This window comes from Xiphophorus hellerii, chromosome 22 (genome assembly GCF_003331165.1).
Source record: "Xiphophorus hellerii strain 12219 chromosome 22, Xiphophorus_hellerii-4.1, whole genome shotgun sequence".
NCBI classification, from domain to species: domain Eukaryota; kingdom Metazoa; phylum Chordata; class Actinopteri; order Cyprinodontiformes; family Poeciliidae; genus Xiphophorus; species Xiphophorus hellerii.
Window position 1 is genome coordinate 18,715,056 of NC_045693.1, and position 72,089 is coordinate 18,787,144.

Below are 72,089 nucleotides of genomic sequence, written 5' to 3' on the forward strand. Positions count from 1 at the left end.
GAGGCTGTTTTAATTGTCAATCCTTTGACAGGTTGATAAAAGCAACTTGACAATTAAGTTCATTGGCTTCGCTATGCATATTAATTAGGTCTTATTTGGGTTTCTATTGTTATTGGAAGGAGCACTCATGGTGTAGCAAAATGTCATCCATTAACTTCTCTCTTCTCAAAACTTAATGTAATTAAGCTTGCTATTGTATGACTACGAGAGGAGGCTCTAGAGAGAGGAACTTTTAGTATTCATTGTATAAATGAGTAATGCCATTCCTGTGACACGGCAGGAGCGCCATTTCTCCAAAATCAGCCATTCACAACTTTATTATCTGTAACAAGTGCTTCTGGCTCTTGTTTGGCTAATGAACAAAGGAAGATTTGATATCACCGCATGAGCATAAGCGAATAGGGAATGTGTGGATCTGCATGTGCAGTCCTCTGTCGCACAAAACATGTAACAGCTGTTTGTGCAGGACAACCAAAATTAATAGCGTAACATAAAGGTTGGCTGGGGTTCTTTACTTTGTGGTTCCAGTCTTGTGATCTCAACCTATCAATGTAAATTTTTCAAAGGTTACACCTGATCAAAACCGAATAAAGTAACCAACACCCTTTTCAGCAAAAAATGTCAAAGTATATTATTAGTACTTTATGTAGACAAACACAATTAAGTGTAAAATTGTGAAATACTCTTTTAAATTTGCACTAGAGAAGATCAAAGAGGGGTTATTATGTGAAAGTGATTTTTGAGCTTTATTTAATGTCATAATATTACTTCTTCATTGACAACATACCTGGAGTATTGTTTTGATTCCTTCATGCCTGTCTGAGGAATCCTTGAATCGCTGCTGGCAGGCATTGAAGAGCACCTTAATGCTTGCTCTCACAAAGCATCTAGCCAAGCTCCCATCTCACAGAGTACCCCTTCCCCACTCAGCTCCTCCAGACTAGCAGCAGCAATTAGCCAACCTTTGGTGGAACTGCGCTTCTGCTTAAAGTATTAACTACTTCTCAGTTCAGCGCTCATAAGAATAGTTGTAAGTGGCATAATGGAAAAGCATTGTTGTGATGACATGCTGAAGGAGAAGTATTGGAAATATCAGGAGCTTCTTGAGACAGAGGTGTTAAAATACAAAGTCAAATTTCTTTCAAGTCACGTTTGATATACAAAGCATTTTTATAACGACTTAGTATAACATATTTACTTGATTTTACTGTAGAGTAAATAATACTACCCCTTTAAAAGCATGCATTTTTATTCACCCCGTCTTTCTAAGAGCCCAAAAAACTCCATTGCATATAAAATTGGATTCAAGTGATGTGTTTTCATCCTGCAGCTGGGAATTTTGTAATTTGTAGCCTAAATATGTATTCTAATTTCACCATTGATTTCTGGATATTCTGTACATTGCCATAATCACAACTTCATGACTTATGACTGTGTGATTACATGTCATTAAATGTTTTTACATCGATTGAAATTAACTAAAATTTTACAACCACAAACTTAAGGTTATAATTTTAGGAAAATGTTGTGATTGTCCTACACAAAATACTGTATTTCATAACAAAAGTACTACATAACAAACACAAAACGTAGGCTTGTAAAACTTCTGAAACGCTATCAATGTAACACACTGGTATGTGGGATGTTGTGTAGTAAAAAAGAATAACAACCTAAGCAAGCTTAAATAGTGAATGTATTTAGCCCTCTGCACTCTGTGTAGGGAAAGATGTGAAAAAATGGGGCTTAAAAGTTAATGGTGTTTATGTAAAGAAGCCTATTAATGTCTGAGTGTGCTTAAAAAGTTGTTGAGGACAATCAAAAAGTCAAACCAAGACAGAATTTTGATATTCAGATCATGGATTTTGGTAGGATGCAGCTATTTTTCCTGAATCCTTAAAAATGAAGGAATATAATGATTTTGGTACTCAAGAGTTGTGTCCTTTTAATGTGTCTTTCTGAGCTTTTATGTCGTTTTTAGAGCAATGTAACTATTGACTATTGGAAAAATGCATTAATGTACTTAGTTTCTTTTTTGCATGTTTGGAGCAGTGATGGTGCATAAGAAAGTTTGTATTAGAGGGAAAACAAACTGACAAAGTCAAGAAAAGAGTCCCAGCGTAGAGAGGGAGGGGAAGGAAAAACGAAAGAGGCTGGATGTGGGTTGGGGGTGCTTTTAGCAGATTACCCAGTGCACCTTGCGTAACTCTGCAGGCCCACACACTCACATCAAAGTGGTACCCTCTATCTGCCCCAGGCTTAGTAGGCCCCTGTCCACCCCCCATGTCACTCCATACATCCTCCTGTTCATGTTGAATAATTGACAGTTCTGTTTTACATGCTCCGCATTTGCCAGGACATGGAAGTGTGACTCCAAACAGGGCATGACTCTGAGAGGTGCTGTGCATTGGTTTGACTTCATTAGAATGTGCCCTACTAATGCTCGGCACGCACCCTGAGCCGAACACTGTTGAGCATAAATCCACAGAGGAAATGTCTGTTGAATCAGCGAGCAGGCTGTTGCAATGAACATGCATTTTTTATTTACTTTTATTTTTGCTGCGTTTAGACCAAAACTTAATTACCCACAAAGCATTGTCCACATAAAGAGTTTCCCTTCCCAAATGTGTTTTGACATCAGGTTTTATTTTCTACCAGGGCTTATGAAGGGAGTGACAACTCCCTTCATTATGCTGTTCCAGCTTCTTCTTTCAAGATTCTCTGCAGCGCCTGGTGTGCACTTACATTGTGAATCTGCTGAACTTGTTGGACGTCACTCAAGACTGCCAGAATGGCCATGCATAGCAAAGGACAATGACCACCATGGGTACGAGAGAGGGACTGGAGTGTTTGTGCCAAGGCAATCTCAAAAGTCAAATAAGCCATTATCAGTCTGTTAAGCTAGGTCTCATTTGAGGTCTCTTAATAACAGTTTGGTGAGGTCTCTATCAATGAAGCAGTAATTGCTTTTTACAACTGCTGCAGTGGAAAAAAGAAAGGAGTGGAAAAAGTACGGTTGCAACAGGGTGGTAGGATTATAATCTACAGTTCTATGTGCAAACAAGGAAAAAATAACGTCAAAAAGCATGCCTTTGCATGACTGTACAAAGAGTATGAAATGATTCTGTGAGAGTGTAGTTTGGTACAACCCTTAAAGTAGGGGTGTGAAAAGTCTGGCTGTTCATTTGATAGTTTACCTTGACCCCTGAAGTGTGTCGCTCACACCCTGAGGGCTTGGGCTGGCAAAACCTTTCTTATTCCCCCCTGGGAATGATAATCTCAATGTGGGCGTTTACCACGGACACCAGACACAACACCATTAGCCACAGCTCCGCGGCTGCTCATTAGGACCCTCCGATCGATACTCACGGCCGCAAAAATCGCCAGTGCTGTGGAACCGGCTATCACTCTTCAGAGTTATTATTGTAAACAGCACTGACCGAGATTTAGGGCAGTATCCCACTTTTTTTTCTTTTAGAGTAGGAAATAAGGGGGTTGGAAGGGCAAAAAGAAAGCTGAGTGACCATTGCACTTCCAAGGGCGTTAAATTGAAGCACTTGTTCACAGACTTTGAACTACGTGGAGTCATCGGGCCTGCTGTAAAATTAGAAGCAGTCAGGAAGAATTACTGTGTGCTTGCTTCTCTGTTCTCTGGGGTTTACTGGTTGGACCAGAGAAACATTGACACATAAGAAGTTTGTTCATTGCTGTGAAAATGTCTTAGTCCTGATGTCTCCTTTATTTAGCGTCAGACACAAATGAGTGAAGTTAAGCACAACAGCATGCTGGTGGACCTGTTCTCTGTGTATAAAAATATAAGAAATAAGGTAAACATTTTTATTTATTCTGCTTAAATTGTACCAAACGAGACCGTTCCCCCCCGTCCCCCCAAGTTTCAGCTCAGCACAACAACAAAATTCAATCATTTTCCTATTATTTCACCTTAAAATGTGAGATGTGCAGACATTAGTCACAGGAAATCGTAGATGAAAAGACAAAAAGCAAAGTCCATTGGTTTCTGGCCGAGGAGAGAATAATATTGAGGCAAAATTGTGAAAATAAGAAAAAGGGGAGATGTATTGATTTTTGGTGGAGCCGGGGAAAGAAAAGAGAGGGAATAAAGAAGTGCTCTTTGGCCGATGTGTCCAAATGATGTCTCAGGGGAGGTTCTTAATGGTAGGGGGAGGGGTGGAGGGGGTTAAGGGGGTGAGGTGGGGGTGACGGGGGCAGGTGCCTACCCTGACTAAGGCATGGAACTGCCCTTAGGCTAGGGCTAATGGTATTGGCTGAGCTTACTTTAAGCAGCTCTTTCCTAATGGCCAACTATGAGTGTGCCACAGGATAGACAGGTATTGATTGTTTCAAATGCTCTTGAGTTGACAAGAACTGAAAGTCCCTCAAGCATATACAATCTCACAGCAAATTATGTCACATGGAAAGGTGATTAAAAACAGAAGCTCGGGGCAGGCACACTCATTAAAAAGTGTATATGATATTTCTCTTGTTGTCCTTGTATCTCACTCTTTGTGTTTACTTTTTTTTTTTGCTTTCTCTCTGTCTTGCCAAAGCTCTCGTCTCTCTTGCTTTTTCGGTGTTTGTTTTCAGTTTTTCTGAGTGAGAAACGTCTGTTTATGCGGCGTGAAAATCTACAAGCAGCGCTGTCTTCAAATCTTGTTTTCCAACATACAGCGCTGACGGTTGAACTTGTATTGCATCAGTCAAAATGATGCATGAACTGTAGTTATGCACTTCATTGCCTTATGCACACTAATTATCTTTGTATTTAAATGCTTCTTTTAAGGAATGAGTGCTGGCGTGAGGCTTCAATTCTTTCTTTTTTTTTAAAAAAAGGTGCAGAATACGGGTATAAGACACAAAGAACAATGCCATATATTTGCTTTGTTGTCATGCCCCCCTCTACCCCCCCTTCTTCATACACACATACAAAAAATGCTGTGTACAAGATTTTCTCTTATTCACAAGGGGCGCTTTCTAGACTGCTTGAGGCATCTGCTTTGATTGCATAATTCCCAAGAGATGTGCAACACAAAACAAAAATACTGACTGAATTCATACTTATAATATACCGAACAAATAACATACCAGCTCCTCTCTTCAAAAACCAGCAGTTCTCTAAAGAAAAGGAATTGGAGAGTAAATTCAAAGTTGAAAGCTTAGCTCTTTTGCGGAGACTGCGAGGATGGGGGTGACAGATGAAACAAACTTCTCTCCTGGCTGGGAATGTGCGGCATCACTATAACAAATAGGCCATAGCACACACATTTATGTAGACTTTAACTCAAGTGGCACATATCAGAGGCCATTTTAAGCCCTAACTTTTGTTTATGTTACAGGAATGCTAGGTGAGGAAATGTGTTGTTATCAGAGGCAATACAGTTCCTGGCGAAATTGTCCATATCATTTTGAATTTTTCACATCTCATAGATTTGTCTTGCAAATGGAAACAGATATGCAAGATCAGGACAAGAATAAAATAAAAAAACATACATATATATCGTAAAAGATTCATGTAGTGATGCATTAAAACTTAACAGTATGGTCTAATGATTTCTTCTTAGAAGAATCAAATCACAATGTTTTTGAAATGTCTATAAGAACTATTCACCCTGTTGGATGTTTCACACATTTTATTACCTTTACAAATAAATCATGATCAACTAAATTTGTCTTTTTTGACCAAAACATTTACAACAGAATCTCTGTAGTGTCAAAGTGAATACTAATTTCCACAACATAATGACAATATGTAACAAAATTGCACGGAAATTCGCCCCCTTCACCAAGGATTTTGTAGATCCACATTTGGCTGCGATTACATCACAGATATGACTCTGTGTAGATACGTCCCAGTCAGGCTTGTACTTCTGCACACTGCAGTTTTACTCCATCCTTCGTTGCAAAACTCATCAAGCTCTGTCAGGCTGAGCGGGGATCGGCTGTGAACAGGTCTTTTTCAGGTTCTGCCACAAATTCTCAGTCTGATTGATGTCTAGGCTTTGAGTTGGCCACTCAAAGCCTAGACCATCCACCTTGTTGTCTTCGGATCATTTGTGTGTAGCTTTAGCTGGATTCTTCAGGTTTTCTTGCTGGAAAATGAATGAAGCCAAAGTTCTCAGAAGGTGGAAACAGTTTCCACCTTTGCATATTTTTATGCCTTTCAGGGCCACATCATGATGCTGCCACACTATTGTGTGTTTGTTGTGATGTGGCATGTTTGGAGTCTGATAAACATCAGACTTTTCTGATGGCAAAAAGTTCAGTTTTGTTTTCATGGGATTAAAGAGCTTTCTTCCACTTGACCATGGAGTCTCAAGTCAAGCCTTGATCTGAGTTCTGTCCAGCAGTGGCTTCCTCATTGTCAAAGAAGTCAAAATGTAATGATTATGTCTGCAATAAGAGTAAAATATTCTAAAGGGTGAATACTTTTTGCGGGCAAAAAGTCTGCCCCTTAAAGTTTTGAACATTCTCTCATGTTACAGCCACAAACCACAATATATATTTTTGTTTCTAAAAGCTTTGGGCATCTGCAGCCTTTTTTTATTTTGTTCATTATTGTTTGAAAGCTCAGTCACATTCAATGGAAAGTATCACGTAACAGACGTTTTGGAATCTTTCTTACAGATTTCCGGTTAGATTTAGGTTTAGACATTGGCTGGGTAGTTTTTATACACATTACATGTTTTAATCTGAAATACTTAATTGCAGTTAGATGTGACTTCAAGCAGCGCTGCTCGCAGTTGAATCTCTGCAGCAGTCTCAATTCATTTAAAGCCCCAAATAGAGCTTCATATATAATTGTTTTACATTTAGCTTCATCCATCTTTATATCAAACTGCCTATCTTCTCTGTGAATCCTGAAAATGCATGATATTACCACAACCACTTTTCACTGTGTGCTCAATGTGCAGCGTTGCCAAGTAGTGCTTTGCATGTTTGTTTGGGCTCATTTAAACCAGAACCTTATCCTGCATTTTAACCGTCATGGTGACACCAGCATCCTTACGGACCCATTAACTTAAATTTAAGCATTTTGAGGATGACAGTTAAGGGGTTAAACCACAGATGCAGCTCCTTCTGGATTTTTATGACATTTTTCTATACAGGTCAGATGGAGGACATATTTCTGCCATCACACATCTGTGGGTTTCTACAGCTCCTGTAGAGTTAAAATTGACCTTTTAGCTGCATTTCTGGTTAAGCGGACAGGCTTATCATTTAGGTTTGCAGTTGTGCCAAAGAGTCTTTCCATTTTGGAAAAGATGGGTTGAAATGTTTTAAAATTTCTCACAGCTATAAAACTCTCCTCAACTTTACATCTGAATTGTCTGCTGTGCGTCTTGCTATTCATATTGCTGTTGTTTTACGAATGTTCTCTGACATTAGTTACAAAACAAAAGTGAAACAAATGTTCTCTGTATATATCACATATACAGTATATACTGTATATATATATGAGAAAAAAAATACCAAATTGATTTAGTGATAAGCTGATTTCTGAAGGTAGTTTCATTTCAACTGTTCCAGAGTAAACATGGCATAACACATATGTAAGCCACAGCATTTAGAAAATAATGACAACTTTTTACTTTCAACTTCATGGCTAAGCTGTGCTTTGTGTTGGTATATATATAATATAAAATTGCTCTAAAAAGAAATTATGTTAAAGTAACAAACTGGGAGAAATTTTGAATACTTTTCCAAGGCACTCCACAACAGGTCTCCCGTGTGATCTGGGACTTTACCAAGAGTGACCTGGCAGGTTCAGGAAAAGTAAACAGAGCTGAAAAAATGAAAGTTGAAAGAAATGACAGCCACTTTTTCTTTGCATCCGAATGATACAGCTGCGCTCAAAAGCTCACAGTTTTCTTCTCTTTCGATTAAATGCTCTTTCTCTGGCTGTTTGTGCTTTTTACAGTGGAGTGTGCTACATCGCTACTTTCTTCTCTACAGGGGCCCCTGGGCTCCCCAAGCAATAGGAGTAAATTAGAGTGCACCTGTTCCAGCTCCAAGATAAGCCATCTCCAGAGGATTTCCTCTGAGTAAAATGAAGTGAGTGAAGAATAAACAGAATATCACAGCATTACTCCGCCAAGGTGAAGTTGCTGCCGCTCTGGGGACACGGTTCGTTTTGCACAACACCCAGCAAAATATCCTCTGTAAAAACCTCTGGATGTTAGACTGCAGGAATGGTCTCTGCTCACAGCGGAGAGAATAGGCGCTGCTCTTTTGTGCTCCCACCGACCGAGGCAGGCGAGTCAGCTTCTCAACTGTATCTACTCAGAACCTTGACTCGAGATGCTGTTATTTTGTGGTCTGGGTTTTGCGGTTTGTCTTCAGCGTGGTTCGCCTTCGTGTCAACACATGTGCAATGGTCAGACATCAAACAGCATGCTTCCTCTTTTTAAAACAGTTTTATAGTCCTGCCAAATATTCTTTTTTAAAATATCTAATTAAGTCAAGTCAAAAAAATACTTTTTTTCCCCCTCTCTCTCTCTTCTTTGCATCAGCTTAGTTAGACAAATAACTCCTTGTATGTTTCTTGGAAGACATAAAAGGCGTAACCCCAGTGTGATGCCCAAAGACCACTGACCGCAAATGTCTAGAATGCAAAACTCACCCAGTTGGTTTACACATGAAAGGCAGGAATAATTAGAGGAAAAATTTAATTCATCATACGTTTGATAATCAGTTTGATTTGGTCTCCTATCTGCACCAGGGCATTCAAATAACCCCCCCCACTATTAGCACCCCACTCTGCCTCACAACAGTAGTCTGTTTTACCCTCCCTTTGTTCCCTTACAACACATTATCATTATTGTAGCTAATTGCACGGTTCGCCTTGAAGTCGTGCTGGAGACTCGTGATCCGGGGTTGAAACGTGGACGGGGGATCCGGTCTCCTCCACAGCTTGCTTTACTCTGCTAATTGCCGTTACCAGAGGATGAGGCATGCTCCTCGCTGCGGCCAGCCGGACAAGGCTGGAACAAGGCACTGGCCGGGCTGGGTGGAGGGGGATGCTATCACACAAGGGTGGTAGGATGTGGGAGGGAGAGTAAAGGGTGGCGCAACTGACGTGGGATGGGTAGACCAGATTGGGGAGGGAAAGGATAGCAGTAGGGGGCGAGCAGAGGGGGATGCAACCAGCATTAGATGTAGGTCAGCAGGAGTGGAGTACCCTAAAGATTACAGTTGGTTAGTGCGACCCCTCTCTGACAAGATCCAAGCCCTTGCTCCCAGCAGAGGTGGACCCTGGCATTTGGGGAACTCAGCTATTAGTGAGGCTAATAAAACCCGAGCAGAAAGTTTTGAACCTGCAGTGGCCTGAAGACATGGTCCAATGTTGAAGAACACTTAACAGGGCTGCAGAAATATCACTAAAGCAAAAATATTTAATGTTGTTGGTGAATGTCGCATGAGACCTGCTATAGATGAACTTTAGTTTATGGAAATGATGAGTTTTTTGTTTAAATATTAAACAAATATGAAGTTGTATTTAAGATACTGAAAAAACCCACTAAATACACTATCCTCATTCCACCTGATGGTTTTATTTAAAAAACAATTAAAAAACAACTTTCTTGAATAAAGATTTCACTTAGATTTCATTTATGAGAAAGCCGTCTACATTTAAATTCAAATTAGAGTTATTAATAGCAAACATTGCATGTATTTATTTATTTTTTTTAATGATTTAACAAATCCTAATGCTTGCATACGTTGTAAGGTATACAAACAGTAATGGTTTAATGTCTCTTGTTTGTTTTTTGTTTATATCTGTTGCTTGTTGTCATGCTGGAGTCACATTTCATGCACATTGTCTATTAAAATTACTGGCAGTCAAGTCTGGCAACTGGTCAATTGACAAGTTTTTGCAAGTGCATTCAAATAACATGATTTATTTAATAACAATTGATTATTGCCACTAATTTATTTAATAATATGAAAAAAAAGTGAAGATCAAGTAAGACACATTGTGTAGTTTAGAAAATGTGTGTTTTTGCTTGCAAGTAAAAACATAAAATTTGAAGATGTTTTAATTGCATAACATTCAAACAAACCAATTTAGGTAAATTAAGAGACATTGTTGATTGTGTGGTGGTTGAGGAGTCATGGACTAAAATGGAACTGTGCCCCAAAATTAACTTCAGCACAAGCCCCAAATATTCTAGGATCAGCCCTGTAGTTAGCAATTTTTTTATTGATTTTCAAATATTGTTTTTCAGTGATGATATTATCAGTATTAATGCTGATAAATTTCTGTTATATTTTCAGGTATCAGTCCAAAGTGACAACATTCAGTGTCTAAATAATACTTAAAAGAGCAGCTGAACTGTGAATTGCTGTAAAATTCATCTACATCCAAAAACGCTTCCTCCGTTCTGGACCACATCCTAATAATGATCATTTTTATGAGTGCATCTTTTTTTTATCAGCATTGTTTATTAAAGAAATGCACTTTGAAAGGCGTCTTCATCGAACTCCAAAAATCGTACAATTTTTGCGAGCTCTGATAGTTTTGTAATTCCGACGGGAATGCTAGTTTTACGCTGCAGTATCAACTTCTAACTTCAAAAAATGAGTCACAGCTCCCTGGTGGGGCTTTATAGAAAGGAAATGGAATCACAGACATAACTAGTGACAAAGCCTCCATCACCTCACATAAGATCTCATTCCTTCTGTAGGAATTCTGGTTTATATATCCCCCAAAATTGAGAAATATCTTCCTCTCATACAGCTTCCCCTCCTGCCCCCTCTCTTCATTCAAAAGGTATTTTCATGACCAAACTAAAGGAAATGGTGTCATTAATGATATGTATTGTGAAACAAGCCCTCTTAAAACACTGTTTTCTATAAATGTACAGATAAAGGGGCTGATCTCTTTCCCAACAAAGGATCTCTAAAATATGAAGTGAAAAGCTACCCATGATGAAGCTGGTAAAAAACAGGCAAGGAAGAGCCTATTTCCACAACACAAACAGATTTCCTGGCCTTTAGCAGTCTCTTACTGGGATACTTTGAGACATATCCATCAAAACACAGCTGTATTCATTCATATTTCATACCTCCTCCTTCTCCCAGTGCTTTAACACAGTTCTTTGATCAAAGAAGAGAACTCGGATCACAACAGGAAGGTTCCCTGCCAGCTATGAAGAAGATACAGTACTGTACATGACTCTGGATAGCTGTCTTTACTTTAAATCGTCATTTATACAAAAATAAAATTATATATATTTATGCTTTGCAAATCAATGTAAAAGAAGAAAAAATTAAAAACTTGAGAAATTCTTCTCTTCCTTGAGTTCTCCTCTGTTGTTTAATTCTTCTAAAGTTCTGTTGCAAAAATTGTACAATTTATCTCTATTCATATGAAAGTGAAAGACAAACTCCACCAGTGAGTTTCCTTTAGAATAGGGATTTTTCTGAATTTTTTTTTAACCGATTCAAGCCTTTGTCGGGGTTTTAAAAGAAATACAGTTTGAACAACTTGGGTGAAGGAATTGCTGAGAGTGACAGCTAGAATCAGATCCTAAACACACAGCTCAAGAGTGTCACCATGTGGAGATGGGAAGATATGGCAAAATGGAGCCTGTACAGCTGTCTGAGCAAATGTTTTAACACAGCGCAAGAGAAACTGGGGATTTTTATCAACCTTAGGACTCAGTCTTTTTTTATTGTAACTATGCTTTTAACAGCTAAATTAAGTTGTATTTAAATTTGATTAACTTTCCAGCTTGTTCCTGTACCTCAAGTCCAGCGTATCAATTCCAAGACGTCGCACTTCCAAGTACCCCTTTCGGTAAGGCTTGGGGAGGAAGAGAAAAAAAATTGTTTGAAGACCTCCCTGACATTTAGACTCTCTCTGAAGATGACTTTGCCTTCTACTATTGCCTGCGGGAACATAGTAAGACCCACACTTAACTTCAATTGAAATGCAGTGCCAGAGTCCTCCTGGGGAAATTATCATTCTGTTCGTAATAAGTGTCACAACAAGCACCTGGAAAATTACTTTATTATACTTCCCGCTTAAATAAAAGTTTCCTCTGACCCATTGGAATCACATGCAGTGCAAGGAACAATGAGTAGTGCCTTGCAAAAGTATTCAGACTACTCAAATGTTTTGGATTTTAACACATTTCAACAGCAAACTTTAATCCATTTTAAAGCCTGTCGAAGTGGAAACGACATGTGGCTGAAATTCTACCCCGGATCATGAGTGGACACAGCAAAGTGGGAAAGAAGGTGGCCTGTTCTGATGAAAACATCATGCTAGAGGTCTGTTTTTTTTTTTCAGCAGGTGCATTAAGTTGGTGGGCAGATTTAAAAAAAAAAAAATCTACATACGGATGTGAAAGACAGTTTGGTTACGGATGACTTTATAGCTCAGGCAGGAGAATCAATTGACAGGAAGATACAGTAGTTGTACTCTAATCTGCCCCATTTTGGAGGAGTGACAAGAGAGCCTTTAGAAGTCCTATTTGGAGCTTGGCACAAGCAAAGTTGGCCGGCACTGCAAGTGTGGAAGAAGGTGTCCTTGAGACCGGGGTGCAAGTTCACTTCTTGAGGCCAAAGTTTAACCCATATAAAGCTCAAACTATGCCTGAACATAAAATATCCGATCCCAAAGCCCCATCACACTGCATAGAAATTATTTTTTCAACAGGGACTATGAAGTTGATTAAAGTTGTTGAAGATGAATGGAGTACAATAATGGAAAGTTCTGGGTGAGAATCTGATAGACGCTGCAAAAAAAAACAAAAAAAAAAAACTGGAGAAAACTGTTGAAACTGGGGAGCAAGTTCACGTCTAATTATGAAGTCTTTGGTGTTTATTTCCTCCAAAGACTTGCTGTACTTACACTCAAAAGTAGTTCAGCAAAGTATTGGCTCACAAGAGCTAATATTTTCAGAATTTTACTAGCAAAAAACCATCTATCACATTCTTTTTTTTTTTTTTCCTTTTCACTTTACACACTTATGTGGAGTCAATTAAATACATCAAAGTTTGTGGCTTTACCACTAGCACAAGTGAAAATGTTAAAAGGGAGTGTTTACTTTTGCAAGCCACTGTAAACACCAAAATGCTAGTAAAAGGACACATGTTTGCTGATAGGTTATATGAGGAGGCGCACCTGTTTGATGTGATTTATTGATGTGATTGTTGACTTTCTGCCATAGCCTTGGATTGGGGTGCTAGGAGATCCCTTTTTTCCTGTAGCCATTATCCAAATATTCTCCTTTTTTTTTTTTAGAAAATGAATGGCACAAAAATCAAAGTATCAAAAATGCATCGCCTCTTCATAATGGAAATCCCTCTGAGCAAGGACATGTAACAATGGGCCATTCTCAGCTTCCTGTCCTTTCCCTCTCCATGCCAATGAACGTGACCTCCACGGCATTAACAATGGGGAACCTCGCAGCATAAGCATACATACACTAAGGCTGCTTTTCATCTTTGTTGTTATATTTAAGGATGACATCCTAGCCTGCTGGCCTCTAACCATTGTCTTCAGCATGATTATTTTCTACCCGTTGTTTAGCCCCAGTTGCGGCTCTTTGATGAAAAGGTCGCCACTCAATTGGAAAACAGTCATTAAAATGCGGTTGGTACTATTCACCGGTGTGCATGGGGGAACCAACTCAACTGAGCTGGTTAATCAAAAGTTAATTATATAATTTTCATGCAGATGAGGGAAACATTCAAATGAATCCCAACCCTACAATCATTACAAAAAATAAATAAAGAAATAATTCTAAAAGGCTATAAAATGTTCAGGGACCAGGAGGCTGTAAACAATATGAAGTTTAATTTGAGGTAAACAAAGTGAATATCCACCAGGGGGTCTGGGGAAGGAGAAAGTGAGGTTAAATCAAATTTGGAAACATAGATACCAGCAGGTTTTGTTGTCCTGATATATGTGCAATTAGGCGGGTCCTTGATGAGGACACTGGGAGGGGAGAAAGTTGGCTCACACGGCTAATGCTTTGGGGTTCTTTAAACAGAATTTATGGGATTTTATGCTTTATGTGTAAACATTAATTATTCTCACAAAAGTACACCAAACCGAATTAAACCTGTATTTTAAGAAGAAGTTGTAAAAGGATAATTATCTTTTATGAGCATGTTCTAAAATTATTGAACATCCCATGAAGACGAGCGCAAACTCTGTGGGACTTTCAGAGGGAAATGCCCTGGACAACAATTTTCCCCGCAACTTTGTCCAAAGTATCACTTTTCAAAAAATGCTCAGCGTCTCCTCATCTAATGAAATGAGTGTGTTATGCAAATTACAGACATGAATATTAAACCAATGAGGTGAAGTATCACAAATGAACAAGTATTGTTCTGGAAGTGCAGCGGAATGCAGTTTAATTTCTCCTTAATTCTATGTGCTCTTATAATGTTAGCCTTTTTCCCAGTTGTGCGAGCCAGTTTGGGTTCATTGGTGTGCATTACAAGCGCGCTCTAACAATGCGGGGCCTCCCCGGTGTCAGCACAGTTCATGAATCTTAGCCCCTTATGCACCAGGCGATTAGTATGGTGCTCTGTCTGTGGGGCTTTGCCAGAAAATGAGTTCTCTTTAAAACATATGCCCCCTGCTGATTCGTTTCCTTTCCAGATATGAAATTCCAATTTTTATAATGAACACCAATTTCATATACGGAGAGATGGAAAAAAAAAAAATTAAAGTTATGCACTTCGTCTGGTTTTGGATGACTGCGGTTACCCTAAATTAGGAGAAAGCCGTTGTGGACGTTGTGAGCAGAAATTATTTAGATGAGTGTGTTTCGTCGGCGGAGGCTAATCAGCAGTCAGGTATACGGGTGCAGAAATCAGCTGGTGTTTTCCACATTGCATATGCATATGACTGGCGTGGCAGAAAATGGAATTACCAAAAGTGTAACAAATTCAATTAAGTCATTGATTCCTAATAAATTGGCTTAATCACCAGCTGTTGTCATGCTAAGATTGTTGTGTCACAAGTTTGTCATGCTTGTCGGTCGTGACTGCTACACAAAGACGATTTATTGGATTTAAAAACTACAAAAGATTTTTTTATTTATTTATTTTTTTTAATGTGGTGACCAGATCTATAACGTGTTATACCAATCTGATTAAATGAAACAATACACCTTTAGTCAGGGTTCAAACGTTTATTATAATTGATTTATAATGACATTATAGATATGTATTTTATGTGCTGAAAACAAGATAAAATCTGAAGACAGAGTAGACAGTCCATGGCGTTGATTATAATACAGTTTGTCTTCTTTTTGATGCTCCTTTATTTATTCAGGAACCTTTTGTTTCTGTCAAAATGACTGGAGCCATCATTAATCTAGGGAAATTAAAACCAGAGATTTGTTAGAATTTGAGCTGCAACTTAAATATGGTTGTGGCTCAATAAATTAAAACACAATTCATTTTTTTCAGTATTTTGATTCATATTGCTTAATTACACACCAAGTGACAATATTACATATTTATTTCTGTTGACTTTGTGACTGGTGTGTCTTACTGAAAATAGTAAATAATTTCTCTGTGGCTTTGGGCAAAGCATATTTCTTGTCTATTGACTACAGCAACATCATGGTCACTAAAACACATAGTGATACATTTAGCAACAAAGCTAAATGTATCAGGGTACGTGATAATTCTTGCGAATGCAGCATCTTCAAAAACCTTGTTTGCAGAGGGAAGCATGAGCATCACCAAATGTTTGGTAGACGATTGTGCTAAACTTTGGGCTTGATAAAACACATTGGACAGACAGCAGCATGACTCCCTAAACAATCCCTGACTATGGAGACTGCAAACTAAATTCTAAATAAAATGTGAAAGTTAAAATGTGAAAAAGAAGACTTTGGGCCAATATCTGGAATCTCTTAAAAGATTTTGCTTCACATTTAGGTTGAGGTTGTGATGTTTCCTGTTTGTGCAGTTTTAACAGGTTTTTCCTTCTACTAAACCTTCCATGAATATATCTGGATACAGCAATGACCTTTTGTGGATTAATGTCCTTGTGAGGCGTATCAAGTGGTGTACCATCAAGTCTTTTTCATGACTGTGTAGCCCTTAGTATTACATGTATGTGTTAAAATGTTTATTTGTCTCTAATACCCTAATTATCTGGGAAGCACAATTTTAGTTTATATACCCAGAAGCTTGGAACTTAAATGAAACAAATGCCATAAATGTATCATTCTGTGCCATGAAAGTGTTTAATAATATTCACTGTGAATTTGATTTGCTAGTGTTAAAGTTAGATATTGAATCACACCTTCCTTTAAATTTTACTGTATTTAAATACATTTATATTGATAAGAATTCGATCTGAATTATGGTCGTCACCCTTCAGTTAGGTAAAAATAAAAATACGACACATTAATCATGCGCAAATTCAGTCAGGCAGGAGCAGAAAAATAAAAACAGTGATTGAGCCATTTGTATATTGTCATTGCGATTTTAGAGCATGGCGGCTTTAGGGGCATGATGCACATTAATATTGTACAATTGTAGAAAACATTGGTGATGAATTATGTATACAAAGCTCTTACATTGTACGGCCTAAGCCTCTCCTGGGTTTGGGCACTCGCCTCTTCAGGAAGCGACACCACTCCTCCCGTGCCCATCATCTGAACACAACATGAGACATTTTGGAACTGAAACCAATGTTTGAAGTGAAACTCAACCTACAACACCAGAGTCGGACTTCACACACCAGTTCTATGAAAGCATTACTCGTAAAACGGGTTTTTTGATTCAATAAAATTACCACATTTCCTGAAACTCCAACTCCACATAAAATAATCACTCACCCTGATGGTTGCCTCGAGCTCTCCCACGCTTCTCTTTCCACCTGGTAGCCATCCATAGGACCAGTGCTGGCACAGAGTGACCTGAGCCAGCAATGCCAACAACAGCACCTGCACCATAACTCTGCTGCTTGCCTTCATTAAAGCTGCGGGGAAAGCCAAATATGTAATAAAAACAATAATGTCACAGCTCCACAGCCCACGGATGCAAACTAACTCATCACCGTGCGCAAGCAGACTATAATTTAAACCACAGTTAATCAAAACAACAGTTATAAGTTCATGGACATTCACCCAACTTCATCGAAGACTATCTCACCTCTGTGTTTTCCTTGTTAGCATGTGGTGCATTAGCCAGGGGGGGATTTTATAGGTGTTGTACAAGGCTGCTGTCAGGATTATAATCCCCTCTTTGCAGGTGTGACACATTTACGGACTAATGGGACACAAAACACAACTAATGGAGCTGGCTAAGTGCTCACATATGCTGAGATCACCGCCAGGCTTGGAGAGGCATTAAATATATATCATAAAATGTCTTTGTGATGTATTGGATGCATCTGTGTGGAGGTGCTCACTAAAAAAAAAAAAAGACATTTGGTTGAAACCTGACGTTTATCTCCATCTATAATTTATTGGACGCTGCTTTTAGCAAACAGTTGCTGAAAATCTGCACAGATACAAAAGGCAGAAAAAAAACATCACTTAAACCAGATGCTTGTGCATTTGTTACACTTGCTGTAAGGCTTTAAATGTCATTACCCTTATCTGTTATTCTTTTAGCAAAAGAACAGATTGAAGTCAACAGTGCAGTTAGCGATGATGAATGACCACGACTGATTTTTGTGTACACCAAAAATGAAAAGTAAATAAAAAAAATAAGAGCAGTGATTCCAGTGTAAACCAATTATTTAGATGTACAAACATAGTAGAAAGTTTGCCGTACAAACTTTAATGCTCCACAAATACTTAATCACAAAACTTGCAAAAATATAGTACTGTATAGGCAATTTAGGATTATCAATAACTATTGTGGTTACTATAGAGTGTGAGTTTCTATTTACTGTAGAATGGATAAACCCGTATTAAAAAGATGAGTTCTTGTTTCTGTAAAGTGATGCAACTCATTGCAGTTAATAAGATATGTCTTAACATGCTTGGGATTATGAAGATTATTTTTAATTCGCAATTTAAAGTTTGATTTTCGTTTTTCTTGTGTGTTTGATATCAATATGTTCTAAGAATTCAAAGTCAGAAACCTTTTAATCAATGGAAAGCGGCTTCTGTGTCAGAAACCTAAATATGATTAGATAGGCGTAGAAAATGGATGAATGTATTGGACTTTTTACAAATTATTATTCACTAATCTATATGTGACATGCTTCTTCAAAATATGTTCCATTAAAAAAAATCAAAAAGATATTGCAAACAACTGTCTTAACATAATTTAATTTGCGTCACTTTGTGACTAGTTTCTCAAGATTAGAACTTTGTCTAATCAAAATGGCACCGATTTACACAAGATGGAAGCATTTAAACCTGGCTCGATACAATATATAAAAACTATTCTTTTAAAAGCAGAATGTGACGCTCGGCTGGGATGATGCATCTGAATTCTTGATATAACGCATTACTTCCTGCCCGTTCCAATACAAGCTAATTGCATGTTGCCAAGTCAGGCACCAATCCACTAATATTTATCGCCACAGGCAAAACAGAAGTTAGTTAGTGAGGCTGAATCTAATTGCAGCAGGCAGCAGCTGTTAAGTGAATCCCAGACTGAAAGTGAGGTACTCTAAAGCAGAAATAAACGTATATGAAGTTTTCTGTTTCTCGTTAAGCACAAATAATATTTACACAATAAACGTACTTATTTTACTTAGAAATTATTACAATAGTAGCGCATGAATTCATTCAGAAAACCTAATCTGTTCAGATTAGATTACATGTTTTTGGGAGATTTAGCCCTGGAGCTCTCCTTTGCCAAAGGTCTCCTAACATTTTCATTAGTTCTGTTATGCCAAGTGTAAAATGTAAAAAGCTATACAAATCAACATTAACAAAAACAAAGCAGACTTTTATTTGGCTGATGTATGTACAAAATGACCTATTTAAAATTGGCATAGTCTGAGAAAATGTCGATAAAATCCTGGACCACTCTGTAGCAGAAGTCATATTGCTCCTGGAAATGAAAAGTGAAAGGAGAAGCATGAACAGAAACCGTCCAGGCAACAAAAACCATGGACAAACTGACATGTTACAATGATTGTGCATTGCTCTCACCACGGTCTGAACCATGTGTGGTCTTTGCATCCGTAAACTCTTGACTGTCTGAAATACATCTAGTAGGCCTTCGGCTTTTACTCTCTCCAGAATGTTGCTGAGTGCAATAAAGGTGCCAGTCCGTCCCGCGCCGGCGCTGTGAACAGAAGGTGCAGAATTAATGAAAAGCTACTTCTCGAAATGCAAACACTGGAAGTTCTTTCTCTCATCTTTTTCTTTGTTCTGTCTAAGCGGTTTAGCAAAGCAGTCCAGCGGGTCTGGTAGCCCGGCAGTGTCAGGCCAGATTTCCTCTACAAAAGTGGAAAGTTATATATTTCTTCTGTTGCATAGCTTAGTGTATTTTGAAGAGCAAAAGTTTCCTCAGAAGCCCTTCAAAGTAGGGTTGTTAGATTTTTTTTTTTAAATTTAGTCACAACAGAGTCTTATATTTGACCTCAAAATGTCTGATAAAACGCTGATCAAAAGCTATCCTCAAAAAACTTTTTTTTTTTTTCCTGGATGTCTGCAGAGATACAATCATATTCAGCATGTTAGAATTTGCGATCCAATAAGACTCATTTGTCAGATTAAAAATACCTTTTGAAAATTAAATTGACAGCCTTTTTTATTAAGGCCGCTTTTCTTTATTTGCACTTTTTTTCTTATTGGTTTGATGTAATATTCTCATTTTAAATGTCATGTTTTCATCAAGTGTAGGCAGAAAATCATCATGATTAACATAAAGAAAGGCTTCAAACACTCATCTGTGTATAATTAATCTATGTAATGTGTTTCACTTAGTAATGAAGCTCCTGACATGAATGGGCTTTTCAATAACTTTCGAATGAGTCTGTGCACCACAGACCTTCAAATGTGAATGATATTATGTGTAGAAATTCAGACAATGTCAAAATAATCCATAATTAGTCCACTTTAAATACTAGTTAATCTGTTAATTATTTAATGGGAAACTTCCTTTTATTCAGTAAAACGAATATTTTTAAATCTTAAATATGGAAAAATATGAGCGTGCATGCTTCTTAAAGTTACAAAACTTAGAATTTCTCATTGTTCCTTCACTCTTTTCTCCCTCTAGTTAAAGCAAGATATTACAACTAAAACATCGGCTACAAGTCCATTTTTTTTCTATCTTGGGAGACCAATAAACTTACAATAAAATTTGTTAAAAAAATGAAATAAAATTAAACTAACATCAGCTTAAGCAGAAGTGGTAGCATACTCAAGTTGTCCTTTAGATTTGTGTTTTTGACTCATTTAACTAATTAATTAGTAAATTAATTCCTCATTGAAATAAATATTTTAACATATTAATATACATATGCAAGACCATGTTTCTTTAAATTTATGATAAAATCCTCCCATAGGAAGGAAGGAATTAATCACTCAGTCTAGAAATTATGACACTAGATATTTAGGCCTATTAATTCTTCAAAGTATATTTCAGTTTCTTTACAATGGAATTAAAATTCAGACCATTTGTTTTCTATTTGACATGAAAAAAGTTAGAGGGAGTAAAGGTGACCTTTGTGTAATGGCACTAGTAATTATCCCCACTTAAAGAGAGGCTAATCCAAACGCCAACACTAATCAGTTTGGAAGCTCAGTATTTGACTGAGTCAATGTTTACTATGACGGTGGGATGGAGAGATGGAGATGTGTGTGGGGGGGTAGGGAAGTGAGTGAGTGCGAGAGTGATGTGCAACTCGGAAGAGAAATTGTAGAGAGACGTTGGGGATTGCAGCGGGTTAGCCCCATTCCCCGGAGAGGGGGAAAAAAGCTTTAAAAAGCCCCTCCTAGACAAGCGGTGATGAAGGAATAGAGGCAAGTGATGACACCATTTCCTGTCGTTAGCTCATCTTATCAGATTAATCATAGTGGGAGTCAGAGGAGATTTCACTTTGAGAGGTTTTAATTGACTGTGAATCAGTGGATTGGATCAATCCCATCGGGGTATGCTGCCTTAGAATCACTTCACCTGAAGCTAGGTTCTGATCAAAGCATTCACTGCTAAGTCTTTATAAGGGATCACATAAGTGGTTTAGGCGTAGAACACTGGGTCTACTGAGAAAATGTACAAGTTATTGTGCGAACAAGAAAAAAATAATTATCTGTAAAATCAAAAGTCCAGATTTGGATAACACAAAAAGCATGTGAGGGTGGAAAAAGTAGGAGTACTGGCACAGTTTTCAGCTGATGTTCCTCACCTGCAGTGTACAACTATGGGACGGTTTCCAGACTGCTGCTGCTGCCTCTGCACAGCAGCAATAATGTCAATCATCCCCCTTCCCTCTCCTGGTATTCCAATCTCGGGCCATCCGTGGAAGTGGAAGTGTCGGACATGTTGCAACTGTTTTTCCTGGAGAACATTTGCAGGATTTAAGTCTTTTTCCTGACATGTCATGACAAAGCGAGATATAACGTAGATTATTGCACAACATGACGCACTGGCTTGTTGGAGAGAACCATATCTCTGCGCGTGAAGGTTTCACACTGTGTTTCCAGTTTCAGCTCCACTGTGTAGTCTCCAAATGTTATACTGCCCTCTGATGGCCAATACTGGAAACACTTTTCCTGAGAGAAAAATAAACAGAGAATACTATTAGACTACATTTACCTGATTGTTATTATGAAAGTCATGTGAAAAAAAAATTAGAGACATTAAATATTCAGTTTACTTTCGGAAGAAAAAAATGTCAAATCTCATCCTTTTTTCATTTCTGAAAAATAAAGTTACTTAATTGCCGGTAAATAAAAGTCAACCCAATTTTATTGAAAACAAACTTAGTTTAGAAAAGGCATCATTAACCAAAGCAAAAAGTTAGGAAACCCATATACCTTAGCATCTTTGTTACTCCATTGCCTGAAAAAATGTCAGTAGGCCAATTCTTTTACTTTCCACCAGTCTCTGACATCGGTCTGAGGGAAGTTTGTCACATTCCGTAACTGTAAGATGTTTAAGAGGTTTCTAGCACATCCTGTTGGGTTCAGGATGTGCTAGAAATCCTGGACCCCATTTGGGCCCCACATATCCAGATATGACCTTTGACAGAGTCAGGACTCTGTTTCTAAATTTCATTCTCAAGCAGCTTTTGGTGGATTTGGGCTGCTTTCCTAGAATGATGTATTTGGCTTTATGCAAAACGTTCTGCATTCTCCAAATATTTCATTTTTACATTCTAACGGTGCAAAGAAGATCATTCCAGATGTCCTTCTTGATCTTCATTTTCTGACAAATTTTAGTCTGGTCTTCATGTTTTTTTTATAGAAAGCAAACATTTCTTTGGAAACTTGATGAATGTTACACTTGTGGATGAATGATAACATTGTAGCAGACTTGGAGATCAGTTGAGTGTTTTTCAAATAGCTCACAGGATGAAAGCCTGAACTGGGCATGTCGTCCAAAACATTCTCCACTTGAAAAATATTTTCTGTACAGTTTAATGGGGCTTTACAAATTCTTTTGAGCCTTCTTTAAAACCTCACCAGACTCAAAAACTAATACAATCTCCTTTTAAAAGTCATTGACAGATTTTTCAACCTCTCCATGGTGTTGGAGATTACTTGCATTGCTTTGTCGTATATATATATATATATATATATATATATATATATATATATATATATATATATATATATATATATATATATATATATATATATATATATATATAAGCATATGCCAAATACATAATGATAAACTTCAATAGTCAGGACAACAGCAGACTAAATGTTAATATAGTTCACCCACAATAAATCACTTTTATATCTAATTTAAGATGTATTTTCTTCTGTTATTTTTATTTCTCTGAATTTTTTTTAAATATGCATAAATCCATGTTAGAAAAACCTTCTTTCTGGTGCCCTAATTTCCTCACATGGCTGTATGTTTTAAGAGTGAGACACAAAAATCATACAAAACAAGAAAATGCAGACAAAAAAAATATCTAAAGATAATAATAATAATAATAATAATAATAATAATAATAATAATAATAAAGGGAACATTAAATGTGCAGATCAATTTCTCTTCATCTGTTTGTGCAGCACCACGCTTTACCTGCTCTCTTTCTTTGAGTTCGGTGAGCATAACGATTGAGTGACACCTCCACTCCCACACCATCCTCCAGAAGTCCTCCACAGTGTGAGACAGGGGGCCCTGGGTTGCGATAAAATAGTCCTTCTGCCTGTAGCCCTGGAGGGCGGATCATCCAGTAAACACGACTTGAGAGCGCGGCAAAACATAATATTTTGCATTGTTTGCAAAGGAAACAATGAGCTTTATTTATACTTTTTATGGGAAATCTATACAGCAGGTTGAGAGGGAGCGCTTACATCAATAAAGGAGGCATTGATGTAGTCGGTGAACTCCTGTCCTCTTTTCACTGAGAGTATTACTCGGTTGAAATCATCTACAGAGAGGAAAAAATAAATAAGGAGACAAAAACTTTCCACAAGTGATTTATAATAAAATAAAAGTTTAAAAAAAAGGGTGATAAAGAAAAGGAAACATGAAAAAAAGAAAAAAAAATGCGTATTAAAGCCAGAATCCAATATCAAGTTTTTGTACATTGTAAATAAATGCGGCTTCTTTCATTACTCTACTTGTAACTGAAAGAACAAACAAAAGAAGAAAAAGAAAAAAAACACAGGCCCACATTTAAATATCATTGATCTGGCTGACATGAACCGATTCGACAGATATCCATGTACGGCGTCTGAGAAATCACCGGTAGCGTAGTGCTTTGATGTTACTCAGATGTAATGCATTATGAAACCAACCGAGCATAAAAAAGCAACCCTTACACGGGATGATCTGAAGCACACGGTTCTTCCTCATGTTGGCTGGAAGGTTCCCGGTTCTCATGTTCTCCTTCATAATGCGAACGTTGGTCAGCTTCTGATGGGAGAAAACATATTCAAACTGATGTGGATCAAAATCTTTAATCAAAACAGGGCAGTGCAATGCGAATAAACACAGTCTTTTTTCTTCTTTTTTTTAACTCTAAAGCAGACAATGGTTCAATAATGTTAACAACTACAAAAACTGAAGCTGGACAAAAACATGACTTGTTGGTAGAGGGAGGGGAGGGGGACGAAAAGAAAATCTGAAAAGTAGGAACTGGAGTGTCATTCTGCTCGGTTTGCGATGAGCCATGGAGGATTGTGCATCAAAGCTAAAACAAACTGAAGACGGCAGATGGTGGTGCCTTATAAAGTTTCAGCTGATCCAAAACATTTTTACTTATGATTTTCGCCGCCAAGAGCTGCACCCTGGGCAACATTTCCATGATAATATAACTGTGTAGGATGCAGGGTGATGGGCGACAATTCATTCTTTACTGAAATGTTTAACAGGGAGCTCCTTCCTTCGTACCCTGAATTCCTCCTCCAGGCCCAGCCTGTCGTGGGGGGCCCTGGTGTTGTGAAGCCTTTGCAGATGGCCCTCCAGAGAGCATACATCTAGCTCAGTGTCTCCGTACAGATAGTACTCCAACAGAGCCTGGTAGATAAAGGAGTACTGCATCTGAGGAAGAATAGATCAGAAGACACAACAGAAGCCGATTTAGTTCTGCTGAACTATTTTCCCCTCTTTTTTTTTGTTTTTTTCTGTATTACAGAACATGGCTGTTTTCCAAGTTTTCCAGTTGTTTACGGTTCCGAGTCGAGCCGTCGGTTCAAGGTGCAGTGGGTCGGACGGGGTCGTCACTTACGTCTGTCTGGATGAGTTGACAGCGCTGCTCTCGTATTCTGCTCACAAAGCCGAAGACGTCCACTCGCTGCTCCATGTGCATCATGTCGATCATGCTGTCAATGACAATGAACGTCCCCGTCCTCCCGACTCCGGCGCTGCGAAAACAAAAACAAGGGAAAGGTCTGGTCTGTGACAAACAGCTCAAAAAAAAGTTACAAAACAAAACATGCACAAAGGAGAACCTTTACAGCACCTTGCAAAACATATTCATGCATCCTGAGCCCTTTCACATTTTCCTCACGTTCCAGCCAGGCTCCAGTGTATTATGTTGGGATTTTATGTGACAGACCAGTAGAATAGTGGAGAAAGGAAAATAAATACATTTTTAAAAACAAATCTGAAAGGCGGGGCTTATGCACGTACGTAACACATAACTCTAACACTTTTACGCAAAATCCAGGGCAACCAACTGACTTCAGAAGTCAAATTTGCAAATCCACTTGTGAGTAATTTAACCAAACAATCCAAACAAACAAGCAGAGAGCACAACAGACAGGTTGTAAGCTTAAAGCAGTATTAGGTTATTAAACAACATCCCAAGTTTTGAAATGTTCAATCCATCATCTTAAATCTGAAATAATGCACTGGCACTCTGGAGGACATGCTGAGATCTCCAGCTTAGCCATGCATCAGTTTTATGTTTGAGAAGGCATTAGAAGTTCTGTTTGCACGTTGCCATTATACAGGTGACACAGCCAACATGTCAATAACATTTCACTTTTTGGCAACATCACGTTGCGAGGATGCTTTTCTTCAGCAGGGAGAACTCAACGATAAACAAAGCAATCTTGTAAGATAACACAATAGAAGTTTCAAAAGCTTTGGTCTGGTGGTGGTTCACAGAAAGACAGAACTACAATGGAATGGTTCAGACCAAAGCACCGTATAATGTGCTAAAAGGGGAACGTCTACCTGTAAATCTAACAGAAAATTTGTGGAGATACTTTAAAAGAAAATACATGTTCAAAGACACTGTCTGTTCAATCCAGTTGAGCTTGAACTATTTTGCAACAAAGAATCAGCAGCAATCCCAAGCCTCCACATGTGCAAAGCTGGTAGAGAGCTCCAATTGCAGCATAATGTAGTTCTCCCAAGTAATTGACGTGGAAGGGACTGAAAGCAAATGTACACCACATTTTTTAGACTGGTAAAAGACCACTTTACAATTATGCACTACCTAGCTCTGGTCTATCGTATAAAACCCCCATAAAATACATTGAAGTTTTTGGTGGTAATGAGACACAAGCCACTGTAAGCAGCCTATATTTGCCTCCCACTTAAAGAAGCTGTAGTTGTAGAACCGTAGAACCGTGTGCTCTGAACAAAGGAGTCAATTGTGGCCATCGAGCATATGCACAAATGCTTCGCCTCTGAAGTCCAAACACAACACTAATAGATTTACAAGGGTCATTTGGGCAAACTGCACCTCTGGGAGCACAGAGCCTGGATTCCACAGTGGGGTGTTGAACTTCAGTGGTGTGGGCCCCATTCAAGAAGTCAACACCTGTTGCAGCAGTTGCTACAGTCAGCTGCAAATTTCTTTGGTAGGCCATTATGCTGATCATTGAAACAAATACAATTCTAAAGCATGGACTTTAAGTCTTTAAGCTCAATTTTTCTCTATATATATAACTTTATTAAACCTGGGTGTAAACTCAGCTTTTAACTTAAACCAGCAAATCTGGTTCTTTGTGTCATTCCACTTGATGTCTCCTTTCTTCCTGTATTTTACCTGCAGTGGACAACAATAGGCCCAGCATATGACGGATTGACAGCCTTGACCTTCTTCAGGAATTTTAGCATTCCGATTGGTGTGAACGGCACCCCGAAGTCTGGCCAGCTGGTGAAGTGGAGCTGGGTGACCAACCGAGGAGCTCGAACGCCATCGCTGCCCTGCTGCAAAAGTACAAACACGCCAAAGGTGTTACACCAGGGATGTGGACACACAAATCTGTTAATTATGGATTTTCATAATTTTTTGTTAAATATTTCTCACTGTGCTTTCAGGGATACAATGTCATTATCAGAAGTTTTTTTTTTTTTTTTCCTTTTGCCTCACTCCCAGGAGAGCATCATTCCACTCTCTTGGTTGCTGTGTTTTCAGAGAGCTAAATGTGAAAGTACTCGTTACAGAGCTCCAGCGCACTCATCTTTTTTTTTTTTTTTGAGTCAGAGAGGATTTCTGTGCTTGTCTAGGTTCAGACGGAGCAGGAACAAAGTGAATTTTGAAATGTGAAAGCTTCGCAGCACACCAGCGCAGCACAAGTTTTTGATTGCCAACTTGGCAATCAAAAAAGGGAAAAGAAACAAATACACCTTTAAAACGCACGTGGATTCCTGAGGATCAAGTAGCGATAAACTCGGAACATTACAGTGTTGTTTATTGTTCGTTAAAATACGCTTATTTATTGATGACATATCCCGTTTCTGCTATCTGTACCCTTTTAATGTTTTATGTCTAAAATATTCATTTTCCAACTAGGAAACTTTCTTACGCTTGGTTTTGCATTTGCATAAATGAAGAAGATAGAAAAAATAAATAGCTGTTTTACACCACATACCAACATCTAAAAAGAAAAATCAGTTTGAAAACTTTTCCTGAATAAACACTTTTTGTTCATAATGTTTATTTTCCATTGAAGCCCATGAATAATGGGATATAACTTGTTTATAAAGGGACTCTCATTTTAAGTCATCACAAGTTAATACTTTGATTTTCACTTACATATTGAACACAGAACTTTCTGATGGTGTAGTCCACCAGCACAATGACGTCTTCAGTCGCCACGCGGATATTTCCGTACATCCAGCAGCCTTTCTCCGGCCAGTATTGGCAACATTTCTCCTGGAGAAGGAGAGCAATCATAAAAAAATACTGCAGTTACAACTGCAGTCATATTAATTTCTTACCATGGTACTCATAACCCCTCATACCTTTCCTCCCCGTCCCCCCCCCAATTTCTCATGTTTACAACTGCAGGTGTTTTTTACTGGGTTTTTATGAAATAATCCAAGACAAAGCAACACTACAATAACTATGAAGTTGGAGGAAAAGGATTAACAGGTTTCATAATTCTTGACAAATACAAATATGAGAAGTGTGGTTAGCTCAATTTAATCTGATTCCCCTAAGGCATAAACTTTCAGAAAAATAGCACTGCAAATCACCCAAAGGACATCAACCGCATGGGGAAACATGGTGGTTGCAGCGTCATGCAACCACCATGACGCTGGTCATGGTGGTTTCAATAAGAACAGAAGTCAGTCGGAGTTAATAGGAACATGGATGAACCTAGAAGACGGGGAGGTGCAGAACACCGGACACTAGGGTGAAGGTTCAACTTTCAGAAGGACAACGGTCCTACACATTAAGCTAGGGCTTGCAATGATTCAAATAACTGCATATTCATCCCATTAGAATGGACCAGTCAAAGTTCAGAATTCAATCCACTGATAATATGTGGCAAACCTTCAAAAATTTGACTGAGTTCCAGTCAAATTATGCTAAGACAAATGGGGAAAAAATATTTTTTTTAGATGTGCAAAATTAATGTTTCACTTGATAATCAAGTTACAACTTTGTGTTGGTCCATCATATAAAATTCCAATAGTACACTTTGACGTTTGTGGTTATAATGTGAAAGAATTGGAAACAATTCAAAGGCAATGGATACTTACTTTATCAAGGCACTGTATGAGTAGAAGAATTTATATTTTCAGTGTCTGTTTTAAAAATTCAATCCAGAGGCGGCCTGACAGTCGATAAGGTCTTCACAGTGACGTTTCAACCCATTAACTAGATTCTCTAATTATCATGAAGCCTCTCAGGATCTTATCAACAATTACTTCATCATTGATCCCCACCGCCTCTAATCTGCCCCATCAAACTTGCTTTTTGAGCACTCAATTATCCTCGTTAGGCTGAATTTAATTTCAATGCTAAGTGATCCTGCAGGGTGACACTTTTGAGTGGATTCCCAGTTAGAAGAGGGGTCAAATAAAAGATAATCAGCACGTTGGCTTACAAGACAACATAAGAGGTCTCAAAGAATTTGTGGTGTTTACAGGAGGGTTTGAAATAATTCAGTAAAAAATTAGGAACATACCTCCTTTCTTTCTTTCAAATTTGTCAGCATCACTATCGTTGTAGTTTTTTGCTCCCAAATCATTCGCCAGAAGTCAGCCAGTGTCTCGGGCTTGGGACCTGGAACAGTATCGGAAGAAAGATTTCAAAACACATGGCATCAAGAGTCAGAAACTCCAGTGTTTTCTTAAAACACTTTACCTTGAGCTGCGATGAATTTGTTCTTCTCTTTATATCCCTGCGTGGAAAAAAAAAATAACACTCTAGATTAGGTAAGACAGAATGATTATATTGATGAAGAGCTTATGGGGTAAAAATACCTACATCTATGTAAGAGGCATTTATGTAGTCTGAGCACAGATGTCCATCGAGCTGACTGAGTATCACCCTGGAATGATCATCTGAGACAAGAGAGGAGACATAAAGCAAAGTAAGTTTTATTTCTGCCTGCTGCACTGCTTTTCCCGGTGATTTAGCCGTCAATAAACCCGCGGTCTAACATACACAGACCCTCACTCACATGGTAAAATGTTTGGGTATCTGTTTTTCTCTCTGTTGTGCTCTCTGCTCGCCTCCTCAAAGGACCCATGGTGGTAGTAACATGGCAGTGACTACAAAGAAAGAAACCAATCCTCACATGATAAAAAAAGCAACAGGTACAAAGCCGTCTATCAAAATATTTTATTGTTTGTCCACTGTACTTGATATACGATTTCACGAAGAAAACTCCCCCCAAAAAACCGTCATCCACACCAAACAATCTTACATTGAACTCCTCTCTGAAGAGTTTGCAGTCATCTGCGGAGCGTATCCGGTACTCCTCCTCCAGCGAGTCCAGAGGGATCGGGAAGTATCTCTTGGACGGCGAGGGAGATCTTGGGAGGAGGACCACTGTCTGCTCTCCTGAGTATAAAGGGATATACGGTGGTCAGACAGAAAATGTCTCCCAGTGGACGGCATTACAAGATCTCGCAGCACCTGCACAAACAAGCCTGATGACTATTAAGATTTCCTACCTCTGTGGGTACATGACAGAAATGATTTCTGGAGTCATAAAGTTGGTGCTGCGGCTCAAAACCATCTCAGCTCGGAATTTGGCATTTCCGCACATTTATTTTCCACTTGAAGAAAAGTTTATGTGGCTCCCTACGTGCTATGAAACCTAAGAGCCCCCCCCACACCCCCCCAAAACTTTTCCAGCTTTGGCTCATGAGCCTTCCTTTGTTCATAAAGAGTTTAAATTTACAAGTAAAATAAAAAAAGGCATAAAAAGAAAATGGATGCATTATATTTTCATGCTCCGGTGGTTATTTTGAGTGCAGAAGGAGTACCTTGTTCCTCCAAGAAGCCATTTGGAATCTTCTTATCCACGGATGTGACCAGGGCTTTCCTGTGGTTTTTAAACCTGTAACGTAAGAAATAGGGTGAGGTAATGAAAACCATCTGATGAAGAGAGCCAAGTTCAGCAGAAAAGGTGCCCACGGAGAACTGTTTAACACATGAGATGAGTCACAAAGTTAAAGGAAACATTAACCATCTCAGAGAAGTAAAGCTGTTCCTCCTCATGCTGTCGCTTCGGAATGTGAAGCCTCATCTGACCTAACTCGTTTTGTTTGCTGTCTTCCTTAACAAGCAGCTGTTAGCCCACAAGCCACTGCTCGCCTCCTGTTTAACCCCCCCAGACCCCCAAACAATAACGCCCTGACACATTCAGCCTTATTTTCATTTAATGATAAAAAAGGGAGACGGTGAGGAAAGTAATTGTGAGTTTTGCGACTTTATTTACCTCAGGCAGTAGATTGTTAGCAGGACAACAATGATAAGAAGCAGGGATATGATCAGCGTCGAGGGCAGGACGTGATCACCGTGGTGGGTGGGGTTTTCTGCACAAACAACCAGTGAAACAGATTACTTCAAACCAAAAAGCTTCAAACTAAAGTTTTCTTTTTCCCTTCTGACTTGTTTTCAAAAAAGCTTAGAAGTCTTGATGCCACACGAATAACTCAATTTGTAACTCAGTAAGTAAAAATGACTAAATTTTAATTTGCACAATTCCACTCAAGAAAAACTTTTCTCTTACAGGTTTACAGAAATAACTTGCAATGGGTATGATTAAGAACAATAGTTAGGAGTAATGCGCTGATGGCTGATTGTGCTGCAAGAAGATGTGGGATTGGGTTTCTGTGACAACTACTGATATATTTTACAAAAAGTCTGTCTGAGTTATCTCTTAGTCTTCTTGAATTTATCATTATAACATAAATAAAATATTGCAATTTCCTTGGTGTTTTATTTAAACATATCTAATGTGGAACAATCATTTCTTTTAATTAAAAACCCAGATCTTTTGGGATATTTAGTGGTTTTTTTGTAGTGTAATTAATCTGCGAAGCTTTATAGCTCTTTGCTAAAATTGCAGTAGGAGCTAATATACAGTATAAATTCTTTATTTTTTTTGTAAAATAATATTTGGAGAACTATAACATTTAAATTTGATTATTAATTTCATTATATATAAATATTTAACATGTAGTTTTATAGATGCAGTTTTATGGCCATCTCTGATCCCCTGTTTGTTTGCTGTTTTCTCTTCCACAGTGTAAAGACATTTAGACTTTTAGTTTTACTGGTCTCTCAAAATTCTCCTTAGGTGTGAACCTGTGTGTGCATGATTTTTTTGTCCTGTCTGTCTCTGTGTTGCCATGCAACGAACTGGCATCCTGTACCCTGCCTCTCGTCCGTTGACTGTTGGTGGTGGGCGCCAGGCCCCCTCACGACCCTGAAAGGATAAGTGATTGTCTGAGAGAGAATTAATTATTGCTGTTACACTATTTTTCAGTTTTTCACATCCAACTTCAGATCGTGATCTGCAGCTCTCGCTGGAGCGGTTCGCAGCCGAGTGTGACGCGGCCGGGATGAGGATCAGTGCCTCCAAATCCGAGGCCATGGTCTTGAGCCGGAAAAGGGTAGAGTGCCTTCTCCGGGTCAGGGGGGGTGTCCTGCCCCAAGTGGAGGAGTTTAAGTATCTCGGGATCTTGTTCACGAATGGGGGAAGAAGGGAGCGGGAGATCGACAGGCGGATTGGCGCAGCGTCTGCTGTCAAGCGGGCGCTGTACCGGTCCGTCGTGGTGAAGAGAGAGCTGAGCCAAAAAGCGAAGCTCTCGATTTACCGGTCGATCTACGTTCCCACCCTCATCTATGGTCATGAGCTTTGGGTCATGACCGAAAGAACGAGATCGCGGATACAAGCGGCCGAAATGGGTTTTCTCCGTAGGGTGGCTGGGCTCTCCCTTAGAGATAGGGTGAGAAGCTCAGTCATCCGGGAGGGACTCAGAGTAGAGCCGCTGCTCCTTCACATCGAGAGGAGCCAGTTGAGGTGGCTCGGGCATCTGGTCAGGATGCCTCCTAGACGCCTCCCTGGTGAGGTGTTCCGGGCACGTCCCACCGGGAGGAGGCCCCGGGGAAGACCCAGGACACGCTGGAGGGACTATGTCTCTCGGCTGGCCTGGGAACGCCTCGGGATTCCCCCGGAGGAGCTAGAAGAAGTGGCTGGGGAGAGGGAAGTCTGGGCCTCCCTTCTGAAGCTGCTACCCCCGCGACCCGACCTCGGATAAGCGGAAGAAGATGGATGGATGGATGGACATCCAACTTTGTCTGTGTGAGCACGATTATAGAAAATTCACAGGATTTAAATTTTTTTTTGGATTGCTTTATGCTATTCTTTTTGAAGTACTTTCATTATTTCTGTACTTTTTAAGAGGGGAAAGAAATATGTTTAATTGTATTTTTTTCATCCATTTTTAATGCTGCTGTTGACAGAGCTGTCATAAATTACTCAGCTTGTTTTTATGTCAGCAGCAAATTTTGTCTCATTTCTGTAAACTGTTTCTGTGCAAAAGAAAAACTGAAGCTTAAAAATATAAATATATTTTGTTAGTTTATGTTATGTTTTATAGCATAAACATATAAAAAAAATAGCATATTAATAGGCACCCACATTTTGCACTATGTTGAATTTGCCACTCCAATTGTTAACTCTTTTTGTGAGTCTGTAATGTTTTAAATCAAGGCCACCCTGAAATGTTTTTGGACATATCATCTCTCATTATTTTACTCCAGAATTAAAATAAATATATATATATTTTGTTTAGTTTTGAATTGTGTGTTAAAAACAAATGAATATATCTAGTCCAGACTGCAGGACAGATTGTACTCTGACTCAGTCCACCTTTGGTAAGCCTGAATGCAGAAAGAAGGAGGCAGTTTTATGATTGCTGCAGAAACAAACAGCATTCAGGAGAGTTCCCAGAGCTGAAGCATTAATTTGTGCAACTATCTTTTTCGTTTTTAATTGTCCTAAATAGAAGCCATATTAGTTTTAATGTCTTCAAATTTGTTGGAAATGTTGCTCTAAATGGTATGCACTGAACTGTTAGATTATCTTGTTTTTTGTAACTCACTGAAAATTTTTATTTCTGTAATAATTACCCTTGAGAATATATTTTTTAATACACAAGGAACCTATAAATTTTCCATATCAACATTCTGGATTTCCTTACATTTTAATTTGTAACCCTTTCTCCATCTGTTTTTATAACTTCTGGACATGTATTGGTCCTAATTGGGTTTTATTTTCTAGATGTTCCACACATCATTAAACAGCTCCATGCTGACGCTGGCTTCCAATTTGGCAGTAGGGCAAAAGGCTGTTTCAGTGTTTTTACTGGCATTCAAAAGTTAAATCAGCTTTAGTTCAAAATGTACAACACGGACCTGGCAAATCTGGACATAAGTGGAAATGAAAGATAAGTTACTCTCTCAAATTTCGTCTTTACAACAGCATCCCGTTCATTTTGTTAGATGATCTGGAAAATTACTTCGATATGTTAAAACCAAATGTTAAACCTTTGCTATTTAAAACATACACGTTTCTTTCTTTAATGTTAGCAGTGCAAGACCTTTGATGTTTTACCTGCAGTTTGGTTGTCATGAGATGAATTGTTGACAGTGATGGAGGATCCAATCAGAAACAACACCATTGTCACTGAAAGAGAAAAAGAAAAGCAACAACATTGAACCACTTTTACTGAAAAAAAACCTGTTTGAACCTGTAACTCTACATATCCACCACTAGACGGAGCCAAACCAATACAAAACCCATCTGTGTCTTGGTGTCTTCATAAAGGGCAGAGATGAGAGCTCTGCTTTGATGTGGCTTGAGGGTGATGTGTGCGAGTTTGTCTGCAGAGCAGTTAAGAGTCCTGTTGGGAAATCTGGTTGCAGTCGTGTTCTGTCAGGCCGACTTGAAAGTGAAGCATCAAATAACCTCAAATTCAAACATCAAACCAGGGAGGAGGCTTTAACCCACAGGTGACAGTAACCATATCCCTTGCAGACCTTGTGGAGTTGAGCTTCAGCATTGCTTGTTAGAAGCCATTTCCTTCTCCCCTGTTTTCTTTGATGTACTGGAACAGTACTGGAACCTGCTTTGGGAAAATAACACTATTTCTGTATGTCCCTGGCCCTTTTTAACATCCCATAATCTTATGGGATGAAAAAAAAAACAATGTTATTTCATATTTTTAATTTACTAACAAGGGGAAATTGTCCATAATGTTGCATGGTCCTTTTAGCTCCCTCCATCTCTTTATTTTGTCCTCCCTCTATACCAGCGTTTCTGAAACTTCCTATAACATCTACTACCTGACTTACCTTTTGCAACACAATACTTAAAAAAAGAAAGAAAAAAACCTCTTGTTCTCCTGTTCTGCATTAGTCTGTCCTAAGTTGGAATTTCAAATTGCAGAGTGAAAGGCTAATGTGACCCAAATCACTTTTTTTGTCCACATATGACCCATATGTAACTTTTTCATAGCAGTCTAAAAGACCGAATTCAGATTTTTTTCACCCCCCCAAAAAAATTCTGATTTGTGCCACTTCCATATGTGCTACTAAATCACATACTGTACTTATCCAATTGTTTTTAATGTGTCTGTAGTCTGAAGGGTCTTGCTGATGCACTTTAGCCAACTTTCATTCTGCACTGGAAAAAGCAAAAAGCTCAGTAAATCCAGACATAAATAATAGCTGAAAATTTTAATTATGAATTTATGAAACATTTCTGTCAGGGAAGCGCATCACATCACTCCAGGCTCTGACTACACATCTAGACAGGTTTCCTTAAAGAAGTTGCAGTCAATGCTTAATAAAAAGCCATCACTATTAATTTTACTTTTCTTAATAGCTTCCTTTATCTTATGATCTTGTGATAATACTGTCAGAATACTGCAAACTCAATTCATAAGCAGTGTGCTGCTGTGGGACATCCGAGTTAACAGATTTTATGTCATTCCCAGATCCAAGTTTAGACATCAAAACAATTAGCTGTCACTTAGCCTAAGCACCAAAGTTGCTTTATTCTTTAAAAAAAATATTCTTAATTAGTTTCTCTCTTTTTCAACAAAAGGAACAGAAAAGTCTCACTTACTTAAAGACATTCTGATTCGAAGTCTTTTCCCACCTCTCACTGCTTTCTTAAGATCTGTGTAAATATTGTTGCATATTTCTTTTTAATTATCTGTATTATGAATTTTTTTCTTAGTAGTCATGTTTTAATTATTTAATGATCTATCTTTTTTAGCACTTTTTGATTTTTATCTTTGGATGATGCTATGCATATGGCATATACTGTATAAAAAAAGAGAATTGCTCACAACATTTTTCTTGTCTTTTTTTATCTCCAAAGTTCAGTACCTATTTTTTCTTCAGTCACTTACATTTCCTTTTGTTTTTCTCGCCATCCTCAAAGGGGAAAGGTATGAAACAAAACCATAAATTGGGCAAATGTGCCAAATCTGCCTAAATGTCTTTGCTTTGATTTTGTAAAAGGGCAACAAAAGAACTGAGTGTCCTAATTTATCCTCTGTTTCAAGTCCCTTTCTTATTATAGAGGCCAAAAGACTAGATGGAATAATTCATTGAGTCAATTTATTTCTTGTGAAAATGGGTCATCTGGGGGCCTCATTTGTGATTTTTTGGAGAATTTCTTTCATATAACCCCCGGGAGGGGATTCCAAATAAAAAAAACATTGCCCTGAAGCTTTTGTTGAAAACAGAGCTACATAATAACGCTCTAAACTGTTCTCAAAATAAACTCGATGTCAGATTTCATAAAGTGTTACTGGATTATAAATTAGATGTTTGAGTTTTGAAAAATATGCCATCTTCTACCGCCATGAGAAACAAGTCTTTATATTTAAAGTAGTGTGTGCACATGCAGCACAAATGCATTTTTTACATAAAAAGTACACATGCTTTCACATGTAATTTGTCACAAAGCCAAAGGTTATGTGTTGCATACTGTTAGATGAGCCAAACCTCTCCCCACTGTTAAACAAGCATGCAGAGCCAGCACCTGCTCCTATTCCCTCCCCTTTGGTGGGAAAGTTGCGTCTACTGATTTAGCCCCATGCTACTGTACATGGAACATGCACAGCAAGGGATGCTGTGCATGTGGGTCACTGCATGGCCCACCGTGCGTTTGTCATTTTCTGGCAGCTATTCTATATATATATATAATATTTAGTGAGAAAATGAGTAAGTAAATTGGTACTAAAAATCGCCAAGCACAGTCAAATGCTGAGATTCTGTTAAAAGGATATCTGATAAGGCATGAAGACACTTGAATTTTCTGGGTAGTTATGGAAAAAAAGAGGAACTAAGCTTTAAGTGTTGATGAGGTTCTAAAATATGAACCACTGTACTACAGCGGGATGTCATGACTCGGCTTATGTGTATGCAAAGAGAGGAAGCAACGACAAAAACAGTAAGAAGCTCTGGCCTCAATAGATGAAACTGGAATGGAGGTTCACCCTCCACAGCGAGACACCCACCCTAAACATAGAGCTAAAACAGAATGGTTGTATATTAATGTGTCAGAAATGGTCCAGTTAAAGGCCAGAGCTCAATCGGATTAAATATCTGTTATGATACATTGGCTGCAGTAGAGGTGGAATGTCGTTAAATAAAATGTTATATTCAGGGAACTGGATAGAAATCAGTACTACACTTTTCATTTATATTTTTCATTTGTGAAAAACATGAGATTCATTTTTTTCTTTAACATTAGAATCTCTCCACCTTTCCATCCATCCATCCATCCATCCATCCATCCATCCATCCAATCACAACTAAGGTGAATTTGTTGAATCTTGCATTAAAGCTGTACTGTCATTCAGCTACGATGTAATGCCAAGACTGACAGTGCATAACTTTTGGGTCAGCCTCTCGGGTCATGGCTTATTTAATGTTGATGCAATTTGCACTGAAAGGTGTCACGAGTTAAAGATAACTTTGTGACAGGATATAAAATGTGCAATGTCCACAGCAGGATATGTTGCTGTAGCAAACTCAATGATTTATACTGGAAGCCTGTCAGATCCAAACATTCCCAGTGACCGGCCTGGTTTTGCTTCCATGTGTTTATTAACTCAACATTTGCAACAAGACAGACATGAACTGACACCATGGAAGCACCAATAACAAGCGTGTGTTTTACCTCTGAAGGCATGAACCCTGGCCACATACATTTTAGATAAATGTGATCTCAGATCATGTGTTTATTCCCACTGACAGGAATTCTGTAGGCTCTTTCAAAACATCATTGTTTTGACATTGTAGCCATAAATCATCTTGAATGATATAAACAAAAGCCACTTGAAACGATACGATCAGTTATGCAATAAAAACACGAGTAAAGAATGATCATTATTAAATAGAAATTAAGCATCAGTGAGCATCTGCTCGTTATTAATCATCCATTATAAATCAAAATTTCTTGCATTATCATTATATTGTTCTGACTGGCTGTGACATGTGATTTGCGCAATAAAGTTTCATAGCGGCTTCAAGAAAACGGGGTCACATGCAACAGAACGCTGACTCAAAACAAACACTGAAACTTGACACAAATCCCTTCATTGTAGTAGGAAAGTCAGATTAAAGCTGTTTGTGGGTCATCTTTTTCCCTGTGCAACATATAAATGTGGCAGTCTGGCATTCCTTTTTCCTCAAATTATTCTCAAATGTAAATGGAGATGCTGAGAACATACTAAATGTCTTCAAAGGCATCCAATGAGGAACCAATGGGAGTCAGAAAATCTGCAAATTACAGACTCTTAAATTGTCTTTCCCTGACAATTAGGCAAATTTTGATTCAATTTGAAGATCTTCCTAAGTCGACAGGAAGATGGAACACATACAATCCCACAAATACACAACAAAATCATACAGATCCATATCACTGACCAATACATACGGATTAACGGATTTCTTAGCACATGGAGAGAAGCATACAGTGTTGTCACTGAATTGTTCCTTCTCCAATTGAAGCCGCCACAGATCTTCGAAAATGTGTGTATTTCTTAAACATTCAAATGTTCCCATCAATGTACTATTTAGAGGTTATGTACAGATGCTCTATAAGGTCCTAATCACTGGCAATGCTGAATAAGGGTGCCACTGCAGGTTTCTAGATTATAGATTCAACATATTAAAAATGCTGTAAGAACAGGATCATCAACACTTCCTGACAAACAATAACAACATATATCAAATATATATCCACACATCCAGACATGCTTCAGTTTTCTCCCAGATCAATATGTCTTCAAAGACTTGTATTCTCTGAATACATGGCATGTTTGGAACACCAAAGGAGATAGAAAAAAACGTTGCTGTTGTTTTCCGGGATCTGAGGAGCAAAAGCATCAGGTGTGGAAAAAAAAAAGAAAGATGCAAGACACATCCAGCATTTTTGCTGTCAAGTGCCAAGGACAAAAGTGAAAGAAAGCACAATGGAGATGCTGCACTTCGCATGTCAGCAAAGTGCAGCATCAGAGTGAGCGGTGTGAACAAAGAAGAAACTGGAAGGAAAAGGAGAGAAAATATCTCCTCTAATCCAGACTTTGAGTTTATGTGAAAAAAACAAAACAAAACACATTATGTGTTTGCAAAGTGGCTAGTGGAACAATTCTTCAGTGTTTGGGAAGAGAATTACTACCTTAATATGTATGTTATTGTATTATCATATATTCTTATTTAAATTACTTAACTTTCTCAAGAAATCAGTTGAATTTCAATAAAATTCTGTTTATTTCTGGAAAAAATATACATGTAAATATTAGGGTGAACAAACAAGACACTTACAGTTCCACTCAAAGCTGCTGTGACCCGTCACTCCATAGCAATCATGTGATTCTGTTGTCTTTGTGATTTACTGAGGAGGTTTTCTTTCCCTAAGTCTTCATCACATCCTGGAAGCTACCAAAAATATGAATGAAGAGACGAGTCAGGATAATGGCAGTGCCGGAATGTTCTTCAGAGTTCTTGGGGCTTCGGATCAACAAGTGACCTCTTGGAAACCTGCGGGAAAAAAATAATAAGAAATGTGTAAATGAAACAGAAACAGTTTGGAAAACTATCCGACACATTTTTTGTAGCTCAGTTTTTTTAAGCAATCTAAAAAAAAAATAAATAAATAAAAATAAAGCTGAGTGCATGCAACTAAATGCAAAAAAATAGGTGGAATCGCTGCCAGACTGAACAAAGCATCAGTCAGCTGGCTGAGTGGGTGTGGATGTGAAGCCATCTGGATTCTATGTTCTTCACGTCCACCAAGAAAACTAAAACCAATCTCTTTATGACATTAATAACCATAAAACCCCCAAAATTTGAAAGCCTTTGTTTAGATAATCTTTTTACAAATTACACAACTTTGATTTTATCCACAAACTTGTTACAACAAAAAACAAAACCACCTATAAACAAAGTCAAACAATCCCTCTATCATGGCACAACACATGAAAAGGCCCAATTTGTTTTGTTTTTTGTTGTTTTTTTGCAGTCTATGCATGTTTTTGCATACCTATGGATTTATTTGGATGGTTGCAGGTTAGTTTGTAAACTGGTTTGAATTTCCTTGACATATCTGAATTTAAAATGACAAATTACATCGATGTCGCAAGTCAAGCCGTAGAGCTGTTGGGTAAGTTTGTGGAGATCCGCAGGGCAATGGCGACTCAACAGAAAGAACCACATTGCAATCAAAAAACTGTGGGTTCTGCTGTAGGGCAATTTGCTCTTAGGAAACTTGCAAACCATTATGTGTGTCAGTGTATGAATGTGTCCATGATCATGTTTTTAACTGTGGCCCAAAGTAAATGAGGCTCAAAAGTGCTTCAAGTTGTTGGTATGACTAGAAAATCACTGGGGTAGAACCTCACTGATCCCTGTCTCTGCACTTTAAAAAAAAAAAAAATTCTAATGTAGTATTCTGAGGTGGTTGTTGGGTTGTTTTAAGCGGGACTCATTTTGATTAATTAAACCATGTAAGTTCTACTTGTGTCAGAGTTGAGACAAGTGCGCCTATGCATGCATATCAATAATAGACAAAAAAAAAAAAAACTTCTTTATGCAGTTTAATCTCAAACTATGATTCTATGCCACATGGACTTTGGAGGCCACTGCCTACCTGACCTTAGATCTCACCACAACATGACAGCATCACCATGACTCACTGAGATGTTCAAAGCTCATTCTGCCTTTTACCCTAGTTCTGTTTGTTCACTAACCTTCTCTGCTACCATTTGTGACCTTCATGAAGCAGCTCCATTTATAAAATTAAATAAATGAAACTCAAAATGGTGAACTATTCATAAAAAACATTTAAAAAAAAAACATACATTGTCTTTCATTTCACATTTATGCATTATTTTATGTTGATCTGATGAAGCTTGTAACAGGACAGGAACATCTTAAATGGTGTGGATATTTTTGCAAGGCACCACTGTAAAACAAAGGTATTTAATGATTCATTTTTTCCTGTTTAGTGAAAAGAAGAATGAAGATATAGTCTTGCTAAAGATAGTGAGAAAGCAGGCTTAGTCTCTTTTTCCGTCCACTATGCACCAGCATGGCGCACAAAGGGATACTGTAGCTGCTGGAACATAGCTAAGCCAAAAAAAAAGAAAAAAAGTAGAGATAAATTAGTCAGTAGACTCAGCTGGATGACTTCCCTGACCTGAGCTGTGAGAAAGGAAAAGTAACTGAACAAGGTGTGAAAAGCACCTTATTTCCCCAATCGGAGATCAGTTTTTTCCCCCAAATGCTTTGAAAAGCTGCTGCTGGCAGTGAAATATGTGCAGGAAACCTTCCACCATCCAGTTGAACTTGATACTGCTCAAGAGATCCTTTATGAATAAGGCAGTAAAAATCTGTTCTGGAAGTTTAATATTGTGCCTATTAACACTTGTGAAACCTTTAAGAGTGTTTGCTCGCTTTCATTTGTCAGAAACAAAATCTGAGTTTTGTTTTTATTCGTTTGGGCAAGAAGCTAGGCAGAGCACGAGGAGATCATTCTAGAGGTTAACTGGGCCTTTGCAAAGTAAAGAAATTTCTCCAGGGACTTGATTTTAAACACTAGTAATGATGTGCAGAATGTTATGTATTGATTCCGCTTATTTCGATTGTTTGTACTTTTCTCTATTTTTCACTCTTTTTGTCAAAAACTAAGCAAACAGGTCTTTATTGCCTGTCACTATTATGATTGATAATACATGAAAAAGAAAAAAATATGTTACAATATAAATTTTCCGTCTTAATGGCTTCCTTGCGTTAGACTCTAATCAAATATAACAAGTTAAAGAGCAATTCCTTTAAATTAAATATAGTTTTAAAAAGCTTATGATATAGGAAGAGTGGGGGAGGGAAGAAATCAGATTTTCTTTTTTTATATTTATAGAATGAACTTAAAACTTAAACACTTGAGAAACTCTTATTTAGTAATAATAAAGTTGGGAGAACAATAATCATTTGCTTAACCTATATATCATATATTTTTTTATATATTTGACATGACCTTTCATTGGAAGGACATTTTTTTTATCATTTCTAAGTTTATTTAACCTTTATTTAAATGTCATACAATAGAATATTATACAGCAGAAGACATTATACTGTTTTTGGCCACTACAAAAATCCAGACATCTATGTACCTAAAATGATAACTACAATGAAAATAATTCAACAAATCTATATTTTTATTCACACCTATTTTTGGAATTCAAGTTGAATTCTAAAAATATACATAGAAAAAAAGACATGCAAACCACACAAGGAAAATGGAAAATATTAAGACATAAAACCATAAAAGTAAAAAAACTTTAAAATGACTAGAATGAGATCAAGGCATACACAGACACTTCAACCTGTGCCTTACTACAAGTAAGATGGCCACAGGGGGCAGCATACACAGGTGTGTGAAAAGATTTAAACAAAACCAATCATAACTGAACAAATAGAGGCAAAAATTTTGGTCAATGGTTATTAGCCTGCATATCGAGCTTACATCGCTGTCTAAGTATATCGTCATCATCTTTCATTTGATCTGTATTAAAATGGCTGAGGTATTTAACCTTTTTATAAACTTCAAGAACATTGTTGGTCTATTTAAACACAGGGAAATATAACTGTTTATCTTGCCAAGTATCAAAATATCATGTTTAATAACATTGTACTTTACATGCATTATGTGCTCAATTTTTGGGTTTAATATTCCCATTCAATTCTACTAGAATAGTTCAGAAGTAATTTTATCTGCTTATTTATAAATATATCTAGTTTTAGGTCCCCTCCTGCTCTGATTGGTTAAATCAAAGTCAAAAAAGGTTACATGGAATGATGCAACACATTCACACCAAGCTAGCAACTGGTCAGGCACTATGAAAACATTTTATGCTGACCTGTAGAAAATACAGAGTACATATGCATAGACTAGCATAAACTTTAGCTTCATATGTTGCAGAAATGTACAAAACAAATGTTTTCAATCTCTGAAGTCTGTTTCTTTAAATGCAAAGTCAAACACTGATTGGTTGAATACTAAGATGAATCTCATATGTTACTGAACAAACTGTTCTCACAGCAGGCCATCTACCACTCCCAGAACTAACATTAACATCTGAATGTAAGGTTTTCAACATCTTCGAATGTACATTATGAAATATAAAAAAGCTAGAGACCATGGAAGACTCTTACAGTTAAAAGCATACTGTGAAAAAGTCATCCAGCCCAGCTAATCTTTGAAGCGGAACAAAAAGATAAATCCTGTAACTAAATCTGCCAATCAAATATGAATCATACTTTTAAAAGGGCAGAAGGGTAATGCTAGAGCTGTTTTCTGGTTCTGAACACAATTTGGCCTCTGGGTGGAACTCCAGGCAACTTTTGGCCCTTGGCTCTTATTTAAAAGGGTAAGAGTGTTACTCAAGAGGTTTGGAAAAGTTTTACTTAATAAAATATTTCAATAAGGATGATAGCATTGATTAAAACTGGCAATAAAATACAATACACTGAAGCATAAAAATCCTTCAGAACAGTTTTTGTGAAATTTATAGCAATCTCATAATTGTAGTAGTAAAAAGTCTGACCTGACCAGTGGTATGATTAAAAGAAACTATAAATAATACTTAATACTTAATAGTATTTTACTTGCCTTTGGTCATTCGGTTCTTTAGTTCTACAAATTTAGTCAAAATGGAAGCCTTGTTCATAATGTTCTATTATTATTTATTATAGGAACAGCTACTTCCTGTGTGCTCTGTGCTGACTAAAAATTATTTACAAAAAAACAACATGGAGGTCATCGAAGCTGTATTTGAGTGCCGTCGTCATCCAAAACTCCCAAAAGAGACAGCAGTTGAGTCTATGAGTTGTTGTTTACCATAGCTATCATTCTTTTCTGCCAGCTCAAAACACAAATATTAACATAATTTCCTAAAAAGAAGACATATTATGCTTCCTTGAACAGGTTAAAACAGGTCTGTGGGATATACAAATCATGTTCATTGCATTTTTTGCACAAACATCAATCTCATATTTCACCTAACTGCTTCTAAAAGCAGTAAAGACTTAAATGGAAAAGCAAAAATGTGCAAAAAAACAATTTTGCATAATAGGTCCCCTTTTACAATGGAAAACAAATTGCTATTCCCTTATAAGGTGGTGTGAATTATGATGTATGTCCTTTAGAAAATGTTTTATCTTAAACACAAATTCAAATTATATGAGTCAGTTGGAGTCCACCTGTGATGTTTCCTGCTGTCAAACTAACTGAACACACAAAGATACAATTGTTTCTTACATTGTGTAACTTTCCGCCGACGCAAAATCTAAACCTCGACTAAGCAGTGCACAGCACTCAGTGTGTGGGTAGGACCAGAGCCTCGAACACCTGCACTTCATAATAAGCAGCCATCCCGTCGTGGGAAATAGCCAAGAAAATTCAGTTTTATCCACACGAGCCAGGAGGATGAGGAAAGTAATCTCCAGCCTCCAGTTTGAGGACTCTGAAAATGACACTTCTGGGACACAATAGGTGAAACCGGGGACATGAGATGATAATCATTGCAATTACAGCCTCACTTGTTCAGCTGCAGCTCAGCCAAGGATAAAGGAGTAAGCTTCTTTCCTGGGATTCACCACAATGGAGCTAGGTGCAAAAATGAATACAAAATCAAGCCCCCGCAGTATACAAAGAAATCTACTGTGATGGTCGTGTTACAGACAATATTTTTGAAAAATGTATAAAAATAACAGCTTTTTTTTCTGTGTCGTTGCTAGTCGTTGCTATGGGTGTTGATTATTTAAGCGATTGCCTCTTTTGCTTGACAGACCACAGAATGACGACGCAGACACTTGCTCTTCTCAGTAAGAGCAGAGTTTCACCACAAGCATACTTGCAAAACCACATGAGCAGGGTTGCAGTTGTGTCTCTTAAAATACATATCCATGATTTGCTGGATAAATACATATCCACTACAAAAACTCACTTTTCTAAAAGTAATCATGCATTTTTGCGCAAATGCATACACTTTCATTGTCTCATTTTTGTTTTGTTTTGTAGCAGAAATGTAAATGAAAATTATGATTCCAACTTTTTTTTTTTGACTAACATTAGGTAACAGTGTTACCTAATGTTACCTACTGTAGGTCCTCCACGTGGGCTGCAAAATGTGTTAAGCCTGGGCCAAGAGACAATGCGAGAAGAATGTTACGTGGGCTAAATAGAAAAGCAACTGGACTGTTGCTCAATGGTAAAAAGTCATTTTTTCAGAGGAACATAAAATTTGTATTTCATTTAGAATTTAAGGTCTCAGGGAAGAGTGGAGAAAGCACAGAAGTCATGCTGCTTGACGTCCAGTTTGAGGTTTTCACTGTCACGGTTTGTGCCATGCTTGAAGAACAGAGCAGCTAACTACCAGAAAAACTTTAGGGCACTTCATGCTTCCTACTGCTGACAAGCTTTATGGAGATGCTTATTTCATTTTCCAGCAGGTCATGGATTCTTCCCACACTGCCAACTGTACCAAAAGCTGATTCAGTGACCATGGTATTACTCTGCTCGACTGGCCAGCAGACTTGCCTGAGTTGATCCCCATAAAAATTATTTGGGCTGTCAAGAGGAAGACGAGAGACACCACACAACAACAAGGCAGATAACTTGAAGGCTGCTATAAAACCAATCTGGGCTTGAATTACACCTTAACAGTGCAATAAGCCGATGGCCTCCATGTTGCACTGAAGCTGTAATTTGTACACAAGGAAGCCCAACCAAGAATTAAGCTGCAGAAAACTCAACATACCTTTAAGAAACCAATTCACAATATATATCTTTTTAAAGTGATCTTATGTATTATTTATATTTTGTGAGACATACATTTTTGAGTTTGAATTTTTTGTCATCACTAAGCTTTAAATATTTCACTCTATGTGCAAAAAAGCTACAAAGTATACATTGAACTTTCCAAAAGAAGTGACAAAAGATATTGAATTTTTTCACAACATATATTCTTTTAGATCAGTGGTTCCCAATGTGTGGGGCCAATGACATTGCAGCGGGGGTGCGGGAAGCTGTATGGATGAATGAAAAAACAGTTACACAACAGCGTTTCACTGTAAAGATGGTTTGTAGTGTGTTTTATTGCAACTTGAAGTGTGAAATAAACTTCAGTGAAGTTTGAAAACATAGTATGTCTATAAGTTTATGTCTGGTTGAACGATGTGTGTGTCCAGTTGTTTTTTTTTTTTTTTCCTTTTTGAGGAGGATTTTGTTGTAATCCATAGGGGGGCCCAGACAATCTTTGGGAACCACTGTTTTAGATGTACTTGTATGTGACCAGAACAGCAGATTTGGGTGATATTAATATTGAGAACATCAAGAACTGACACTGAATCGCTCATAATTTGCTTACATAACGTCAACTTAAAATTAAGTCAACCTACTTACAAAGACAAATGAGTCATATGTTTTCCACATCAAGGATTTCCACATCAGAGGAAATCTCCCAGAATTCCTCTGCAATATGTATGATTGCCACAATGCAAACCATGTTTCTCACCTTTGGATGCCAAAATATAATTCCTGGGAAATTTGTCACTTTCAAAATGAGTCTAACTATAGCATGTGAATTCCCTCAAGGGTATAATGTGTGCTATAGCCGTCCCAATATTCTGAGGTAATTTGAGAATTAACATCAGCTTTTAGTAGGCCACTTAATTAGGAATGAAGCAAAAATTTAGGTTATTGTGAATCAGGCTTTGGCAGTGAACAAGATCTACAATTGATACAAATGGCATTTATATGATCGTTTTACTTTATTATTAAATATGACATTACAAAACAAGAATCATTTTGTACAGACTACGTAAGGTTCAGAGAAGGCAAAACATTATGATCACTAGCAGATGAGTGTTTATCATGACACAGAGTGTAATGGATTAGGAAGGAAATCAAGAAATAAAAGAGAAATTGGCAAGCCAGAGGACTTCAATTAGTTTTATGAAAGTCATTCCTGCAGCTTTTATGGGGTCTTTCCACTAATCAATCTCTATCTAAAGTGGTCTCTGAGGACGGAACAGTGGACAGGCATCTGAGTCATTGGGCTGCCAAGCCTCACTGATGAATGTGGAGAGTGACAGGACAGCCCAACTCCTCCAAACGTTAATGCTGGTTCTGATAGAAAAGCGCAAGAATGCACAGTTGTCATTTCTTGTCGCATACGAGGCTACGTAGCTGTCAGGGTATCCATGCTAACATTAGAACAACAGGCATGTAAGCATTAGAACTAGATAAAGCGTTGGAAGAAGATGATGTGGACTGAAGAATAACATTATCTTTTGTGTCACATGGATGGCTGGTTAACTGCTTCACTACGTTGGGGATCATAATGCACCAGGATGCTAAGTTGGGAAGAAGGCAAGCTGACAGAGGAAGTGTGTTGCTCTGGGCAATGTTTAACTCTACTATCCATGTGGATCTTCCCTTAACAGGTTCCACTATTTTTAAAAGACCTACTTATGTTTTCAGACTGGTTCTATTTATGTGATTTCTTGATTCCTGTGGGCTATCAAAACAAAATCCAGCTGTGATTGATCACAGTTAATTGATGATTTTGCATGAGCTAGGTGGGTTGGATTAGAGACATAAAACATGTACTGCCTTTTGTATTTACAGTGTCCGTCAGGTAATCTTTGTCTTTTATATTGAAAATTGGTTGATGAGTCAAAACACTTAAGTGTAACAATCAAACAAAAGCAGAAGTAACGTCTAAAGGCACAATTACTGTTTCACAGCTCTGCAACCAGCATGCCTTGCATCAAACTGACACATTTGCTTTTCTTTGCTGCCATTAGAAGCAGGCTATTAGCTGCAGCATCCACTATAAGTAGAGCACACAGGCCATACTGTACTATATTGTCCTTCATTCGTTTTTTTTCTCCTCAATAACACTACTGTTTCCTTTTTTTGGTGTCCAAAGATTTATTATTATTACTATTTTAAGCTATATGATCACAATAATTTAAAAAAAAAAAATAATCAAATCGTTACATGAATGCACTCAGTTTAACCTTATACATATCGTGTCCTGGTGGTCACTGGGAGCATAGATTTGCTCCACTAACCCATATTCTGTACAGTTTATGTTGACAATGTACATGTGTGAATGACGGCTTAGATGGAATAAATGTCCAATCCTCCGTGACCTGCATGCGTTTACTAAAGCCTTTTGTAGTTTGAGCGAACCGAGCGGTTTAATAAAAAGGGAGAGTCACAGCTCATAGACAGAAAATGGTCGGTGTTTAGGGTTAAGCCTCACACTGAAAGCAGCAGGGTTTGTCCGCATCTTACCGTAGCTTTATGATGACCTCGTCGCTCACGCTGCAGCGGCTGATGATGTCGGCTCCCGCTTGTTGTTGTACCCGACGCCCCGTCTCCTCTCTTTTCCTCTCCTCTCCTCGCTCGTCTGGTCTTTGGAGAATAGCGCTGCGCACATGAAGATGTCGAATCGTCTGACCGGAGCCGAGGAATGCGTTTAGGCTCCCTTAGTGATCATGTTTCCAGTACATCTCTCAAAGGATGCGTGTCCGCCTGCCAGAGCTGGGCCGAGTTATGGCAGAGCGGAGACTGGAGAGACCCTCCCCCGGGCGCAGAGCAGTATCAGGTGGACGCAGAGCATCCTTCACATTCCTGCATCAGTGGACAATAAAGGGCAAACTAATACAGGAAAAAACACCCAATCTGTTTTACTCCCCCATCTTTTCTGTTGGTAGTTCTTTTTTTTTTATTACAGTTGGTATTTTAGTATGACGTTTGTTCAATACAAAGAAAGGTTTCAAGTTGTAACATTCCTGCAGTGACGCTTAGGGGACTGATGTGCGCTTGTTCATGTCATATGATGCTGGAGGAGTGAACAAGCAGAGCTTCTTTAAAAAAGACTACAGCTTCACTTTTCCAAGTTATCATTTTATAAAAGTAATACTACTAATAATAAATAAAAAATACTATTATTTTTATAACATTTTGTAATGTTATATTAGTTCAAAAAGTAGTAATAATAATAATAATAATAATAATAATAATAATAATAATAATAATAATAATAATAGGTCATTCTGTTTTTTTTTTTCTTAAATTATCTATTTAGTAATTTCCTTTAAAACTCCATGTGATCTAATGCTGGTTGAGCTACGTTCAAGAACATTAATAGTTATGGTGCCTGATAACTTTTTTTTTCTGAATTTCTGTAATTCTCTGTGTGTAAAAACCTGTTGGAGTTGTGTGTGTGTGTGTGTGGGGGGGTGGGGGTGGGGGGGGGGGGGGGGGGCATGTATTTTTCATTTTTATTTTTTGCAATATGGCTCAGTCTTGTTTTGATTCGTTGGAAGGAGTCTGTGACCATGGATTTTCCATCACAGAGATAAACTTCTCAATTTTTTTATTTTATTTGTTTTATTTATTGAGCCATGATAAACAAAATAATGTTTTTTCTAAACCATCCTATCCTCTACATGTCTTGTGATAAACTGCAAATGGGACTTTTTCTAGCTACCATTTCATAAAGGTCAGCTTTGTAGAGGGCATAACTACTAATGTGCCATTCAAAGGTCTGCTACATCTCAGCTTAGGATATCTGCAACTTCTCAAGAATTACACCTGTGATTAGTTCTCTTTGGGTTGACAACCATGAGTCATAAGCTTCCCACTGTCAGATGTTGGACTGAGCAGCATGGGATACTGTACTATAGCATAGCATTGCTTTAATCATCTCACATCATCACTGACCTGTCTGGTGTGTTCCTTTGTCTTCATGACGTTGTTTGTTCTACGATGTTATCCAACAAACCGCTGACCTTCACTGACCTGAAGTGGACTGTATTTACTTATTAGGTAACTTCTGAAGCCAGTTTGTTGTACTGGATTTAATTAAGTTTACCAAGATAAAAAGAGGCTGAATAAAAATGCACAACACATATTTAAAGTTGCTATTTGTGAAAACCTTTTCATGTCCTTTCTTTGCTTCACAGTTGAGCAATACTTCCTGTTGATCTAAAACATAGATTCCCTGTACAAAGTTTTAAAGTTTGAGGTTGGAACGTGGCAAACTGTGTTGTAGTTAAAGGTCTTCAAATAATTTTGCAAGCCATTGTTTTGTGTGTGTCCTAATTACACTGTTTTTTAGATAATTTTCACAATCACATTCCCTGAGTATCAAACAGACTGCTGCAGACGAAGTGGCCTTTACATGAAACTCACAAATTTGAAATATGATCTCACAAGGAACACTCCTGGGCAATTTTGTTAAAGGGCATCTGCGGAACAAAAACTCCTGCTCAGTTTTTTTACACTAAGAGGCCCTGAAGGCATGTTTCAGCTTTGTAGAAACTGATAAATATTGTGAGGATGGTTTGTGACAGCTGGAAAATTATAAACAAATATGCTCCAGAGCATACAAGATAATCCCCTGTGGCCTGATGACATAAAAACACAATTTGTATAAACATACAGCTTCGCTGACCTCTTGTGGTGACTGCAGAAATAGGTTGTTTTCAGATTAACCAAACCCTCCTGCAAAACAACTAGATTTATAAATACAGACACAAAGACAATTACTTTGTACAAATGTGTATTGTGTAATGTATTAATATGCTGTTCCTTTTTTGTTGTTGTTTTTCGTTTGCCTTTTTACTGACATTGAAATAAAAATTTGAGGCTGTATGCGTTGTATAATTTCAACAGTGTGGGTAAGAGAAAAAGCCAGAGATAATATAGTTTTGCATTATTTTTTCCACTTTCAAAAAGGGCAAAAATATGTTCATGTCTGTGATGAGAAGAGTCGAAGTTCTGACTCGAACTGAACATTACTTAAAAAGGTAGAACAAAAAAGGAATAAATTATCAAATAGAAAAAGATGTTCAAGTTTAAAGACCAGAACATAAACAAGAAATATACTCATATCTCTGAAGGAAAGATATATATTTTTTTATTGTTGTTTCATAAAGAGGATACTGACACATTTTCTAAAAATCATTTTCTCAACCTTTAAAAATATCTTTTAAAGCTGATCCAAACATATTGGCGTTTTAAAGAACTTTTCTGCATTGTTTTTTTTTATATAAAGTTTTGAGCTTCATACAAAAACAACAGTCATCTCTTCTCTATGAGGTTGAATTAAAATGCAACCTGTTTTTATTTCTAAAGTGCACTAGAAACTTTTGTTGGCAGGCTTTCATTTAATTTCTTTAAGTAGCCTCAGTATATGATTTTCAGGCATCCCAAAAGACATCCGATACTTTTTCTTATCATGTTGGCAGCTTTTTGTTTAGTTATCTGTCATAAAAAAAATTCCACACAGCTTCAATGAAGTTAATATTCAGGATCTGAAAATTCCGTTCCCAGTGACGGTGCTGCATTGTCTGTGTTTGTATTCAGAAACACTCTTGCTGATTTTGGCCTACTGAAGTTGTTCTCAGTCAGATGCTTTCCTGATTGTATTAGATGGTGAATAAGAATTTGCTTATGTTCAACTTGTCTTGTTTCCTTAATTTTGTTAAGAAAAAAACTGATATCATAGATATAACTGATATACTGTAACTCATCTATAGAGAAACATCCTGCAGATAGGACAGTAGAAAAAACTTATTTTCGAAAAAATTAATCTGCATTCAGATAATTTAGATAGCTTATTCCAAATTTAATCTTATTTGATATTCTTTACATCTGTAAGTTAATTGCAGTTTTCGTTTGACCTTATATTTTATTATAACTGTAACCAGAGCAAGGCTGCATGGTGGTACAGTTGTTATCACTCGGTATCAGCTAGAACAGTGTTCTCATTAAATAACCCTGCATCAGTTTAGAGACCTGCAGATCATCACTACTGACAATGACCAATCTGTGTGACAAGTTTTATTTTATTTCTTAATTTTCCATTTTTATATATTTATATTTTAAATGTCTTAACTGAGAGCAAAGCAGATCTGATGTCAACTTCCTTGTTTGTGTGCACAAAGTTGGTGAATAGGTCTGATTCTGAACCTGACACTTACACGAAAGGACCACCAGTAGCACCTACCAACAAATATACATCTGTTACCCTCTTCACTTCTCCTTTGAACCTTCACTTGCACTAAAGATCTGTGAAGAAGATGTGTGCTGGCTCTTTTAGTATTAGAAGGTCAGGAAACATACAGGACATCATGCTTGAGAGGCTGAATCAGTCGGGTCTGCAAAGAGGGTCATTATTGCTGATTTTCTCGCAGTCTGTCAATATAATGAACATAATAAACTCTTTACAGCCAGAGAAACCAGATAAAGTACTGGGAAACAATATGCAAAGCACTGTTTGGTGCCTTCAGTGTGTTTGAAAAGTGCTTAGGAATAAAGAAAGAGTGATTGAAACTGATTAGGTAGTTTTGGAGAACTACTGGAATGTCTTGAATTTGATAGAAGCATTAAAGAAAGAAGGATCAAAAGTGCTTTTAGCTGCATGTTTCTTTTTTCCTTATATGCTAGAAAAGAAAACTTATGTAGAACAGGTATTTTTATGAAATATTTTAGCAACTTTTTTTGTGTACAAATATAACTTCTGTGTTTGAGCAAGGTATGAAGTAGGGGGGGATTGGACTAAAGGGAGAATGAATAAAGAACATTGTATTGGCCATGCAACTTTTTTTTGTGAATCAAACTCTTCTTTCAAGCTGTATCCTCATCTCATGGTACCTCTGGGTAACACTATATGTCAGCTGAGGGCAGTGTTGCTCTGAAAATGCAGCTGCAGTCGGTGCACATGCTAATCTCTGTTTAGCAATTCAAAAAGATTTATGTATATTTCTGTGCAACAATGACCCGTTGTCTTCTCTATCTAAGACTTTAAGTATTTTAGAGTAAATCCGTATTTAAATCAAACCCATTTTAGTGAAATCATGTGGTTTTCGTTTTCATAGAAACAACATTTACAATTCAGCTCACATTCATGCATGTAATATTACTGTACCGGACAGCTTTGTTCTTTGTGTTTCTTTGTTTACATTAACATTTTGTGCTTTTAAAGTGACACTGTACAGAGGCGTACTGTTAAGGTCAGTTTGCGCATTGAGAGTGAGGCGCATTGCTGCAGGTATGCTCACTTCCTCAAGGCTCAGAAGACCTTTTGGGAGGATTTTTTTTCTTCTTTTTTTCAACCTGCATGTCAAATAGATTTCTGTCCTGAAAAACACCATGAACTGACCTTCATCACTCCCTTTTACATCCTTTCAGGGAAAGGGAATTCTTCTCACCACAGGTATTTGATTCTAATGTCACTGTTTTTTTTTCTACATTGTGGATTCGAAGTGTACAAAGATGATTAAAAATAAAAACACATCGACTTTCAGAAGCAAAATTAACTCAACCTACTACACTGTGCCAGTGAACTCAAAACATCCACAACTTGGTGCTGGGGGGTATTATTCTAAAATAGGCCACGATGACAAGTTGTTCAGCAGTGACCGCTGGCAGTGATATTTTTTTTTATCCCTCTGCCGTGCCTGTTGGCTCCCGTGCCAGCCCAAGAGAAAAGGTGCTTCTGTGTCGCTTTATGACAAAAGGCTTTATCCTCCCATTAACCTTCACAGAGTTAACATGAGGAAGGCTTTTTAGGTGGAAATCAGCGCTGGTGTCAATAAACATCTGTAAGAGTGAGCTCAAAGACAACTGGCTATAGAGTGAAAGCCACACGCTTCTTTGCCTTTCATTTCTCCTCTTTCTCTTTAGGGGTATTCCTTTGTAGGGCTCTGACTCGCAGAAGCCACTGATAAGAAAATGATTATGGCTCGTGGACTGGAACCAGCTCACATTCTCAGAGCAGCTGAGAAAGTCCTTTCCTTGATCTGAAATGGAAGCTCCAACAGCTTTTTGATCACTCTTTCAGTGCAGCATACATGAGTGTGTAAAGCTGCCTAACTTGCGGTCTGAAATCCACTGCCAGCACATTGTGTTTCTGAATGCGCCACATGATGTGAATTCTGGACATAGATGGAGTGTGAATGCTGGCGGAGGATCAAAGAACTCTGCACTGTATCTGAAATGGATCAGCCTTGGCTGACATGCTTAAAAAAAAAAGAAAAAAAAAAAGGAAAAGACACACACAGCCACGCTGTATGTACAAAGGCTGATTTAGTCCACAGGGATCAGCAGTCAGTTGTGACACTCCTCTGGCGAAGCATCTCTGTGCCCATGAAAATGGAAATGGCAGCAGCTGATCTGTCGGTGGGGACCAATCTGCCTCCTCATCAGGACTCTTCATTAAACTTGAGCTCTGTCTATTAGCCCCAGTCATTCTCCTCATTCATTGCAACACATGACCTTGAGGTGGAACAGCATGTACTGTTTTGGCAACTCCTAGGTCGCCACCGCAGAGCGGCCGGTGTCGGTCACACTTCGGATACCGGATCTCCTGGGCGAATTAATTATTCCAAAAGATTTCTCTGAACTCCACGATTCCTCCCTGAGCCGTCTGTCACATTACACCCAATCATAACCAGTAATTTAACTTAACCTCGTGATGCTCGTTGCATACTGTGAGTTTCCTCGCCGTCTAGCACAGAGTGTGATCAGTGCTCTCCCCCCTCACGATAGCGGTGCTTAATTGAGCTGGATGTGCGTCGGTGATTTCACTTAGAAGGGGATCATCAAGATTCAGACAAGCACCTGGTCCTTTATGTGCCTGTAGAACGCTGGCAGGAAAACCGATTACCGGCCTCATTTGTTCTCGATAGACAGTTGTGACCTTTCCAATTGGCACACCCTCTTACGGATATGACAGCTTTTCTTTCCCGGAAACATGCAGTGAGTTTGCATTTAATATGCATAAGAATTGCACCTGCGCCTAATGGGAAGTTTAGAGCTGGAAGACACTGAGCAGTCATGGTGGGGTTGCTTTTTGACATCAGATTTGTCTGTGGTTGGTGAAAGTCCATCATTTCGATGCTGAAATGTGACCCAATTTAATATCCAGTGAAATGAAAATACAGCTTTGGAAAAAATATAAGAGCCCACTGTACTGAACCCCAATGAAAACCTGATGGTGATTCCAAATATTGATTTCTGAACTCTCCCTGAATTGAAACATTAGTATTGTTGTTTCTAAACAAATATGAACTTATTTTAAACACTGAGAAAGCACCAACTTAAAATCTATATAGTCAAGTTAAACCCCACCATGATCTTATACACTTTGGTATAGAAATATACCAAAGTGTGTGGTAAAAGCGATAGAATAGCAATTGCATTAGCATACCATTCATTTTCACTTCCCTAGTTGGATCAGTCCATTATTTTTTCTCCGATATTCCTCAAACTATAAATGCGATTTTAACCGACTGGATATAGACACACTACCAAAAGGACTTTGTACAACTGCCACAAAAAAAAAGGTAAGAATATTTTCATAATAATGCAGAGCCCTATAACACACAAGAACATCATGTGGAGTGGCACAAATATCCCCTACTTTCTGCTCTCTTTATAGTGAGAAAACAAAATACACACATGGGAGATTTCAGACACAACACAGCCTTTACAAGCTACACCATGAAAATGGCCAATCTCAGTTCAAAGCACATGAGTTAGATTGTATCATAAAATTTTCTGTTTAGACGCTGGATTGGAGAGAAGCACGGGGAATTATAGCCAAAATTGTTTGCTTCAATGCGTTATATTTCAGAAGCTCTCCTAGGATGTGCAATCTCAGGGAAATATCTGTGTATAGTAACTCTAGGATGCATGAAAAAGCAAATCAATTATGTGCAGATGGAAATGGTATAGGGGCCATGGAACTTATAGAGCGATTGTTACTGGTAGGTTTAATGTGTTGTGAAAAATTTTATGCCTCCTAATAAAAAAAAACAAAACATATGTATCTGAAATCTGTCTGGGAAAGGTAACAAATCTATTTCTAAGGCTGTGGGACTCCAGTAAATCACAGTGAGAAGCAATTATTCTCAACAAAAAAAAAAAAGACCCCAAAAACTTGTAACACTAAAGAACTTCCCCAAGCTCCCCCAAATCTCTTAGATGCTATGTGTCCCACTTTGTTATTTTAGATATGATTTTATATGATTTTATCTGATTATATAAAAGTTGTAAGTGAAGCAAGCAAAAAAATCTGTGAAGGGACAAATACTTTTTCACGGGACTATACATGTCCTGATTTAAAAAGCAGGTCTAACAAAAAAAATAAATAAAATCCCTACATCTTTTCCATAATTGCATGCCAATTGCTTCTAATTCGCTATCAAGGATTTCCCAATAAGCAAGTGCATAACTTTTTAGTGCTCATAAAGCATTAAGTACGTGAAAATGATTTGATTTAAACTATACTCTTCCTAACATGGTGAAAAGGATTATGAATGACAGAGATATGACCTCGAGAAGTGAGTGTGAAGTTGATGCACAACCAGCATGTCCATTTACAAGCATGCTGCAAAAGCAAAGCCCTGATGAAATGTGTTCTCATTTCTCCATGACACGAGAGGGAAGAATTCAATCTGAGGAGGTTACAGAGAGGGATTCATCGAGTGTTCAGAGACAGAGAGAGAGAGAAAAATCCCAGAGGAATGCATTTCAGTCACTTCTCTCTCTCTCTCCCTCTCTCCGTGGGAGAGCATTAATGCTTTGTAATGCTCCCTTTGTTTGTCGAGCACTGTCCAGGCTGATCATGTTTTTGAAGGCTATTTTCTAATATTGCAGACTGTCAAATGCCCACTCATGCCTCTATGCTGAACTAGCAGAAAACCCACATGCACACATACTGTGTAAAATCTGAAAATGGCTTCATAGATACAAGGACACCTGCACAGGCAGTGTATTTACAAACCACTGTCATGTTTCTTTTGGATATCATGGCTCTGCACTGGCAGCTTTAATCCAATGGTCTTTAAAGCCATTCCTCCTCTGTACATCACTGCTCTCCAATCTCGAGCCCAACTGGAGCCTGGTCTAAACCTGGGCCTGAGTAATGATGACCAGAGGCACAACAACCATCTGTAATGTGTCTGCTCCTCCCTTCAGGGAGCCGGAGAAGAATCTGCTGTCACTCTAGCAGGGGAAACATCTGTTCCCATTAAATTACAGTGGCCCTGCCTTGCACGTTATCTCCACTGCACTCCATTTTACTGCTAGAGTCCTGTGTCTGTCGACAAGGGGATAAAACAAGATTAGTTAAATGACTGGGAACTGGAGAAGAACGAAGGGATTCATGGGAGGGGGACGAGGGAGCATCTCCCCTTGTTGTCTGTTCTCTTACCAATTAGTAACTGGGGAATGTCCTCAAGTGATGTGACAGAGGGATAAAACCACCTCATCCATCAGTTATCTTGTCACCATGTGGCCTAAATCCGTAACTGGAGTTACTCTGTTAGTAGCCTGAATGAAGAGGTTTGAATGTATTTAAGATCTCTGAACTTCTACGATTTGACGGTAACTTTAGACCAAATAGGATCTGATGGTCTAAAGTTTACGCAAATAAAAGCAGGTGGAAACGTGATATCATGGGCAAACCTGATCTACAAACAACATACAAACTTGCGTATCAAAATGAGGAGAATGGACCCTACCAAGCTCCGCCCACAACTGACCTAGAAAATCCCATGTGGCCGCAAGTCTCACAAACAAAGCCTCGCGGTGCGTTGTTTCTATGTAAACATGGCGTCTTCCACTTCGACTGATTCTCTGCAGTGTATTTCCGACTGGATTATTGCATATTGGATGATATCAAGGTGTTTAAGCCACGCGATGCCTCCAACATTGTGCACGTCACAGCAAAATGCTTTCACTCCATGAGGAAAACGATAGATCCACACACCCTCTTCATCAATATAGCTGTGGACAAGATTGCTGATGCCTATTGTTCTTGCAAGGCTGGATAAGTCAGGTATTCATCATTTTATAGGTTACTTTTGAAATCAGAAGGGTGATTCCTGTGGTCTGTTGGCAAATGTTTGAGTGATACAAATATACTGTCATGAAGCGGTGCGGGTGTGAGGTGGTGAGGCAGAGGCAGCGGACCCAGGAATGATGAATTATGATGTTTTTAATGAAAATAACTTAGTCCAAACAACGAGCAGGAGTAACACAAACTGAACACGAGGAGACTAAACATTGACGAAACATTGACGAGGACCCGACGAGGAACAAGGAACACAGGTGGAGTTAAATACACGGGAGGGTAATCACAGAACGAGACACACCTGGGAACAATCAAGGGGAGGACAGGACAACGAAGAGACTCAAGGACACAAAAAAACTCTAAATGAACACAGAAAACACAGATCCTGACAGTACCCCCCCCTCAAGGGCGGCTACCAGACGCCCAAAAAAAAAAACCACAACAAGGGTGGGCGGAGGGGCGCCGGATGGGGGGCCAGAGTCCAGAAAAAACAAAAACACAACAAGGGTGGGCGGAGGGGCGCTGGACGGGGGGCCAGAGTCCAGAAAAACAAAAAACTACCCACCATCGTGGGCGGAAACACAAGAAGGGCCAAGAGTCCATAAACAAACAAAAAACTACCCACAGGGTGGGCGGAGGCAAAGGAGGCAGGAACCACGGAGGTGGTCCGGCGGTCGTCCGCGGCGGCGGGAACCATGGAGGCGGTCCGGCGGCCGTCCGCGGCGCTGGAGGCGGGAACCACGGAGGCGGTCCGGCGGCCGTCCGCGGCGCTGGAGGCGGGAACCACGGAGGCGGTCCGGCGGCCGTCCGCGGCGCTGGAGGCGGGAACCACGGAGGCCGTCCGGCGGCCGTCCGCGGCGCTGAAGGCGGGAACCACGGAGGCCGTCCGGCGGCCGTCCGCGGCGCTGGAGGCGGGAACCCCGGAGGCGGGACCCCAGGAGGCGGTCCAGCGGCCGTCCGCGGCCCTGGAGGTGGCGATGATGAGCCCCGGGGGCCGCCCACAGACGGCGATGACGAGCCCCCCGAGGTAGGGTCTCTGGTGGAGCACAGGGGGTCTCGGTCGGCGCACAAGGGGTCTCGGTCGGAACGCTGGGAGTCTCGGTCGGAACGCTGGGGGTCTCGGTCGGAGCACTGGGGGTCTCGGTCGGAGCACTGGGGGTCTCGGTCTCGGGTGGAACACTGGGGGTCTCGGTCTCGGGTGGAACACTGGGGGTCTCGGTCTCGGGTGGAACACTGGGGGTCTCGGTCGGAACGCAGAGGGTCAGGGTCTCAGGTGGAACGCAGAGGGTCAGAGTCGGAACGCAGAGGGTCAGGGTCTCGGGTGGAACGCAGGGGGTCTCGGTCTCGGGTGGAACGCAGGGGGTCTCGGTCTCGGGTGGAACGCTGGAGGTCAGGGTCTCAGGAGGAACGCTGGAGGTCAGGGTCTCAGGAGGAACGCAGAGGGTCTCGGGAGTCGGGGTCTCGGAGGGAACGTAGAGGGTCTCGGGAGTCGGGGTCTCGGAGGGAACGTAGAGGGTCTCGGGAGTCGGTGTCACGGAGGGAACGTAGAGGGTCTCGGGAGTCGGTGTCTCGGAAGGAACGCAGAGGGTCAGGGTCTCAGGAGGAACGCAGGAGGTCAGGGTCTCAGGAGGAACACTGGAGGTCAGGGTCTCAGGAGGAACGCTGGAGGTCAGGGTCTCAGGAGGAACGCTGGAGGTCAGGGTCTCAGGAGGAACGCTGGAGGTCAGGGTCTCGGGTGCGCCGGCTGGAACGCCGGCTGATTCGGCCTCGGGTGCGCCGGCTGGAACGCCGGCTGATTCGGCCTCCGGTGCGCCGGCTTGAACGCCGGCTGATTCGGCCTCCGGTGCGCCGGCTGGAACGCCGGCTGATTCGGCCTCCGGTGCGCCGGCTGGAACGCCGGCTGATTCGGCCTCCGGTGCGCCGGCTGGAACGCCGGCTGACTCGGCCTCCGGTGCGCCGGCTGGAACGCCGGCTGATTCGGCCTCGGATGCGCCGGCTGGAGGTGAGCCGGAGCGGAGCCTCGGGGCCGGCTGCGGGGGCGAGCCGCAGCGAAGCCTTGGAAGCGGCCGCGGGGGCGAGCCGCAGCGAAGCCTTGGAAGCGGCCGCGGGGGCGAGCCGCAGCGAAGCCTTGGAACCGGCCGCGGGGGCGAGCCGCAGCGAAGCCTTGGAACCGGCCGCGGGGGCGAGCCGCAGCGAAGCCTTGGAACCGGCCGCGGGGGCGAGCCGCAGCGAAGCCTTGGAACCGGCCGCGGGGGCGAGCCGCAGCGAAGCCTGGGGGCCGGCAGCGGAGGTGAGCCGGAGCGAAGCCTGGGGGCCGGCTGCGGGGGTGACAGCTCCGGAAGGCGACGAGGGGCCGGGTCCACCGGCGGCTCACGTCGCCGTCTCCGGGCTGACAGCTGAGGTGACAGCTCCGGAAGGCGACGAGGGGCCGGGTCTGCCGGCTGCTCACGTCGCTGTCTCCGGGCTGACCGTGGAGGTGGCGGCTCCGGAAAGCGACGAGGGGCCGGGTCTGCCGGCGGCTCACGTCGCTGTCTCCGGGCTGACCGTGGAGGTGGCGGCTCCGGAGAGCGACGAGGGGCCGGGTCTGCCGGCGGCTCACGTCGCTGTCTCCGGGCAGACAGCGGAGGAAGTGGCTCCGGAAAGCGACGAGGGGCCGGGTCCACCGGCGGCTCACGTTGCTGACTTCCCGGACGGAGGAATCGACGGGGGCCGAATCCGGGGGGTGCCAACACCAGTCTTGTCCCCCGGAATAGCTCCCGCTGCAGGTCGGCGAGGGCTTCAGCTAGCTCCCTCTCCTCCCTGCCAGATCTCCGCCTCCCTCCGCTCTGCCTTTTTGGAGGGAACCGCACTCCAGCTGGGTCCATTTTTTAGCAGCCTCACCGTTCGGTATGGTCGGGTCCTTCTGTCATGAAGCGGTGCGGGTGTGAGGTGGTGAGGCAGAGGCAGCGGACCCAGGAATGATGAATTATGATGTTTTTAATGAAAATAACTTAGTCCAAACAACGAGCAGGAGTAACACAAACTGAACACGAGGAGACTAAACATTGACGAAACATTGACGAGGACCCGACGAGGAACAAGGAACACAGGTGGAGTTAAATACACGGGAGGGTAATCACAGAACGAGACACACCTGGGAACAATCAAGGGGAGGACAGGACAACGAAGAGACTCAAGGACACAAAAAAACTCTAAATGAACACAGAAAACACAGATCCTGACATATACACTGTACACTGTACTTGGTGGTAGAGTAGCTAACACGAGTAACAGTTTAGTCCAAAGCCTTTTCTGCTAAAATAAAATCTTTAGTGTATGTCAGATACAGTACACATTGGATATTGATCTGTTTAGCTAACGTAAGACTGTGTAGCAAACAGGCTTCAAGGTGTAGAAGTTGTATCATTACTGTCATTATGCTGTACTTAGCTAACAAGAAGCGTGTGTTTGTGAGATGGCCACGCACATGGTAGCCGCGCTAAAAATAGAATGGGCGTCAGCCAATGAAACGCGGCCTCTCTGGCATGCACAATAAATTTAGCATATCTGCCTTCAAGAACATCTACAATATTGGGGAAATATACAAATATAATGACGTATCCCCCACAATGTGGTTTATTGAACTTGAACTAGATTGATAGATGCTGATTCTACAGCTATACTTAACACGTTTGAAAAGTAGATGTAAGCTCGATAACACAGGATTATTAAATAACTCTAGCGCACCATCACTTTATGGCAACACACCTTCGTTCTGTTGAAGCTTTGCAGGAACACATCTACTTTGCCCAGGAAAGGTGATGCATATTATAATAGTCTGCTGCATGTTCCACAAATTGTACAGGCAAAAGATGTCCAGAATAATGCCACTGGACTGCTGATCATACATAAGCAATTAAACCAAAACAAAAAACTTTATGACCAGACTTAAAAATTGGGGCAAATTACATAAACAAACCTGAAAATTAGCAGGTGTTAGGAACAAAATCCTGAAAAGACAGGGTATTAAACCTTACCCTAACTTCCCAAACTAAAATCCAGCTAACAAGCAAATAAGTTTTACTTGTGTTTTCACTGTGATATTTTTGTCACCTTTGCAGATATGTGCTCCATATTTGGCTCATTCTTTGATACCCCTCCTATTTGTCTCTTTAAGCTAAGGGCATTATGATTCTCTGTCTGACTTGTGTTTGTGCTGTGTGTGTTTGTGAGGTCTTACCGCTGGGGCTCCTTGATGATTCATGCAGCACACCTGCTGCTGCTTTCACACCTGCCGATAATCTACTCAGGCTGACGGAGCTTTGTAAGGAGCTGTTGGACAACCTCATGACCAGTAGAGCAAAGCCACCTGAAGGGCTCTTAGAGAACCTTCTAGGTCTACTTTCAAATCTCCTGTCCAGGTTTTTCCTCACTGAAGCCTTGGTCTAACTGGACGTTCTCACCCAAGCTTACCTTGACAGAATGCATCAAGGATCACTCGCTCTGCAGTTGCCCAGCCAAGCTCCACAGAATCGCTGCCTGCCAATTCTCCACCAACTTTGCCCCTGGAACATTTGGACCTCACAGAAGAACCACAAAGTTGCCTACAAAAAGACTCCCCTTAATCTCTGGGTCCTGGTTACTGGCTTGATGTGGGTCAAAAAGCTTCCCTTGGTCATGACAGTACTAATTTAGGTATTTGTATTTGCATATGATCATTCAGGTTCAGCTTTGCTAATCAATTTCCCCTTAGTCACTCCAACAATTTTGTTCTGTGTAGATGTCATCCCTTCTGCTTATTGAACTAGATGAGTCTAGTACCCATAATGCTGAGAACATTCCTTCCAGTCTGTTATGTTGCTATTCTTGTTTTCTACTGGTGATTCTTGTTTATTGCCATCTCTAAATTTTCTTAGACTTCAGTTCTTATAGGCTTGCACCCACCCACAACCATTTTCTTCCACCTGTGCAGTTGTTGTCAAAGAAATATAAATACTAATAAAATACTCTGACATTTGTTGACAGTGGGAACAAGTGTGAGAGCTATGAATACTTTTTAGCAAGCCTCAGCATGTATGAACAAAGGAAAAATAGGCTGAAAATGAAGTTCTAAAGGCAGCCCACCTCCAGAACCTACACTACTGACTGAGCATAAAGCTGAATTGGTTTTACATATCAAGATGAATTGGTGTGCCAGCACAGACATTCTGAACATGAAGAGCCAAAATTGCCTCTATATGCTGCAGGATACTGTCACATATTTTTAATGACACTTTGATGGCTTCTGTTATATATTATACAAAGTCATTTGATGGAAAGAGAAAATGCTGACATAGGCAGAAACAGACCCCAGAGTAGTGCATAGTATGTTGATTATATGTATTAAGATCCAATATATATACTGTATATATATATATATATATATATATATAAACTATGCAGCTTTTATTTACATGCGTGTAGGGGTGAGAGAGACAGAGAAAGAAGTCATTTGTAATAAAAAAGCACTTCATGTTAAATACCATTTCATACATTCACATTTCAGCCCTCACAAATTGAATGCATTTTTATAGGGGAAAAAGACATCAAGACTAAACATTTCAGAATATTTTGAAAATAAGACACCCATTGACATTTTCGGGGCTGTGTTTTATAAAACACAAAAGAAACACCCTTTAGCAAAAAAACCGAAACAAAGAAACCTTTCTGTATTTTCTCATTCAGAGAAAATACAAAATCATTTTTATAAATTTTTTTCTATTCCCACACAGTAGAAATATTCAGACTTCTCTGTTCAATTTGCTTAGTGAATTTTCTCCTACACATTAAAAAGTGATGTGATGGATGTTGGAGGAATTTCTGGTTTTAAATTGTGAAGTGAAATCAGGAGGAGTAGGGGTAAGAATGCATAATTTTTGGTTATGCTGTGCTCAGCTGATTAACCAAATGACATTTAGGGTAGACTGTAGTCCTGTGTGATTCTAAAAAAGTACAGTTTTAGATTGATGGTTGTATAGATGACCACTGTGAGGGAACATGTCCACAATCGACCCTACGCTGCTGTAGCTGCGTTTTGTCTGTAACCAGGAGGCTCTTTCTTGAGCAGGAATGCATGCAGCGCCAACTAACTATCTAATACTTGCAACTCCGACTGTAAAATATTTTTTTTATGTTGGGCTTTCTTCAGGCCGAAAGAAAACATCATCAAGCATGTTGCATTTAGGAATGGTTTAATCAGACTAAACTTCAGAGTTCACAGCCTGTAACGAAAGGCTCACAAGACAGAAGCCCCACAGCTTTATTGGAAAATGGAACAAAACCTGAATACTTCTATAAAATATTTATTTATAAATAGATAAGCCAGGCAAAAGCTCACTTCTGTCTACACACCTTGATAGGCATACCTGTTGACAGCCAGTGCTCAGTAAAGTAAATGATCAGCATTTGCCAACACTCCCCAGAAGCTCATTAGATTTGAAGACAATTCTTCCGAAACTCACTAACCTTGTTTACGGAGTGCCAGGATTAAAACAGCCATATCTTTTCATTTGTTTTTATTTCTGTGTTTGACATCATTAGAAAACTTGGAAATCACACTTTCAGAATCTGTAAATAATTCAAAACGCGCCCAGGAAGACTTTTTGTGGTTCTGTCATGGTCAGTCACAAATATTTGGGACATTGACTTTTGTCATTTATGTTCAAAAGTGCACTTCCAAACAGGATGAGAATCATTTGGCCAGGCATCTAAATCTGCATTAACTCAATATCTCAAAGACTGGGTTTAAACGTCAGTTGCTTTGTGTGACTAAGCAATTTCTGTGACTTTAACAATATCACATTTCATAGTTTGGAAACATTCTCTGAAGGCACAAGACTTGATATTCATGCAGCTGGAACGGGATTTGTTTGATGTGAAGCAAAGCAAACTAATTTTGGTTGTGCTCCTTTTGTAATGTAAAATAGCATCATGTTCCCCTATGTGTTGTAAACCCACATCTCCTTCTTCTTATGTGGTATTTGCCAAATGTAATTAATTTAAATAGATGTTGCTGTAGGCTGCTTATGCAACCCATCTACAACATACTTTTAACTGTCATATAAGATAGGCATTATCAGAGTAGGTGTATATGTATATAAAATAATGTGACACTGCAATGGATGGAAACCACATTAGACAGCCTGAGTTCTGTAACGCAGTACATTTTGCATCAGTGAAAAAACATCATTTCTTCTTTTTGCTTGAAATGAGCTATAAATTATCCCTTAAAAGTCATACTGCTGTGGCTCAAAGAAATGCAAAAGAATTCAGGGCAATCCAGGTTAGAAGACAAAGACATATCTGGAGGGTAAAATTAGCTGAAGGGAAGTGGAGGAATGAAGCATACCAGCTGAGAGAGAACCCTGCAGAGTTTTTGTGACAACGTGAGGCGCAGACGACAGTGCTAAAAATAAAGAGACTGAAACAGAGCGACGTAAACAAAACTAAAGTGCCACAAATGACTTTTGCAAAAAAAATGTTTCTCATAGACAATCTTAATGTAGACAAACACAAACACACACATCAGATGACATTCACGCCCTTGGTAAAGCAGAGGAAAACTGAATACGCTGCAAGTCAGAGGATCTGGAGTCTAGTGATAAGTCTCAGGGAAAAAGAATGAAAGTCACGATAATTAGTCATGATAAAGTATTTGACTTAAACAGTGTGAAAGCAAACTGGAAGTGTTTGGAAGTTCTTTTCAGTACTTGAATAACATATTTGCCCTTATTTCATCTGAAAGCCAAATTAACCCATCTTACGATAAAACTGAAAAAAAATTATGAAATTGTGTTCTTTACTTCCCACATGTTTTTTTCAGCTCTTGTGTGCTATAGGCACAAAAGAAAGATGAAACAGAAAAAACAGTCACTGCAGTTTGTGAACAAACCACACAGGGAGTGTTACATCACTTTTGACATTCAGAAATGTCTGCAGTGTCAGACTGGAGGAGCTGCAGAAAAGAAGATGATCAAGTGGAAGAACCAAGTTTAGTTCCAGTCCAGACAGGTCATGTTGTAAAGAAACTCTACATTGAAAAGCAATTTATTTTGTTGCTATGATGCACACTGATAGGTATTTTCCTTTCGAACCTAAATAAAAGAAAGAACCACAGACAACGTATATGAATTTTACGTGGAGCTTTTGCAAAAGGGAAGGCTCTCAGAACTCTTCCTCCGAAGAATCCACAGAGCATTCTGGGCTGCCCTTACAACGGCTCCTGTTTTATTTGTCAAACAAGGACAGGCAAGGGGGCAGTCAGGAAAAACAACAGAGGTCGTAAAGCTTCTAACCCAAACATCTAACAACCCAGGTCCAGATGTGATATCTGATCAAAGGTCTGAGCCCGGTTCAAATCTCGGTCAATACTGTCAAGAAAACAAAATACGACTGCTCACAGGTGGTTACTAAATTAGGAGGTGTTCTTGCAAAAGGGTTTAAAGTCTGAGAAACTCAGTGTTATCTATTTCTCGTAAAGTTGAACAGACAGTAGTGACCTCCAGGTCATTTAAAGAAGAGAACACTTTAAACAGAAAATCACAAAGATCTATAGACTTAATGTGAACTAGAGTAAGAAAATAAAATGATAATACCTAAAAATCTCTAACACACACCACATCTTAGTTATTATTAGCTTTAAAGAGATATTTTAATGTGTGAATATATATATAATTTTGCAAGATTACTAGGAATTACAGAAATGGGCCTCCTCCATCAGAAAACTGTGTTGGACTTGAAGATCATCTTTCACAAATACCAGCTCAGCTGACTCTCTGGTCCTCAGAGTAATTCATGCAAAAGGATATGTTGGACCGGACATGGACCTAATTTTCACTAAAATAAATTACTATAAAGTTTATGCTCACGCGTTGTCACACAGTGACTTGCATGAGAATAGTTTGCACATGGCCTGTACACACATACATGAGTGCTTCATTATTTTAAAGAATTATTTGTGTTCATAAAATGAGAACTTACGATCACAAGTTCGTGATCGTACACCAGATAGTTTGTTTCTCAGAACCCTTTCACCTTAACCACTGACTTAAAACTCTTTACAAACCAACTGAACTGAGAAGTCTTTACACTGATAATGTTTGCTGTTGCTGTACCAGTCTTTTACTTTCTTTAAGACATGAATTTCATTATTGATGTCACATCTCAGTAGAATTTTCTCAGAAATGTCAAGACTACTTAAAAAATAGAATCATCACAGGTGGAGCTCAACGTGTGTCATAAAGCCATAGTAAAAAATGTTGTAGCTCATCACCTTTAACCTATGACTGTTTAGATTCTCAGAACTGTCTTGCTGTTTAAAAAAAGTGCCACAGCTCATTGTTTTGCTTTTCAATACAGTGACTGTGAGCTGTGATAAACAGCTTTTTAATTGCAAGAGCCTGAAGTGTGACCAGCTTCAGAAGTTTGCATTTTATGCCACTGAGTTGTTCAGGTTGCAGCATAGCTCATCTTACTTTTAATGAAATACATACCCAAGCTACTCAAAACACAAGCACGTATTAATTTACATGAACAATTACGTTTTATTTATTCTTTGCTATCTTTTGTTATTATTTGATGCCTTCCTTCCTACTTTTGAAGACACCAAGTGCTAAACTCCTACATTTTGCTGTAGGAATAACCCACCCATCCACAAATCCATCCATCCGTCTGTCCGTCTCTCCCCGCTCCGTCCTTCTTGGGATCATAAAGGACTGGAATCTACCGTCCATCAATCCATGTCTTATAATTATCAGTGTGGACTGGAATGCAGACATTCATGATCACACACTGAGATCCCGTCCATGAACAACACAGGATTGGTGACAAGGGACTGCCCAGACACACAGTATATATCACACCTTGGAAACAGGCTTACACTTGCACTAAGAATGCAGACACAGCTCTGACATTGTGTATACAAGAACCACACCCATTAAAAGCAGCCCAGGTACCCCATACATCTATAGCAACCTCCACAAAATGCCTCAAGGGACATGATGGAAAGCTTTCTTCAGATTCACAAACCTCAGAGGGATTGAACAGCCAAACTCCCATGAGCCTCTCATAACTTCAGCAAGGGCAGAGATATGATTCACTCTTATGGTCCAATGAAGACCATAAGAGACCACATTAATAGCCATACTGGTATTAATAAATACTTAAAAATTATCATGTGCACCTCTCCAATGCTGAATTGGACATCTGAATTGGACCACCTTTTGCCTTTAGAACTGATTTAGATCTTTGCCACATAGATTCAGCAAAGTGGGAAACATTCCCCAGAGATTCACTCATTGGATATTTACCTTTTACTGGTCATTCTTTGTAAACCTCAGAGAACTTCAGCACTTCCTGAAATACTCAGACCAGTCCATTTGGCATCAACAACAATGCCATACTTAAAGAAACGTTGGATACTTTTACCCCCCATTCTGATGTTATGTCTGCAAGTGAAATGCTTAATTTGCTTTCATGTAACTGGCTAATGTGCTGTTTGAATTACATTGAACTGCAAAAGTGCAAAAAGGTAGCTGATTATATTTAGGGATTTAAGCAAGATCAATATATAACATATAACAACCAGCCATTGGGCTGTAAGAGACTCTGGTTCTCCTTACAAAGGAGCGATTGGTGTTGGACATAGATAATCAATATGCAATTATTCTGTCAAAGGGAAGCAAAATGAATATGCATGAAAAAAGATGGAAGGCCTCCATCTTTTTTTTAGAGTTTAAACATATCTGATGAAACACTACCCTAGCCCAATTTCCACGTGTGAATAAATCAATGACAAAGTAGAAGATAAGACAATATCTCTTCTTCTCACTCCGTCATTCTCTCCCCCTTGTTCCATCTCTGTCTGGCTCTAATAAAACTGACTGGCCTACGACTTTTCCTCCCGCTCCTCAGATACATTTTACAGTCAGCTTTTATAAGCAAGACATCTGGGTTTGTGATGAGACAAATGCACAGTAGAGCTCTGAGAGGTCTGCATTATTTGTGTGGAAATGATTTAAGCCGTGTTTAAACAGCATTTGATTAGTGAAACTTATTCTACCCTGAAAAGCATTTTTGCCTTATCATTACAGCCCTATCATTACTCTTCATAAAAAGTACCATAACCGGAAGAGGAAAATATTCTTTATCAGGATAACAATGCTGCTGGCTCCTAGCTTTCATTAGAATAGATTCATAAACACAATGCTGTCTCCCTGCTGTACAGGAATTGCAAATTATGGAATTGCCTCAACAATAAGCAACAATCAGCCTCAGACTCTTAATGCCACATTATACAGTATGAGACATCAATTTTTGCTCTCATGTACACATAAGTATAGAAAATCCATGTGCACACAATACTACATCAGCACTCTCATATGGCTTCTGCCTCTTTCTTGGTTTTGCATCACAGGAACACCAAAGAATACAAAGGCAGCTGCTGGTCATTTTTACTTGCCAGTGTAATTGTTTTTTAAATTATTCATGATTAGCATATTTGACAGTGCAGTGCCAGTGTGCTATAAGCATTGAATATATTCAATGAGATTTCATATATGATTATTTTGGAGCAAATCTTCATCTCCACAAACAACTTAGCCAATGCATGACTTACTGACACGCTGTGTTAACAATAAGTAAACAGCAGGAGAGTATTTCTATGAATCCGACTCCCACTCACATTGATCCTGCTTTGTTTAATTGGAAGAAAACTGTTGTAGAAACAGTTTAGTCAAAACGTCAAAGGCACTCAGCTCAAAAGTGCAAGACCGCTTCAGAAGCAACTTAAGGTCAAAACCTTTATTATTTTATTTATACACAGACATGTTTAATATACTAAATTCATTGCCATTTTCCTTGTGGCTCACAAATGGCACTTAAAGATGAAGGACTGTTTCAAGAGAAAGCAAATTCACAGAAGCTGCTGCAAGACGCATACACACACTGACATTTGCATGCCTTGCTGTGCACAATCCTCCCATGCGTGCTTGTGCAAACTGGGGTGGAAACGGAGGATAGTCATTTGATATTTTTGCAGGGCAGAGCTGAGATGAATTAATTATTCCAAGTTTGGGTTTAGCTTCAAAGTTAGGTCTTCCTCCAAGGAATGCCTGCCTCTAGACTTTAGTAATGTATCTGTTTGACTTAGAGCTAAATATAACGTTGCTTTGCATTCAGACTGCAGCAAATATATTAATGGCAGAGAAGTTTTTTTATGTAATCACTTATTATTTTTTGTGTTTTCTTTGTATAATACTGACTTTAGCACTGATTTAATTATATATGCAACTAGATATAATATATGCAATAAGAATATATTTTAAAGTTTACAGTACATGAGAATAATTTGATTAGGGCTATGTAAATCATGTTTGTTTAATGACCTTTAGTTGTACTGCAAGGCAGTATTTGTGTACTTGTAATCCTGCACATTGGGGTCACCATTCTTAACCTGATACACTTTAGCTGATGCACTAGTGGGAGTCATTGAGAGAAACAGAACATGAATCAATGCGAACTCACTACTCACTTTGTAGTTGTATGTTTAGGTTGTCGTCCTGCTAGTAGATCAGTCTCCACTCCAGACTGTGAGTGTCTTTTGCAACTTTAAACAGATTTTCTGCCACTTTTATTTTTCAAATCTTTTAACAACTCAGATTTTCCTTGGCTTGTGAAGATAAGCACAGCTAAAGTCTGCCACAACATGCTTCACTGTTGGTATCTTTAGGATAATGTGCAGTGTTAGTCTGTCAACACACAAAAAGTTGTGTTTTAGCCACATTTAACCAAAATATAACTTTTGGCAAAAAGTTATATTTGGCCAAATGTGATTCATGTGTCCTTGTGGCAAACTGCAAAAAAAAAAAACTTCTAATTGTCCGACATCATCTGTGGATCTATGCAGCTCCTCCAGAGTTACTATGAGCCAAGTTGGCTATGTTCACACAGTAAGCAAATGTAACTCAAATTAATTTATTTGCCCAAATGTGGCCTACACTGAAGTCTCATTGCAGTCACATTTAAGTAGCAGCATGAACACCCCCCTGCCACACACACACACACAAAATGGATTCCATCAAAAAAATTGGAATTGATCATCAAGACTTCCTGTCTTCACTAAAGCTCTCTAATTTTGCAGTCTTGCATGGCATTGTAAGTTTTTTTAGTATAATTAACTGTATTGTCACAATTAGGTTCTTTAGGTGTAACTAAAGGAAATGCAACCTTTTTCAACAAAAATGTGGCTACTCACTTGCAGTTATTCTTGAATAAGAATAACTGCAATGATAGTCATGAAAATAAAGAAAACCCATTGAATTAGAAGGTGTGTCCAAACTTTTGGTCTGTACTGTATATGATATTTTTATTTTTCCTGCACCTTAAATGAATGTAAGCTCAATAAGCCAGAAAACAGAAATTTTTGGCTACCTGTAATACCTTTACGTGTAATGTATGCTATTGTCTGCTTTAAAATACCAAACCTAACTAGTTGTGGTAAATATTAAGCAAAAGCAAAAATAAACAAATAAATAAAATAAGTTAATAAAAAGAATGAATCAATATGGGATACTAAAAAGAAAAAAAAACAAAACATTTTCAATATTTGGTATCCTTAAAAGCTCAATGGGTAACATGAAAAATATCTTTCAACCTAAATAAAGAAAACAAATCTACCCACCATCAAATGAAACATCAAGGCTTTTCAGGCTCTCCAGTTTAAATGTGAACAAATGTATTTTGTTTGTTGTACAATGCCCAATAGGATATATCTAGTTCTTCACATTTTCAGTTATTGCCAAAATGGGCACTCAAAGTCTGCTTTCAAAAATGTGCTCTTGATAAATGCCTGACTGCTCTCGTGAGGCGCAACCTGAACAGATCAAATTAATAAGCAATACGCTGAGGATTTATTCAGCGTTGTTCACCCACTGTGTGTGGATTGGCCACCAGAGACAAAGTGAACAGCAATAAAGGAAGATGAGAGAGGGATTTGGATAAGTCACCCAGGATCACCCCATTATATGAGCCATTTTGTTAGAAACCCTCATCAGCATAACAGGGATTTCCAAGGCTGCTTCCACACAGCTGTCCGCAGTAGGTCATTTTGCAAAGGATAATAAATACTTTCATTGATGAAATTGAGAAAATTAAAGTTGAAGCTAAAGCCTAAAAATAATGTTAACAGGAACTCATATAGATTCTGTGAAAGCCATGCTTTACTGAATAATAGGTCTTAGGATGGATAGATTCACACCAGCCTTGTTTAATTGAACTCTAGTTCGTTTGTCTATAAAGTC

At 39.2% G+C, this 72,089-nt stretch overlaps 2 protein-coding genes across 2 annotated transcripts; both read right to left on the reverse strand.

The window, feature by feature from the left end:
• Positions 1–15,155: 15,155 nt before the first annotated feature.
• Positions 15,156–17,326, reverse strand: gnrh3 (gonadotropin-releasing hormone 3). Its single transcript, XM_032553726.1, has 3 exons — positions 16,836–17,326; positions 16,575–16,652; positions 15,156–15,355 (listed from the first exon to the last, which is right to left on the reverse strand). The coding sequence occupies exons 1-3, from the start codon at positions 16,971–16,973 to the stop codon at positions 15,302–15,304; spliced, it is 270 nt and encodes an 89-aa protein (XP_032409617.1). The 5' UTR covers positions 16,974–17,326; the 3' UTR covers positions 15,156–15,301.
• Positions 17,327–17,446: 120 nt separating this feature from the next.
• On the reverse strand, positions 17,447–48,671 carry LOC116713539 (receptor-type tyrosine-protein phosphatase epsilon-like). Its single transcript, XM_032553725.1, has 21 exons — positions 48,198–48,671; positions 39,158–39,373; positions 33,924–33,995; positions 30,738–30,834; positions 30,283–30,356; positions 29,718–29,854; positions 29,472–29,562; positions 29,276–29,352; positions 29,153–29,189; positions 28,974–29,071; positions 27,593–27,712; positions 26,600–26,763; positions 24,827–24,962; positions 24,490–24,639; positions 23,919–24,012; positions 23,448–23,524; positions 23,173–23,307; positions 21,561–21,686; positions 21,320–21,471; positions 19,116–19,251; positions 17,447–19,014 (listed from the first exon to the last, which is right to left on the reverse strand). The coding sequence occupies exons 3-21, from the start codon at positions 33,988–33,990 to the stop codon at positions 18,940–18,942; spliced, it is 2,043 nt and encodes a 680-aa protein (XP_032409616.1). The 5' UTR covers positions 33,991–33,995; positions 39,158–39,373; positions 48,198–48,671; the 3' UTR covers positions 17,447–18,939.
• Positions 48,672–72,089: the final 23,418 nt, after the last annotated feature.

Coding starts and splice junctions, on each gene's coding strand:
- gnrh3 (XM_032553726.1), bottom strand. CDS start 16,973: ATGAAGGCAAGCAGCAGAGTTATGGTGCAGGTGCTGTTGTTGGCATTG. Junction 16,653..16,835: donor AGCTCGAGGCAACCATCAGG/GTGAGTGATTAT, acceptor TGTTGTGTTCAG/ATGATGGGCACGGGAGGAGT. Junction 15,356..16,574: donor AGAGGCTTAGGCCGTACAAT/GTAAGAGCTTTG, acceptor TAATTTCCCTAG/ATTAATGATGGCTCCAGTCA.
- LOC116713539 (XM_032553725.1), bottom strand. CDS start 33,990: ATGGTGTTGTTTCTGATTGGATCCTCCATCACTGTCAACAATTCATCT. Junction 30,357..30,737: donor CTAACAATCTACTGCCTGAG/GTAAATAAAGTC, acceptor CTTACGTTACAG/GTTTAAAAACCACAGGAAAG. Junction 23,308..23,447: donor TCAATGCCTCCTTTATTGAT/GTAAGCGCTCCC, acceptor TCCGCCCTCCAG/GGCTACAGGCAGAAGGACTA.